This window comes from Scyliorhinus torazame, chromosome 15 (genome assembly GCF_047496885.1).
Source record: "Scyliorhinus torazame isolate Kashiwa2021f chromosome 15, sScyTor2.1, whole genome shotgun sequence".
NCBI classification, from domain to species: Eukaryota; Metazoa; Chordata; class Chondrichthyes; order Carcharhiniformes; family Scyliorhinidae; genus Scyliorhinus; species Scyliorhinus torazame.
The window spans coordinates 55149886-55221974 of record NC_092721.1 but is presented as its reverse complement, the minus strand read 5'-3'; positions in this window follow the sequence as shown (position 1 = coordinate 55221974).

The window sequence follows — 72089 nt, the reverse complement described above, 5'->3', positions numbered from 1 at the left end:
CGAGTTAAGCATTTTGAGTAATTTGCCGATTGGTTTCAAACGGCTTGCATTGAAATTTACTATTTTTTGCCAGACATTCATTGTGGGAAAAAAGTGATTTTCTCGGCGCGTTATGCATTTTGAGTAATTTGCCGATTGCTTTCAGAACGGCTTGCATCAAAATTAACTATTTTTTGCCAGACATTCATTGTGGGAAAAAAGTGATTTCATCGGGCCAGTTCAGCAGTTTGAGAAATTTGCCGATGGGTTTCAGAACGGCTTGCATCACAATTAACTATTTTTTGCCAGGCATTCATTGTGGAACAAAAGTGATTTTCTCGGCGCGTTAAGCATTTTGAGTAATTTGCCGATGGGTTTCAGAACGGCTTGCATTGAAATTTACTATTTTTTGCCAGACATTCATTGTGTAACAAAAGTGATTTTCTCGGCGAGATAAGCATTTTGAGTAATTTGCCGATTGGTTTCAGAACGGCTTGCATCACAATTAACTATTTTTTGCCAGGCATTCATTGTGGAACAAAAGTGATTTTCTCGGCGCGTTAAGCATGTTGAGTAATTTGCCGATTGGTTTCAGAACGGCTTGCATTGAAATTTACTATTTTGTGCCAGACATTCATTGTGGAACAAAAGTGATTTTCTCGGCGAGTTAAGCATTTTGAGTAATTTGCCGATTGGTTTCAAACGGCTTGCATTGAAATTTACTATTTTTTGCCAGACATTCATTGTGGGAAAAAAGTGATTTTCTCGGCGCGTTATGCATTTTGAGTAATTTGCCGATTGCTTTCAGAACGGCTTGCATCAAAATTAACTATTTTTTGCCAGACATTCATTGTGGGAAAAAAGTGATTTCCTCGGGCCAGTTCAGCAGTTTGAGAAATTTGCCGATGGGTTTCAGAACGGCTTGCATCACAATTAACTATTTTTTGCCAGGCATTCATTGTGGAACAAAAGTGATTTTCTCGGCGCGTTAAGCATTTTGAGTAATTTGCCGATGGGTTTCAGAACGGCTTGCATTGAAATTTACTATTTTTTGCCAGACATTCATTGTGTAACAAAAGTGATTTTCTCGGCGAGATAAGCATTTTGAGTAATTTGCCGATTGGTTTCAGAACACCTTGCATCACAATTAACTATTTTTTGCCAGGCATTCATTGTGGAACAAAAGTGATTTTCTCGGCGCGTTAAGCATTTTGAGTAATTTGCCGATGGGTTTCAGAACGGCTTGCATTGAAATTTACTATTGTTTGCCAGACATTCATTGTGGAACAAAAGTGATTTTCTCGGCGAGTTAAGCATTTTGAGTAATTTGCCGATTGGTTTCAGAACGGCTTGCATCACAATTAACTATTTTTTGCCAGGCATTCATTGTGGAACTAAAGTGATTTTCCCGGCGAGTTAAGCATTTTGAGTAATTTGCCGATTGCTTTCAGAACGGCTTGCATTGACATATACTATTTTTTGCCAGACATTCATTGTGTAACAAAAGTGATTTTCTCGGCGAGATAAGCATTTTGAGTAATTTGCCGATTGGTTTCAGAACACCTTGCATCACAATTAACTATTTTTTGCCAGGCATTCATTGTGGAACAAAAGTGATTTTCTCGGCGCGTTCAGCATTTTGAGTAATTTGCCGATGGGTTTCAGAACGGCTTGCATTGAAATTTACTATTTTTTGCCAGACATTCATTGTGGAACAAAAGTGATTTTCTCGGCGAGTTAAGCATTTTGAGTAATTTGCCGATTGGTTTCAGAACGGCTTGCATCACAATTAACTATTTTTTGCCAGGCATTCATTGTGGAACAAATGTGATGTTCTCGGCGAGTTAATCATTATGAGTAATTTGCCGATTGGTTTCAGAACGTCTTGCATCACAATTAACTATTTTCTGCCAGGTATTCATTGTGGAACAAAAGTGATTTTCTCTGCGAATTAAGCATTTTGAGTATTTTGCCGATTGGTTTCAGAACGGCTTGCATTGAAATTTACTATTTTTTGCCAGGCATTCATTGCGGAACAAAAGTGATTTTCTGGGCGAGTTATGCATTTGAGTAATTTGCCGATTGGTTTCAGAACGGCTTGCATTGAAATTTACTATTTTTTGCCAGACATTCATTGTGGGAAAAAAGTGATTTTCTCCGCGAGTTAAGCATTTTGAGTAATTTGCCGATGGGTTTCAGAACGGCTTGCATTGAAATTTACTATTTTTTGCCAGGCATTCATTGTGGAACAAGAGTGATTTTCTCGGCGCGTTATGCATTTTGAGTAATTTGCCGATTGCTTTCAGAACGGCTTGCATTGAAATTTACTATATTTTGCAAGACATTCGTTGTGGAGCAAAAGTGATTTTCTCGCCGAGTTAAGCATTTTGAGTAATCTGCCGATTGGTTTCAGAACGGCTTGCATCACAATTAACTATTTTTTGCCAGGCATTCATTGTGAAACAAAAGTGATTTTCCCGGCGAATTAAGCATTTTGAGTAATTTGCCGATGGGTTTCAGAACGGCTTGCATTGAAATTTACTATTTTTTGCCAGGCATTCATTGTGGAACAAGAGTGATTTTCTCGGCGCGTTATGCATTTTGAGTAATTTGCCGATTGGTTTCAGAACGGCTTGCATTGAAATTTACTATATTTTGCCAGGCATTCATTGTGGAACAAAAGTGATTTTCTCGGCGCGTTATGCATTTTCAGTAATTTGCCGATTGGTTTCAGAACGGCTTGCATTGAAATTTACTATTTTTTGCCAGACATTCATTGTGGAACAAAAGTGCTTTTCTCGGCGAGTTAAGAATTTTGAGTAATTTGCTGATTGGTTTCAGAAAGGCTTGCATCACAATTAACTATTTTTTGCCAGGCATTCATTGTGGAACAAAAGTGATTTTCCCGGCGAGTTAAGCATTTTGAGTAATTTGCCGATTGCTTTCAGAACGGCTTGCATTGACATTTACTATTTTTTGCCAGACATTCATTGTGTAACAAAAGTGATTTTCTCGGCGAGTTAAGCATTTTGAGTAATTTGCCGATTGGTTTCAGAACGGCTTGCATCACAATTAACTATTTTTTGCCAGGCATTCATTGTGGAACAAAAGTGATTTTCTCGGCGCGTTAAGCATGTTGAGTAATTTGCCGATTGGTTTCAAACGGCTTGCATTGAAATTTACTATTTTTTGCCAGACATTCATTGTGGGAAAAAAGTGATTTTCACGCCGAGTTAAGCATTTTGAGTAATTTGCCGATGGGTTTCAGAACGGCTTGCATCACAATTAACTATTTTTTGCCAGGCATTCATTGTGGAACAAGAGTGATTTTCTCGGCGCGTTATGCATTTTGAGTAATTTGCCGATTGCTTTCAGAACGGCTTGCATTGAAATTTACTATATTTTGCAAGACATTCGTTGTGGAGCAAAAGTGATTTTCTCGCCGAGTTAAGCATTTTGAGTAATTTGCCGATTGGTTTCAGAACGGCTTGCATCACAATTAACTATTTTTTGCCAGGCATTCATTGTGAAACAAAAGTGATTTTCCCGGCGAATTAAGCATTTTGAGTAATTTGCCGATGGGTTTCAGAACGGCTTGCATTGAAATTTACTATTTTTTGCCAGGCATTCATTGTGGAACAAGAGTGATTTTCTCGGCGCGTTATGCATTTTGAGTAATTTGCCGATTGGTTTCAGAATGGCTTGCATTGAAATTTACTATATTTTGCCAGACATTCATTGTGGAACAAAAGTGATTTTCTCGGCGCGTTATGCATTTTGAGTAATTTGCCGATTGGTTTCAGAACGGCTTGCATTGAAATTTACTATTTTTTGCCAGACATTCATTGTGGAACAAAAGTGCTTTTCTCGGCGAGTTAAGAATTTTGAGTAATTTGCTGATTGGTTTCAGAACGGCTTGCATCACAATTAACTATTTTTTGCCTGGCATTCATTGTGGAACAAAAGTGATTTTCCCGGCGAGTTAAGCATTTTGAGTAATTTGCCGATTGCTTTCAGAACGGCTTGCATTGACATTTACTATTTTTTGCCTGGCATTCATTGTGGAACAAAAGTGATTTTCCCGGCGAGTTAAGCATTTTGAGTAATTTGCCGATTGCTTTCAGAACGGCTTGCATTGACATTTACTATTTTTTGCCAGACATTCATTGTGTAACAAAAGTGATTTTCTCGGCGAGTTAAGCATTTTGAGTAATTTGCCGATTGGTTTCAGAACGGCTTGCATCACAATTAACTATTTTTTGCGAGGCATTCATTGTGGAACAAAAGTGATTTTCTCGGCGCGTTAAGCATGTTGAGTAATTTGCCGATTGGTTTCAGAACGGCTTGCATTGAAATTTACTATTTTGTGCCAGACATTCATTGTGGAACAAAAGTGATTTTCTCGTCGAGTTAAGCATTTTGAGTAATTTGCCGAATGGTTTCAAACGGCTTGCATTGAAATTTACTATTTTTTGCCAGACATTCATTGTGGGAAAAAAGTGATTTTCACGCCGAGTTAAGCATTTTGAGTAATTTGCCGATGGGTTTCAGAACGGCTTGCATCAAAATTAACTATTTTTTGCCAGACATTCATTGTGGGAAAAAAGTGATTTTCTCGGCGCGTTATGCATTTTGAGTAATTTGCCGATTGCTTTCAGAACGGCTTGCATCAAAATTAACTATTTTTTGCCAGACATTCATTGTGGGAAAAAAGTGATTTTCTCGGGCCAGTTCAGCAGTTTGAGAAATTTGCCGATGGGTTTCAGAACGGCTTGCATCACAATTAACTATTTTTTGCCAGGCATTCATTGTGGAACAAAAGTGATTTTCTCGGCGCGTTAAGCATTTTGAGTAATTTGCCGATGGGTTTCAGAACGGCTTGCATTGAAATTTACTATTTTTTGCCAGACATTCATTGTGTAACAAAAGTGATTTTCTCGGCGAGATAAGCATTTTGAGTAATTTGCCGATTGGTTTCAGAACACCTTGCATCACAATTAACTATTTTTTGCCAGGCATTCATTGTGGAACAAAAGTGATTTTCTCGGCGCGTTAAGCATTTTGAGTAATTTGCCGATGGGTTTCAGAACGGCTTGCATTGAAATTTACTATTTTTTGCCAGACATTCATTGTGTAACAAAAGTGATTTTCTCGGCGAGATAAGCATTTTGAGTAATTTGCCGATTGGTTTCAGAACACCTTGCATCACAATTAACTATTTTTTGCCAGGCATTCATTGTGGAACAAAAGTGATTTTCTCGGCGCGTTAAGCATTTTGAGTAATTTGCCGATGGGTTTCAGAACGGCTTGCATTGAAATTTACTATTTTTTGCCAGACATTCATTGTGGAACAAAAGTGATTTTCTCGGCGAGTTAAGCATTTTGAGTAATTTGCCGATTGCTTTCAGAACGGCTTGCATTGACATATACTATTTTTTGCCAGACATTCATTGTGTAACAAAAGTGATTTTCTCGGCGAGATAAGCATTTTGAGTAATTTGCCGATTGGTTTCAGAACACCTTGCATCACAATTAACTATTTTTTGCCAGGCATTCATTGTGCAACAAAAGTGATTTTCTCGGCGCGTTAAGCATTTTGAGTAATTTGCCGATGGGTTTCAGAACGGCTTGCATTGAAATTTACTATTTTTTGCCAGACATTCATTGTGGAACAAAAGTGATTTTCTCGCCGAGTTAAGCATTTTGAGTAATTTGCCGATTGGTTTCAGAACGGCTTGCATCACAATTAACTATTTTTTGCCAGGCATTCATTGTGGAACAAATGTGATGTTCTCGGCGAGTTAATCATTTTGAGTAATTTGCCGATTGGTTTCAGAACGCCTTGCATCACAATTAACTATTTTTTGCCAGGTATTCATTGTGGAACAAAAGTGATTTTCTCGGCGAATTAAGCATTTTGAGTAATTTGCCGATTGGTTTCAGAACGGCTTGCATTGAAATTTACTATTTTTTGCCAGGCATTCATTGCGGAACAAAAGTGATTTTCTGGGCGAGTTATGCATTTTGAGTAATTTGCCGATTGGTTTCAGAAAGGCTTGCATTGAAATTTACTATTTTTTGCCAGACATTCATTGTGGGAAAAAAGTGATTTTCTCCGCGAGTTAAGCATTTTGAGTAATTTGCCGATGGGTTTCAGAACGGCTTGCATTGAAATTTACTATTTTTTGCCAGGCATTCATTGTGGAACAAGAGTGATTTTCTCGGCGCGTTATGCATTTTGAGTAATTTGCCGATTGCTTTCAGAACGGCTTGCATTGAAATTTACTATATTTTGCAAGACATTCGTTGTGGAGCAAAAGTGATTTTCTCGCCGAGTTAAGCATTTTGAGTAATTTGCCGATTGGTTTCAGAACGGCTTGCATCACAATTAACTATTTTTTGCCAGGCATTTATTGTGAAACAAAAGTGATTTTCCCGGCGAATTAAGCATTTTGAGTAATTTGCCGATGGGTTTCAGAACGGCTTGCATTGAAATTTACTATTTTTTGCCAGACATTCATTGTGGAAACAAAGTGATTTTCTCGGCGAGTTAAGCATTTTGAGTAATTTGCTGATTGGTTTCAGAACGGCTTGCATCACAATTAACTATTTTTTGCCAGGCATTCATTGTGGAACAAAAGTGATTTTCCCGGCGAGTTAAGCATTTTGAGTAATTTGCCGATTGCTTTCAGAACGGCTTGCATTGACATTTACTATTTTTTGCCAGACATTCATTGTGTAACTAAAGTGATTTTCTCGGCGAGTTAAGCATTTGGAGTAATTTGCCGATTGGTTTCAGAACGGCTTGCATCACAATTAACAATTTTTTGCCAGGCATTCATTGTGGAACAAAAGTGATTTTCTCGGCGCGTTAAGCATTTTGAGTAATTTGCCGATTGGTTTCAGAACGGCTTGCAGTGAAATTTACTATTTTTTGCCAGACATTTATTGTGGAACAAAAGTGATTTTCTCGGCGAGTTAAGCATTTTGAGTAATTTGCCGATTGGTTTCAAACGGCTTGCATCACAATTAACTATTTTTTGCCAGGCATTCATTGTGGAACAAAAGTGATTTTCTCGGCGAGATAAGCATTTTGAGTAATTTGCCGATTGGTTTCAGAACGGCTTGCATCACAATTAACTATTTTTTGCCAGGCATTCATTGTGGAACAAAAGTGATTTTCTCGGCGCGTTAAGCATGTTGAGTAATTTGCCGATTGGTTTCAGAACGGCTTGCATTGAAATTTACTATTTTGTGCCAGACATTCATTGTGGAACAAAAGTGATTTTCTCGGCGAGTTAAGCATTTTGAGTAATTTGCCGATTGGTTTCAAACGGCTTGCATTGAAATTTACTATTTTTTGCCAGACATTCATTGTGGGAAAAAGTGATTTTCTCGGCGCGTTATGCATTTTGAGTAATTTGCCGATTGCTTTCAGAACGGCTTGCATTGAAATTTACTATTTTTTGCCAGACATTCATTGTGGAACAAAAGTGATTGTCTCGGCGAGTTAAGCATTTTGAGTAATTTGCTGATTGGTTTCAGAACGGCTTGCATCACAATTAACTATTTTTTGCTAGGCATTCATTGTGGAACAAAAGTGATTTTCTAGGCGAGTTAAGCATTTTGAGTAATTTGCCGATTGCTTTCAGAACGGCTTGCATCAAAATTAACTATTTTTTGCCAGACATTCATTGTGGGAAAAAAGTGATTTCCTCGGGCCAGTTCAGCAGTTTGAGAAATTTGCCGATGGGTTTCAGAACGGCTTGCATCACAATTAACTATTTTTTGCCAGGCATTCATTGTGGAACAAAAGTGATTTTCTCGGCGCGTTAAGCATTTTGAGTAATTTGCCGATGGGTTTCAGAACGGCTTGCATTGAAATTTACTATTTTTTGCCAGACATTCATTGTGTAACAAAAGTGATTTTCTCGGCGAGATAAGCATTTTGAGTAATTTGCCGATTGGTTTCAGAACGGCTTGCATCACAATTAACTATTTTTTGCCAGGCATTCATTGTGGAACAAAAGTGATTTTCTCGGCGCGTTAAGCATGTTGAGTAATTTGCCGATTGGTTTCAGAACGGCTTGCATTGAAATTTACTATTTTGTGCCAGACATTCATTGTGGAACAAAAGTGATTTTCTCGGCGAGTTAAGCATTTTGAGTAATTTGCCGATTGGTTTCAAACGGCTTGCATTGAAATTTACTATTTTTTGCCAGACATTCATTGTGGGAAAAAAGTGATTTTCTCGGCGCGTTATGCATTTTGAGTAATTTGCCGATTGCTTTCAGAACGGCTTGCATCAAAATTAACTATTTTTTGCCAGACATTCATTGTGGGAAAAAAGTGATTTCCTCGGGCCAGTTCAGCAGTTTGAGAAATTTGCCGATGGGTTTCAGAACGGCTTGCATCACAATTAACTATTTTTTGCCAGGCATTCATTGTGGAACAAAAGTGATTTTCTCGGCGCGTTAAGCATTTTGAGTAATTTGCCGATGGGTTTCAGAACGGCTTGCATTGAAATTTACTATTTTTTGCCAGGCATTCATTGTGGAACTAAAGTGATTTTCCCGGCGAGTTAAGCATTTTGAGTAATTTGCCGATTGCTTTCAGAACGGCTTGCATTGACATATACTATTTTTTGCCAGGTATTCATTGTGGAACAAAAGTGATTTTCTCGGCGAATTAAGCATTTTGAGTAATTTGCCGATTGGTTTCAGAACGGCTTGCATTGAAATTTACTATTTTTTGCCAGGCATTCATTGCGGAACAAAAGTGATTTTCTGGGCGAGTTATGCATTTTGAGTAATTTGCCGATTGGTTTCAGAACGGCTTGCATTGAAATTTACTATTTTTTGCCAGACATTCATTGTGGGAAAAAAGTGATTTTCTCCGCGAGTTAAGCATTTTGAGTAATTTGCCGATGGGTTTCAGAACGGCTTGCATTGAAATTTACTATTTTTTGCCAGGCATTCATTGTGGAACAAGAGTGATTTTCTCGGCGCGTTATGCATTTTGAGTAATTTGCCGATTGCTTTCAGAACGGCTTGCATTGAAATTTACTATATTTTGCCAGACATTCGTTGTGGAGCAAAAGTGATTTTCTCGCCGAGTTAAGCATTTTGAGTAATTTGCCGATTGGTTTCAGAACGGCTTGCATCACAATTAACTATTTTTTGCCAGGCATTTATTGTGAAACAAAAGTGATTTTCCCGGCGAATTAAGCATTTTGAGTAATTTGCCGATGGGTTTCAGAACGGCTTGCATTGAAATTTACTATTTTTTGCCAGACATTCATTGTGGAAAAAAAGTGATTTTCTCGGCGAGTTAAGCATTTTGAGTAATTTGCTGATTGGTTTCAGAACGGCTTGCATCACAATTAACTATTTTTTGCCAGGCATTCATTGTGGAACAAAAGTGATTTTCCCGGCGAGTTAAGCATTTTGAGTAATTTGCCGATTGCTTTCAGAACGGCTTGCATTGACATTTACTATTATTTGCCAGACATTCATTGTGTAACAAAAGTGATTTTCTCGGCGAGTTAAGCATTTGGAGTAATTTGCCGATTGGTTTCAGAACGGCTTGCATCACAATTAACAATTTTTTGCCAGGCATTCATTGTGGAACAAAAGTGATTTCTCGGCGCGTTAAGCATTTTGAGTAATTTGCCGATTGGTTTCAGAACGGCTTGCAGTGAAATTTACTATTTTTTGCCAGACATTTATTGTGGAACAAAAGTGATTTTCTCGGCGCGTTATGCATTTTGAGTAATTTGCCGATTGGTTTCAGAACACCTTGCATCACAATTAACTATTTTTTGCCAGGCATTCATTGTGGAACAAAAGTGATTTTCTCGGCGCGTTAAGCATTTTGAGTAATTTGCCGATGGGTTTCAGAACGGCTTGCATTGAAATTTACTATTTTTTGCCAGACATTCATTGTGGAACAAAAGTGATTTTCTCGGCGAGTTAAGCATTTTGAGTAATTTGCCGATTGGTTTCAGAACGGCTTGCATCACAATTAACTATTTTTTGCCAGGCATTCATTGTGGAACAAATGTGATGTTCTCGGCGAGTTAAGCATTTTGAGTAATTTGCCGATTGGTTTCAGAACGGCTTGCATCACAATTAACTATTTTTTGCCAGGTATTCATTGTGGAACAAAAGTGATTTTCTCGGCGAATTAAGCATTTTGAGTAATTTGCCGATTGGTTTCAGAACGGCTTGCATCAAAATTAACTATTTTTTGCCAGGTATTCATTGTGGAACAAAAGTGATTTTCTCGGCGAATTAAGCATTTTGAGTAATTTGCCGATGGGTTTCAGAACGGCTTGCATTGAAATTTACTATTTTTTGCCAGACATTCATTGTGAAACAAAAGTGATTTTCCCGGCGAATTAAGCATTTTGAGTAATTTGCCGATGGGTTTCAGAACGGCTTGCATTGAAATTGACTATTTTTTGCCAGACATTCATTGTGGAAAAAAATGATTTTCTCGGCGAGTTAAGCATTTTGACTAATTTGCTGATTGGTTTCAGAACGGCTTGCATCACAATTAACTATTTTTTGCCAGGCATTCATTGTGGAACAAAAGTGATTTTCCCGGCGAGTTAAGCATTTTGAGTAATTTGCCGATTGCTTTCAGAACGGCTTGCATTGACATTTACTGTTTTTTGCCAGACATTCATTGTGTAACAAAAGTGATTTTCTCGGCGAGTTAAGCATTTGGAGTAATTTGCCGATTGGTTTCAGAACGGCTTGCATCACAATTAACAATTTTTTGCCAGGCATTCATTGTGGAACAAAAGTGATTTTCTCGGCGCGTTAAGCATTTTGAGTAATTTGCCGAGGGGTTTCAGAACGGCTTGCATTGAAATTTACTATTTTTTGCCAGTAATTCATTGTGGAACAAAAGTGATTTTCTCGGCGAGTTAAGCATTTTGAGTAATTTGCCGATTGGTTTCAGAACGGCTTGCATTGAAATTTACTATTTTTTGCCAGACATTCATTGTGGAACAAAAGTGATTGTCTCGGCGAGTTAAGCATTTTGAGTAATTTGCTGATTGGTTTCAGAACCGCTTGCATCACAATTAACTATTTTTTGCTAGGCATTCATTGTGGAACAAAAGTGATTTTCCCGGCGAGTTAAGCATTTTGAGTAATTTGCCGATGGGTTTCAGAACGGCTTGCATTGAAATTTACTATTTTTTGCCAGACATTCATTGTGTAACAAAAGTGATTTTCTCGGCGAGATAAGCATTTTGAGTAATTTGCCGATTGGTTTCAGAACACCTTGCATCACAATTAACTATTTTTTGCCAGGCATTCATTGTGGAACAAAAGTGATTTTCTCGGCGAGTTAAGCATTTGGAGTAATTTGCCGATTGGTTTCAGAACACCTTGCATCACAATTTACTATTTTTTGCCAGACATTCATTGTGTAACAAAAGTGATTTTCTCGGCGAGTTAAGCATTTGGAGTAATTTGCCGATTGGTTTCAGAACGGCTTGCATCACAATTAACAATTTTTTGCCAGGCATTCATTGTGGAACAAAAGTGATTTCTCGGCGCGTTAAGCATTTTGAGTAATTTGCCGATTGGTTTCAGAACGGCTTGCAGTGAAATTTACTATTTTTTGCCAGACATTTATTGTGGAACAAAAGTGATTTTCTCGGCGAGTTAAGCATTTTGAGTAATTTGCCGATTGGTTTCAAACGGCTTGCATCACAATTAACTATTTTTTGCCAGGCATTCATTGTGGAACAAAAGTGATTTTCTCGGCGAGTTATGCATTTTGAGTAATTTGCCGATTGGTTTCAGAACGGCTTGCATTGAAATTTACTATATTTTGCCAGGCATTCATTGTGGAACAAAAGTGATTTTCTCGGCGCGTTATGCATTTTGAGTAATTTGCCGATTGGTTTCAGAACACCTTGCATCACAATTAACTATTTTTTGCCAGGCATTCATTGCGGAACAAAAGTGATTTTCTCGGCGGGATAAGCATTTTGAGTAATTTGCCGATTGGTTTCAGAACACCTTGCATCACAATTAACTATTTTTTGCCAGGCATTCATTGTGGAACAAAAGTGATTTTCTCGGCGCGTTAAGCATTTTGAGTAATTTGCCGATGGGTTTCAGAACGGCTTGCATTGAAATTTACTATTTTTTGCCAGACATTCATTGTGGAACAAAAGTGATTTTCTCGGCGAGTTAAGCATTTTGAGTAATTTGCCGATTGGTTTCAGAACGGCTTGCATCACAATTAACTATTTTTTGCCAGGCATTCATTGTGGAACAAATGTGATGTTCTCGGCGAGTTAAGCATTTTGAGTAATTTGCCGATTGGTTTCAGAACGGCTTGCATCACAATTAACTATTTTTTGCCAGGTATTCATTGTGGAACAAAAGTGATTTTCTCGGCGAATTAAGCATTTTGAGTAATTTGCCGATTGGTTTCAGAACGGCTTGCATCAAAATTAACTATTTTTTGCCAGGTATTCATTGTGGAACAAAAGTGATTTTCTCGGCGAATTAAGCATTTTGAGTAATTTGCCGATGGGTTTCAGAACGGCTTGCATTGAAATTTACTATTTTTTGCCAGACATTCATTGTGAAACAAAAGTGATTTTCCTGACGAATTAAGCATTTTGAGTAATTTGCCGATGGGTTTCAGAACGGCTTGCATTGAAATTTACTATTTTTTGCCAGACATTCATTGTGGAAAAAAATGATTTTCTCGGCGAGTTAAGCATTTTGACTAATTTGCTGATTGGTTTCAGAACGGCTTGCATCACAATTAACTATTTTTTGCCAGGCATTCATTGTGGAACAAAAGTGATTTTCCCGGCGAGTTAAGCATTTTGAGTAATTTGCCGATTGCTTTCAGAACGGCTTGCATTGACATTTAATGTTTTTTGCCAGACATTCATTGTGTAACAAAAGTGATTTTCTCGGCGAGTTAAGCATTTGGAGTAATTTGCCGATTGGTTTCAGAACGGCTTGCATCACAATTAACAATTTTTTGCCAGGCATTCATTGTGGAACAAAAGTGATTTTCTCGGCGCGTTAAGCATTTTGAGTAATTTGCCGAGGGGTTTCAGAACGGCTTGCATTGAAATTTACTATTTTTTGCCAGTAATTCATTGTGGAACAAAAGTGATTTTCTCGGCGAGTTAAGCATTTTGAGTAATTTGCCGATTGGTTTCAGAACGGCTTGCATTGAAATTTACTATTTTTTGCCAGACATTCATTGTGGAACAAAAGTGATTGTCTCGGCGAGTTAAGCATTTTGAGTAATTTGCTGATTGGTTTCAGAACCGCTTGCATCACAATTAAATATTTTTTGCTAGGCATTCATTGTGGAACAAAAGTGATTTTCCCGGCGAGTTAAGCATTTTGAGTAATTTGCCGATGGGTTTCAGAACGGCTTGCATTGAAATTTACTATTTTTTGCCAGACATTCATTGTGTAACAAAAGTGATTTTCTCGGCGAGATAAGCATTTTGAGTAATTTGCCGATTGGTTTCAGAACACCTTGCATCACAATTAACTATTTTTTGCCAGGCATTCATTGTGGAACAAAAGTGATTTTCTCGGAGCGTTAAGCATTTTGAGTAATTTGCCGATGGGTTTCAGAACGGCTTGCATCACAATTAACTATTTTTTGCCAGGCATGCTTTGTGGAACAAAAGTGATTTTCTCGGCGCGTTAAGCATGTTGAGTAATTTGCCGATTGGTTTCAGAACGGCTTGCATTGCAATTTACTATTTTTTGCCAGGCATTCATTCTGGAACAAAAGTGATTTTCTCGGCGAATTAAGCATTTTGAGTGATTTGCCGATTGGTTTCAGAACGGCTTGAATCAAAATTAACTATTTTTTGCCAGACATTCATTGTGGGAAAAAAGTGATTTTCTCGGCGAGTTAAGCATTTTGAGTAATTTGCCGATTTGTTTCAGAACGGCTTGCATCACAATTAACTATTTTTTGCCAGGCATGCTTTGTGGAACAAAAGTGATTTTCTCGGCGAATTAAGCATTTTGAGTAATTTGCCGATTGGTTTCAGAACGGCTTGCATCACAATTAACTATTTTTTGCCAGACATTCATTGTGGGAAAAAGGTGATTTTCTCGGCGAGTTAAGCATTTTGAGTAATTTGCCGATGGGTTTCAGAACGGCTTGCATTGAAATTTACTATTTTTTGCCAGCCATTCATTGTGGAACAAAAGTGATTTTCTCGGCGAGTTAAGCATTTTGGGTAATTTGCCGATTGGTTTCAAACGGCTTGCATTGAAATTTACTATTTTTTGCCAGACATTCATTGTGGGAAAAAAGTGATTTTCACGCCGAGTTAAGCATTTTGAGTAATTTGCCGATGGGTTTCAGAACGGCTTGCATCAAAATTAACTATTTTTTGCCAGACATTCATTGTGGGAAAAAAGTGATTTTCTCGACGAGTTAAGCATTTTGAGTAATTTGCCGATTGGTTTCAGAACACCTTGCATCACAATTAACTATTTTTTGCCAGGCATTCATTGTGGAACAAAAGTGATTTTCTCGGAGCGTTAAGCATTTTGAGTAATTTGCCGATGGGTTTCAGAACGGCTTGCATCACAATTAACTATTTTTTGCCAGGCATGCTTTGTGGAACAAAAGTGATTTTCTCGGCGCGTTAAGCATGTTGAGTAATTTGCCGATTGGTTTCAGAACGGCTTGCATTGCAATTTACTATTTTTTGCCAGGCATTCATTCTGGAACAAAAGTGATTTTCTCGGCGAATTAAGCATTTTGAGTGATTTGCCGATTGGTTTCAGAACGGCTTGAATCAAAATTAACTATTTTTTGCCAGACATTCATTGTGGGAAAAAAGTGATTTTCTCGGCGAGTTAAGCATTTTGAGTAATTTGCCGATTTGTTTCAGAACGGCTTGCATCACAATTAACTATTTTTTGCCAGGCATGCTTTGTGGAACAAAAGTGATTTTCTCGGCGAATTAAGCATTTTGAGTAATTTGCCGATTGGTTTCAGAACGGCTTGCATCACAATTAACTATTTTTTGCCAGACATTCATTGTGGGAAAAAGGTGATTTTCTCGGCGAGTTAAGCATTTTGAGTAATTTGCCGATGGGTTTCAGAACGGCTTGCATTGAAATTTACTATTTTTTGCCAGCCATTCATTGTGGAACAAAAGTGATTTTCTCGGCGAGTTAAGCATTTTGGGTAATTTGCCGATTGGTTTCAAACGGCTTGCATTGAAATTTACTATTTTTTGCCAGACATTCATTGTGGGAAAAAAGTGATTTTCACGCCGAGTTAAGCATTTTGAGTAATTTGCCGATGGGTTTCAGAACGGCTTGCATCAAAATTAACTATTTTTTGCCAGACATTCATTGTGGGAAAAAAGTGATTTTCTCGACGAGTTAAGCATTTTGAGTAATTTGCCGATTGGTTTCAGAACGGCTTGCATTGAAATTTACTATTTTTTGCCAGGCATTCATTGCGGAACAAAAGTGATTTTCTCGGCGAGTTAAGCATTTTGAGTAATTTGCCGATGGGTTTCAGAACGGCTTGCATTGAAATTTACTATTTTTTGCCAGACATTCATTGTGGAACAAAAGTGATTTTCTCGGCGAGTTAAGCATTTTGAGTAATTTGCCGATTGGTTTCAGAACGGCTTGCATCACAATTAACTATTTTTTGCCAGGCATTCATTGTGGAACAAATGTGATGTTCTCGGCGAGTTAAGCATTTTGAGTAATTTGCCGATTGGTTTCAGAACGGCTTGCATCACAATTAACTATTTTTTGCCAGGTATTCATTGTGGAACAAAAGTGATTTTCTCGGCGAATTAAGCATTTTGAGTAATTTGCCGATTGGTTTCAGAACGGCTTGCATCAAAATTAACTATTTTTTGCCAGACATTCATTGTGGGAAAAAAGTGATTTTCTCGTGCCAGTTCAGCAGTTTGAGAAATTTGCCGATGGGTTTCAGAACGGCTTGCATCACAATTAACTATTTTTTGCCAGGCATTCATTGTGGAACAAAAGTGATTTTCTCGGCGCGTTAAGCATTCTGAGTAATTTGCCGATGGGTTTCAGAACGGCTTGCATTGAAATTTACTATTTTTTCCCAGACATTCATTGTGTAACAAAAGTGATTTTCTCGGCGAGATAAGCATTTTGAGTAATTTGCCGATTGGTTTCAGAACACCTTGCATCACAATTAACTATTTTTTGCCAGGCATTCATTGTGGAACAAAAGTGATTTTCTCGGCGCGTTAAGCATTTTGAGTAATTTGCCGATTGGTTTCAGAACGGCTTGCATTGAAATTTACTATTTTTTGCCAGACATTCATTGTGGAACAAAAGTGATTGTCTCGGCGAGTTAAGCATTTTGAGTAATTTGCTGATTGGTTTCAGAACCGCTTGCATCACAATTAACTATTTTTTGCCAGACATTCATTGTGGGAAAAAAGTGATTTTCTCGGGCCAGTTCAGCAGTTTGAGAAATTTGCCGATGGGTTTCAGAACGGCTTGCATCACAATTAACTATTTTTTGCCAGGCATTCATTGTGGAACAAAAGTGATTTTCTCGGCGCGTTAAGCATTTTGAGTAATTTGCCGATGGGTTTCAGAACGGCTTGCATTGAAATTTACTATTTTTTGCCAGACATTCATTGTGGAACAAAAGTGATTTTCTCGGCGAGATAAGCATTTTGAGTAATTTGCCGATTGGTTTCAGAACACCTTGCATCACAATTAACTATTTTTTGCCAGGCATTCATTGTGGAACAAAAGTGATTTTCTCGGCGCGTTAAGCATTTTGAGTAATTTGCCGATGGGTTTCAGAACGGCTTGCATTGAAATTTACTATTTTTTGCCAGACATTCATTGTGGAACAAAAGTGATTTTCTCGGCGAGTTAAGCATTTTGAGTAATTTGCCGATTGGTTTCAGAACGGCTTGCATTGAAATTTACTATTTTTTGCCAGACATTCATTGTGGAACAAAAGTGATTGTCTCGGCGAGTTAAGCATTTTGAGTAATTTGCTGATTGGTTTCAGAACGGATTGCATCACAATTAACTATTTTTTGCTAGGCATTCATTGTGGAACAAAAGTTATTTTCCCGGCGAGTTAAGCATTTTGAGTAATTTGCCGATGGGTTTCAGAACGGCTTCCATTGAAATTTACTATTTTTTGCCAGACATTCATTGTGTAACAAAAGTGATTTTCTTGGCGAGATAAGCATTTTGAGTAATTTGCCGATTGGTTTCAGAACACCTTGCATCACAATTAACTATTTTTTGCCAGGCATTCATTGTGGAACAAAAGTGATTTTCTCGGCGCGTTAAGCATTTTGAGTAATTTGCCGATGGGTTTCAGAACGGCTTGCATTGAAATTTACTATTTTTTGCCAGACATTCATTGTAGAACAAAAGTGATTTTCTCGGCGAGTTAAGCATTTTGAGTAATTTGCCGATTGGTTTCAGAACGGCTTGCATTGAAATTTACTATTTTTTGCCAGACATTCATTGTGGAACAAAAGTGATTGTCTCGGCGAGTTAAGCATTTTGAGTAATTTGCCGATGGGTTTCAGAACGGCTTGCATTGAAATTTACTATTTTTTGCCAGACATTCATTGTGGAACAAAAGTGATTTTCTCGGCGAGTTAAGCATTTTGAGTAATTTGCCGATTGGTTTCAAACGGCTTGCATTGAAATTTACTATTTTTTGCCAGACATTCATTGTGGGAAAAAAGTGATTTTCACGCCGAGTTAAGCATTTTGAGTAATTTGCCGATGGGTTTCAGAACGGCTTGCATCAAAATTAACTATTTTTTGCCAGACATTCATTGTGGGAAAAAAGTGATTTTCTCGACGCGTTAAGCATTTTGAGTAATTTGCCGATTGGTTTCAGAACGGCTAGCATTGGAATTTACTATTTTTTGCCAGGCATTCATTGCGGAACAAGAGTGATTTTCTCGGCGCGTTATGCATTTTGAGTAATTTGCCGATTGCTTTCAGAACGGCTTGCATTGAAATTTACTATATTTTGCAAGACATTCGTTGTGGAGCAAAAGTGATTTTCTCGCCGAGTTAAGCATTTTGAGTAATTTGCCGATTGGTTTCAGAACGGCTTGCATCAAAATTAACTATTTTTTGCCAGGCATTCATTGTGGAACAAAAGTGATTCTCCCGGCGAGTTAAGCATTTTGAGTAATTTGCCGATTGCTTTCAGAACGGCTTGCATTGACATTTACTATTTTTTGCCAGACATTCATTGTGTAACAAAAGTGATTTTCTCGGCGAGATAAGCATTTTGAGTAATTTGCCGATTGGTTTCAGAACACCTTGCATCACAATTTACTATTTTTTGCCAGGCATTCATTCTGGAACAAAAGTGATTTTCTCGGCGAATTAAGCATTTTGAGTGATTTGCCGATTGGTTTCAGAACGGCTTGAATCAAAATTAACTATTTTTTGCCAGACATTCGTTGTGGGAAAAATGTGATTTTCTCGGCGAGTTAAGCATTTTGAGTAATTTGCCGATTTGTTTCAGAACGGCTTGCATCACAATTAACAATTTTTTGCCAGGCATGCTTTGTGGAACAAAAGTGATTTTCTCGGCGAATTAAGCATTTTGAGTAATTTGCCGATTGGTTTCAGAACGGCTTGCATCACAATTAACTATTTTTTGCCAGACATTCATTGTGGGAAAAAGGTGATTTTCTCGGCGAGTTCAGCATTTTGAGTAATTTGCCGATGGGTTTCAGAACGGCTTGCATTGAAATTTACTATTTTTTGCCAGCCATTCATTGTGGAACAAAAGTGATTTTCTCGGCGAGTTAAGCATTTTGGGTAATTTGCCGATTGGTTTCAAACGGCTTGCATTGAAATTTACTATTTTTTGCCAGACATTCATTGTGGGAAAAAAGTGATTTTCACGCCGAGTTAAGCATTTTGAGTAATTTGCCGATGGGTTTCAGAACGGCTTGCATCAAAATTAACTATTTTTTGCCAGACATTCATTGTGGGAAAAAAGTGATTTTCTCGACGAGTTAAGCATTTTGAGTAATTTGCCGATTGGTTTCAGAACGGCTTGCATTGAAATTTACTATTTTTTGCCAGGCATTCATTGCGGAACAAAAGTGATTTTCTCGGCGAGATAAGCATTTTGAGTAATTTGCCGATTGGTTTCAGAACACCTTGCATCACAATTAACTATTTTTTGCCAGGCATTCATTGTGGAACAAAAGTGATTTTCTCGGCGCGTTAAGCATTTTGAGTAATTTGCCGATGGGTTTCAGAACGGCTTGCATTGAAATTTACTATTTTTTGCCAGACATTCATTGTGGAACAAAAGTGATTTTCTCGGCGAGTTAAGCATTTTGAGTAATTTGCCGATTGGTTTCAGAACGGCTTGCATTGAAATTTACTATTTTTTGCCAGACATTCATTGCGGAACAAAAGTGATTGTCTCGGCGAGTTAAGCATTTTGAGTAATTTGCTGATTGGTTTCAGAACGGCTTGCATCACAATTAACTATTTTTTGCTAGGCATTCATTGTGGAACAAAAGTTATTTTCCCGGCGAGTTAAGCATTTTGAGTAATTTGCCGATGGGTTTCAGAACGGCTTCCATTGAAATTTACTATTTTTTGCCAGACATTCATTGTGTAACAAAAGTGATTTTCTTGGCGAGATAAGCATTTTGAGTAATTTGCCGATTGGTTTCAGAACACCTTGCATCACAATTAACTATTTTTTGCCAGGCATTCATTGTGGAACAAAAGTGATTTTCTCGGCGCGTTAAGCATTTTGAGTAATTTGCCGATGGGTTTCAGAACGGCTTGCATTGAAATTTACTATTTTTTGCCAGACATTCATTGTAGAACAAAAGTGATTTTCTCGGCGAGTTAAGCATTTTGAGTAATTTGCCGATTGGTTTCAGAACGGCTTGCATTGAAATTTACTATTTTTTGCCAGACATTCATTGTGGAACAAAAGTGATTGTCTCGGCGAGTTAAGCATTTTGAGTAATTTGCCGATTGCTTTCAGAACGGCTTGCATTGACATTTACTATTTTTTGCCAGACATTCATTGTGTAACAAAAGTGATTTTCTCGGCGAGTTAAGCATTTTGAGTAATTTGCCGATTGGTTTCAGAACGGCTTGCATCACAATTAACTATTTTTTGCCAGGCATTCATTGTGGAACAAAAGTGATTTTCTCGGCGCGTTAAGCATGTTGAGTAATTTGCCGATTGGTTTCAGAACGGCTTGCATTGAAATTTACTATTTTTTGCCAGACATTCATTGTGGAACAAAAGTGATTTTCTCGGCGAGTTAAGCATTTTGAGTAATTTGCCGATTGGTTTCAAACGGCTTGCATTGAAATTTACTATTTTTTGCCAGACATTCATTGTGGGAAAAAAGTGATTTTCACGCCGAGTTAAGCATTTTGAGTAATTTGCCGATGGGTTTCAGAACGGCTTGCATCAAAATTAACTATTTTTTGCCAGACATTCATTGTGGGAAAAAAGTGATTTTCTCGACGCGTTAAGCATTTTGAGTAATTTGCCGATTGGTTTCAGAACGGCTAGCATTGGAATTTACTATTTTTTGCCAGGCATTCATTGCGGAACAAGAGTGATTTTCTCGGCGCGTTATGCATTTTGAGTAATTTGCCGATTGCTTTCAGAACGGCTTGCATTGAAATTTACTATATTTTGCAAGACATTCGTTGTGGAGCAAAAGTGATTTTCTCGCCGAGTTAAGCATTTTGAGTAATTTGCCGATTGGTTTCAGAACGGCTTGCATCAAAATTAACTATTTTTTGCCAGGCATTCATTGTGGAACAAAAGTGATTTTCTCGGCGCGTTAAGCATTTTGAGTAATTTGCCGATTGCTTTCAGAACGGCTTGCATTGACATTTACTATTTTTTGCCAGACATTCATTGTGTAACAAAAGTGATTTTCTCGGCGAGATAAGTATTTTGAGTAATTTGCCGATTGGTTTCAGAACACCTTGCATCACAATTAACTATTTTTTGCCAGGCATTCATTGTGGAACAAAAGTGATTTTCTCGGCGCGTTAAGCATTTTGAGTAATTTGCCGATGGGTTTCAGAACGGCTTGCATTGAAATTTACTATTTTTTGCCAGACATTCATTGTGGAACAAAAGTGATTTTCTCGGCGAGTTAAGCATTTTGAGTAATTTGCCGATTGGTTTCAGAACGGCTTGCAACACAATTAACTATTTTTTGCCAGGCATTCATTGTGGAACAAAAGTGATTCTCCCGGCGAGTTAAGCATTTTGAGTAATTTGCCGATTGCTTTCAGAACGGCTTGCATTGACATTTACTATTTTTTGCCAGACATTCATTGTGTAACAAAAGTGATTTTCTCGGCGAGATAAGCATTTTGAGTAATTTGCCGATTGGTTTCAGAACACCTTGCATCACAATTTACTATTTTTTGCCAGGCATTCATTCTGGAACAAAAGTGATTTTCTCGGCGAATTAAGCATTTTGAGTGATTTGCCGATTGGTTTCAGAACGGCTTGAATCAAAATTAACTATTTTTTGCCAGACATTCGTTGTGGGAAAAATGTGATTTTCTCGGCGAGTTAAGCATTTTGAGTAATTTGCCGATTTGTTTCAGAACGGCTTGCATCACAATTAACAATTTTTTGCCAGGCATGCTTTGTGGAACAAAAGTGATTTTCTCGGCGAATTAAGCATTTTGAGTAATTTGCCGATTGGTTTCAGAACGGCTTGCATCACAATTAACTATTTTTTGCCAGACATTCATTGTGGGAAAAAGGTGATTTTCTCGGCGAGTTCAGCATTTTGAGTAATTTGCCGATGGGTTTCAGAACGGCTTGCATTGAAATTTACTATTTTTTGCCAGCCATTCATTGTGGAACAAAAGTGATTTTCTCGGCGAGTTAAGCATTTTGGGTAATTTGCCGATTGGTTTCAAACGGCTTGCATTGAAATTTACTATTTTTTGCCAGACATTCATTGTGGGAAAAAAGTGATTTTCACGCCGAGTTAAGCATTTTGAGTAATTTGCCGATGGGTTTCAGAACGGCTTGCATCAAAATTAACTATTTTTTGCCAGACATTCATTGTGGGAAAAAAGTGATTTTCTCGACGAGTTAAGCATTTTGAGTAATTTGCCGATTGGTTTCAGAACGGCTTGCATTGAAATTTACTATTTTTTGCCAGGCATTCATTGCGGAACAAAAGTGATTTTCTCGGCGAGTTAAGCATTTTGAGTAATTTGCCGATGGGTTTCAGAACGGCTTGCATTGAAATTTACTATTTTTTGCCAGACATTCATTGTGGAACAAAAGTGATTTTCTCGGCGAGTTAAGCATTTTGAGTAATTTGCCGATTGGTTTCAGAACGGCTTGCATCACAATTAACTATTTTTTGCCAGGCATTCATTGTGGAACAAATGTGATGTTCTCGGCGAGTTAAGCATTTTGAGTAATTTGCCGATTGGTTTCAGAACGGCTTGCATCACAATTAACTATTTTTTGCCAGGTATTCATTGTGGAACAAAAGTGATTTTCTCGGCGCGTTAAGCATTTTGAGTAATTTGCCGATGGGTTTCAGAACGGCTTGCATTGAAATTTACTATTTTTTGCCAGACATTCATTGTGGAACAAAAGTGATTTTCTCGGCGAGTTAAGCATTTTGAGTAATTTGCCGATTGGTTTCAGAACGGCTTGCATTGAAATTTACTATTTTTTGCCAGACATTCATTGTGGAACAAAAGTGATTGTCTCGGCGAGTTAAGCATTTTGAGTAATTTGCTGATTGGTTTCAGAACGGCTTGCATCACAATTAACTATTTTTTGCTAGGCATTCATTGTGGAACAAAAGTGATTTTCCCGGCGAGTTAAGCATTTTGAGTAATTTGCCGATGGGTTTCAGAACGGCTTCCATTGAAATTTACTATTTTTTGCCAGACATTCATTGTGTAACAAAAGTGATTTTCTTGGGGAGATAAGCATTTTGAGTAATTTGCCGATTGGTTTCAGAACACCTTGCATCACAATTAACTATTTTTTGCCAGGCATTCATTGTGGAACAAAAGTGATTTTCTCGGCGCGTTAAGCATTTTGAGTAATTTGACGATTGGTTTCAGAACGGCTTGCATTGAAATTTACTATTTTTTGCCAGACATTCATTGTAGAACAAAAGTGATTTTCTCGGCGAGTTAAGCATTTTGAGTAATTTGCCGATTGGTTTCAGAACGGCTTGCATTGAAATTTACTATTTTTTGCCAGACATTCATTGTGGAACAAAAGTGATTGTCTCGGCGAGTTAAGCATTTTGAGTAATTTGCTGATTGGTTTCAGAACGGCTTGCATCACAATTAACTATTTTTTGCTAGGCATTCATTGTGGAACAAAAGTGATTTTCCCGGCGAGTTAAGCATTTTGAGTAATTTGCCGATTGCTTTCAGAACGGCTTGCATTGACATTTACTATTTTTTGCCAGACATTCATTGTGTAACAAAAGTGATTTTCTCGGCGAGTTAAGCATTTTGAGTAATTTGCCGATTGGTTTCAGAACGGCTTTCATCACAATTAACTATTTTTTACCAGGCATTCATTGTGGAACAAAAGTGATTTTCTCGGCGCGTTAAGCATGTTGAGTAATTTGCCGATTAGTTTCAGAACGGCTTGCATTGAAATTTACTATTTTTTGCCAGACATCCATTGTGGGAAAAAAGTGATTTTCACGCCGAGTTAAGCATTTTGAGTAATTTGCCGATTGGTTTCAGAACGGCTTGCATCAAAATTAACTATTTTTTGCCAGACATTCATTGTGGGAAAAAAGTGATTTTCTCGACGCGTTAAGCATTTTGAGTAATTTGCCGATTGGTTTCAGAACGGCTAGCATTGGAATTTACTATTTTTTGCCAGGCATTCATTGCGGAACAAGAGTGATTTTCTCGGCGCGTTATGCATTTTGAGTAATTTGCCGATTGCTTTCAGAACGGCTTGCATTGAAATTTACTATATTTTGCAAGACATTCGTTGTGGAGCAAAAGTGATTTTCTCGCCGAGTTAAGCATTTTGAGTAATTTGCCGATTGGTTTCAGAACGGCTTGCATCAAAATTAACTATTTTTTGCCAGGCATTCATTGTGGAACAAAAGTGATTTTCTCGGCGCGTTAAGCATTTTGAGTAATTTGCCGATTGCTTTCAGAACGGCTTGCATTGACATTTACTATTTTTTGCCAGACATTCATTGTGTAACAAAAGTGATTTTCTCGGCGAGATAAGTATTTTGAGTAATTTGCCGATTGGTTTCAGAACACCTTGCATCACAATTAACTATTTTTTGCCAGGCATTCATTGTGGAACAAAAGTGATTTTCTCGGCGCGTTAAGCATTTTGAGTAATTTGCCGATGGGTTTCAGAACGGCTTGCATTGAAATTTACTATTTTTTGCCAGACATTCATTGTGGAACAAAAGTGATTTTCTCGGCGAGTTAAGCATTTTGAGTAATTTGCCGATTGGTTTCAGAACGGCTTGCAACACAATTAACTATTTTTTGCCAGGCATTCATTGTGGAACAAAAGTGATTTTCCCGGCGAGTTAAGCATTTTGAGTAATTTGCCGATTGCTTTCAGAACGGCTTGCATTGACATTTACTATTTTTTGCCAGACATTCATTGTGTAACAAAAGTGATTTTCTCGGCGAGATAAGCATTTTGAGTAATTTGCCGATTGGTTTCAGAACACCTTGCATCACAATTTACTATTTTTTGCCAGGCATTCATTCTGGAACACAAGTGATTTTCTCGGCGAATTAAGCATTTTGAGTGATTTGACGATTGGTTTCAGAACGGCTTGAATCAAAATTAACTATTTTTTGCCAGACATTCATTGTGGGAAAAAAGTGATTTTCTCGACGCGTTAAGCATTTTGAGTAATTTGCCGATTGGTTTCAGAACGGCTAGCATTGGAATTTACTATTTTTTGCCAGGCATTCATTGCGGAACAAGAGTGATTTTCTCGGCGCGTTATGCATTTTGAGTAATTTGCCGATTGCTTTCAGAACGGCTTGCATTGAAATTTACTATATTTTGCAAGACATTCGTTGTGGAGCAAAAGTGATTTTCTCGCCGAGTTAAGCATTTTGAGTAATTTGCCGATTGGTTTCAGAACGGCTTGCATCAAAATTAACTATTTTTTGCCAGGCATTCATTGTGGAACAAAAGTGATTTTCTCGGCGCGTTAAGCATTTTGAGTAATTTGCCGATTGCTTTCAGAACGGCTTGCATTGACATTTACTATTTTTTGCCAGACATTCATTGTGTAACAAAAGTGATTTTCTCGGCGAGATAAGTATTTTGAGTAATTTGCCGATTGGTTTCAGAACACCTTGCATCACAATTAACTATTTTTTGCCAGGCATTCATTGTGGAACAAAAGTGATTTTCTCGGCGCGTTAAGCATTTTGAGTAATTTGCCGATGGGTTTCAGAACGGCTTGCATTGAAATTTACTATTTTTTGCCAGACATTCATTGTGGAACAAAAGTGATTTTCTCGGCGAGTTAAGCATTTTGAGTAATTTGCCGATTGGTTTCAGAACGGCTTGCAACACAATTAACTATTTTTTGCCAGGCATTCATTGTGGAACAAAAGTGATTTTCCCGGCGAGTTAAGCATTTTGAGTAATTTGCCGATTGCTTTCAGAACGGCTTGCATTGACATTTACTATTTTTTGCCAGACATTCATTGTGTAACAAAAGTGATTTTCTCGGCGAGATAAGCATTTTGAGTAATTTGCCGATTGGTTTCAGAACACCTTGCATCACAATTTACTATTTTTTGCCAGGCATTCATTCTGGAACACAAGTGATTTTCTCGGCGAATTAAGCATTTTGAGTGATTTGACGATTGGTTTCAGAACGGCTTGAATCAAAATTAACTATTTTTTGCCAGACATTCATTGTGGGAAAAAAGTGATTTTCTCGGCGAGTTAAGCATTTTGAGTAATTTGCCGATTTGTTACAGAACGGCTTGCATCACAATTAACTATTTTTTGCCAGGCATGCTTTGTGGAACAAAAGTGATTTTCTCGGCGAATTAAGCATTTTGAGTAATTTGCCGATTGGTTTCAGAACGGCTTGCATCACAATTAACTATTTTTTGCCAGACATTCATTGTGGGAAAAAGGTGATTTTCTCGGCGAGTTAAGCATTTTGAGTAATTTGCCGATGGGTTTCAGAACGGCTTGCATTGAAATTTACTATTTTTTGCCAGCCATTCATTGTGGAACAAAAGTGATTTTCTCGGCGAGTTAAGCATTTTGGGTAATTTGCCGATTGGTTTCAAACGGCTTGCATTGAAATTTACTATTTTTTGCCAGACATTCATTGTGGGAAAAAAGTGATTTTCACGCCGAGTTAAGCATTTTGAGTAATTTGCCGATGGGTTTCAGAACGGCTTGCATCAAAATTAACTATTTTTTGCCAGACATTCATTGTGGGAAAAAAGTGATTTTCTCGACGAGTTAAGCATTTTGAGTAATTTGCCGATTGGTTTCAGAACGGCTTGCATTGAAATTTACTATTTTTTGCCAGGCATTCATTGCGGAATAAAAGTGATTTTCTCGGCGAGTTAAGCATTTTGAGTAATTTGCCGATGGGTTTCAGAACGGCTTGCATTGAAATTTACTATTTTTTGCCAGACATTCATTGTGGAACAAAAGTGATTTTCTCGTCGAGTTAAGCATTTTGAGTAATTTGCCGATTGGTTTCAGAACGGCTTGCATCACAATTAACTATTTTTTGCCAGGCATTCATTGTGGAACAAATGTGATGTTCTCGGCGAGTTAAGCATTTTGAGTAATTTGCCGATTGGTTTCAGAACGGCTTGCATCACAATTAACTATTTTTTGCCAGGTATTCATTGTGGAACAAAAGTGATTTTCTCGGCGAATTAAGCATTTTGAGTAATTTGCCGATTGGTTTCAGAACGGCTTGCATCAAAATTAACTATTTTTTGCCAGACATTCATTGTGGGAAAAAAGTGATTTTCTCGGGCCAGTTCAGCAGTTTGAGAAATTTGCCGATTTGTTTCAGAACGGCTTGCATCACAATTAACTATTTTTTGCCAGGCATGCTTTGTGGAACAAAAGTGATTTTCTCGGCGAATTAAGCATTTTGAGTAATTTGCCGATTGGTTTCAGAACGGCTTGCATCACAATTAACTATTTTTTGCCAGACATTCATTGTGGGAAAAAAGTGATTTACTCGGCGAGTTAAGCATTTTGAGTAATTTGCCGATGGGTTTCAGAACGGCTTGCATTGAAATTTACTATTTTTTGCCAGCCATTCATTGTGGAACAAAAGTGATTTTCTCGGCGAGTTAAGCATTTTTGGGTAATTTGCCGATTGGTTTCAAACGGCTTGCATTGAAATTTACTATTTTTTGCCAGACATTCATTGTGGGGAAAAAGTGATTTTCACGCCGAGTTTAGCATTTTGAGTAATTTGCCGATGGGTTTCAGAACGGCTTGCATCAAAATTAACTATTTTTTGCCAGACATTCATTGTGGGAAAAAAGTGATTTTCTCGACGAGTTAAGCATTTTGAGTAATTTGCCGATTGGTTTCAGAACGGCTTGCATTGAAATTTACTATTTTTTGCCAGGCATTCATTGCGGAACAAAAGTGATTTTCTCGGCGAGTTAAGCATTTTGAGTAATTTGCCGATGGGTTTCAGAACGGCTTGCATTGAAATTTACTATTTTTTGCCAGACATTCATTGTGGAACAAAAGTGATTTTCTCGGCGAGTTAAGCATTTTGAGTAATTTGCCGATTGGTTTCAGAACGGCTTGCATCACAATTAACTATTTTTTGCCAGGCATTCATTGTGGAACAAATGTGATGTTCTCGGCGAGTTAAGCATTTTGAGTAATTTGCCGATTGGTTTCAGAACGGCTTGCATCACAATTAACTATTTTTTGCCAGGTATTCATTGTGGAACAAAAGTGATTTTCTCGGCGAATTAAGCATTTTGAGTAATTTGCCGATTGGTTTCAGAACGGCTTGCATCAAAATTAACTATTTTTTGCCAGACATTCATTGTGGGAAAAAAGTGATTTTCTCGGGCCAGTTCAGCAGTTTGAGAAATTTGCCGATGGGTTTCAGAACGGCTTGCATCACAATTAACTATTTTTTACCAGGCGTTCATTGTGGAACAAAAGTGATTTTCTCGGCGCGTTAAGCATTTTGAGTAATTTGCCGATGGGTTTCAGAACGGCTTGCATTGAAATTTACTATTCTTTGCCAGGCATTCATTGCGGAACAAGAGTGATTTTCTCGGCGCGTTATGCATTTTGAGTAATTTGCCGATTGCTTTCAGAACACCTTGCATCACAATTAACTATTTTTTGCCAGGCATTCATTGCGGAACAAAAGTGATTTTCTCGGCGGGATAAGCATTTTGAGTAATTTGCCGATTGGTTTCAGAACACCTTGCATCACAATTAACTATTTTTTGCCAGGCATTCATTGTGGAACAAAAGTGATTTTCTCGGCGCGTTAAGTATTTTGAGTAATTTGCCGATGGGTTTTAGAACGGCTTGCATTGAAATTTACTATTTTTTGCCAGACATTCATTGTGGAACAAAAGTGATTTTCTCGGCGAGTTAAGCATTTTGAGTAATTTGCCGATTGGTTTCAGAACGGCTTGCATCACAATTAACTATTTTTTGCCAGGCATTCATTGTGGAACAAATGTGATGTTCTCGGCGAGTTAAGCATTTTGAGTAATTTTCCGATTGGTCTCAGAACACCTTGCATCACAATTAACTATTTTTTGCCAGGCATTCATTGTGGAACAAAAGTGATTTTCCCGGCGAGTTAAGCATTTTGAGTAATTTGCCGATTGCTTTCAGAACGGCTTGCATTGACATTTACTATTTTTTGCCAGACATTCATTGTGTAACAAAAGTGATTTTCTCGGCGAGATAAGCATTTTGAGTAATTTGCCGATTGGTTTCAGAACACCTTGCATCACAATTTACTATTTTTTGCCAGGCATTCGTTCTGGAACAAAAGTGATTTTCTCGGCGAATTAAGCATTTTGAGTGATTTGCCGATTGGTTTCAGAACGGCTTGAATCAAAATTAACTATTTTTTGCCAGACATTCATTGTGGGAAAAAAGTGATTTTCTCGGCGAGTTAAGCATTTTGAGTAATTTGCCGATTTGTTTCAGAACGGCTTGCATCACAATTAACTATTTTTTGCCAGGCATGCTTTGTGGAACAAAAGTGATTTTCTCGGCGAGTTAAGCATTTTGAGTAATTTGCCGATGGGTTTCAGAACGGCTTGCATTGAAATTTACTATTTTTTGCCAGCCATTCATTGTGGAACAAAAGTGATTTTCTCGGCGAGTTAAGCATTTTGGGTAATTTGCCGATTGGTTTCAAACGGCTTGCATTGAAATTTACTATTTTTTGCCAGACATTCATTGTGGGAAAAAAGTGATTTTCACGCCGAGTTAAGCATTTTGAGTAATTTGCCGATGGGTTTCAGAACGGCTTGCATCAAAATTAACTATTTTTTGCCAGACATTCATTGTGGGAAAAAAGTGATTTTCTCGACGAGTTAAGCATTTTGAGTAATTTGCCGATTGGTTTCAGAACGGCTTGCATTGAAATTTACTATTTTTTGCCAGGCATTCATTGCGGAACAAAAGTGATTTTCTCGGCGAGTTAAGCATTTTGAGTAATTTGCCGATGGGTTTCAGAACGGCTTGCATTGAAATTTACTATTTTTTTCCAGACATTCATTGTGGAACAAAAGTGATTTTCTCGGCGAGTTAAGCATTTTGAGTAATTTGCCGATTGGTTTCAGAACGGCTTGCATCACAATTAACTATTTTTTGCCAGGCATTCATTGTGGAACAAATGTGATGTTCTCGGCGAGTTAAGCATTTTGAGTAATTTGCCGATTGGTTTCAGAACGGCTTGCGTCACAATTAACTATTTTTTGCCAGGTATTCATTGAGGAACAAAAGTGATTTTCTCGGCGAATTAAGCATTTTGAGTAATTTGCCGATTGGTTTCAGAACGGCTTGCAACACAATTAACTATTTTTTGCCAGGCATTCATTGTGGAACAAAAGTGATTTTCCCGGCGAGTTAAGCATTTTGAGTAATTTGCCGATTGCTTTCAGAACGGCTTGCATTGACATTTACTATTTTTTGCCAGACATTCATTGTGTAACAAAAGTGATTTTCTCGGCGAGATAAGCATTTTGAGTAATTTGCCGATTGGTTTCAGAACACCTTGCATCACAATTTACTATTTTTTGCCAGGCATTCATTCTGGAACAAAAGTGATTTTCTCGGCGAATTAAGCATTTTGAGTGATTTGCCGATTGGTTTCAGAACGGCTTGAATCAAATTTAACTATTTTTTGCCAGACATTCATTGTGGGAAAAAAGTGATTTTCTCGGCGAGTTAAGCATTTTGAGTAATTTGCCGATTTGTTTCAGAACGGCTTGCATCACAATTAACTATTTTTTGCCAGGCATGCTTTGTGGAACAAAAGTGATTTTCTCGGCGAATTAAGCATTTTGAGTAATTTGCCGATTGGTTTCAGAACGGCTTGCATCACAATTAACTATTTTTTGCCAGACATTCATTGTGGGAAAAAAGTGATTTTCTCGGCGAGTGAAGCATTTTGAGTAATTTGCCGATGGGTTTCAGAACGGCTTGCATTGAAATTTACTATTTTTTGCCAGCCATTCATTGTGGAACAAAAGTGATTTTCTCGGCGAGTTAAGCATTTTGGGTAATTTGCCGATTGGTTTCAAACGGCTTGCATTGAAATTTACTATTTTTTGCCAGACATTCATTGTGGGAAAAAAGTGATTTTCACGCCGAGTTAAGCATTTTGAGTAATTTGCCGATGGGTTTCAGAACGGCTTGCATCAAAATTAACTATTTTTTGCCAGACATTCATTGTGGGAAAAAAGTGATTTTCTCGACGAGTTAAGCATTTTGAGTAATTTGCCGATTGGTTTCAGAACGGCTTGCATTGAAATTTACTATTTTTTGCCAGGCATTCATTGCGGAACAAAAGTGATTTTCTCGGCGAGTTAAGCATTTTGAGGAATTTGCCGATGGGTTTCAGAACGGCTTGCATTGAAATTTACTATTTTTTTCCAGACATTCATTGTGGAACAAAAGTGATTTTCTCGGCGAGTTAAGCATTTTGAGTAATTTGCCGATTGGTTTCAGAACGGCTTGCATCACAATTAACTATTTTTTGCCAGGCATTCATTGTGGAACAAATGTGATGTTCTCGGCGAGTTAAGCATTTTGAGTAATTTGCCGATTGGTTTCAGAACGGCTTGCATCACAATTAACTATTTTTTGCCAGGTATTCATTGAGGAACAAAAGTGATTTTCTCGGCGAATTAAGCATTTTGAGTAATTTGCCGATTGGTTTCAGAACGGCTTGCATCAAAATTAACTATTTTTTGCCAGACATTCATTGTGGGAAAAAAGTGATTTTCTCGGGCCAGTTCAGCAGTTTGAGAAATTTGCCGATTTGTTTCAGAACGGCTTGCATCACAATTAACTATTTTTTGCCAGGCATGCTTTGTGGAACAAAAGTGATTTTCTCGGCGAATTAAGCATTTTGAGTAATTTGCCGTTGGTTTCAGAACGGCTTGCATCACAATTAACTATTTTTTGCCAGACATTCATTGTGGGAAAAAAGTGATTTTCTCGGCGAGTTAAGCATTTTGAGTAATTTGCCGATGGGTTTCAGAACGGCTTGCATTGAAATTTACTATTTTTTGCCAGCCATTCATTGTGGAACAAAAGTGATTTTCTCGGCGAGTTAAGCATTTTGGGTAATTTGCCGATTGGTTTCAAACGGCTTGCATTGAAATTTACTATTTTTTGCCAGACATTCATTGTGGGAAAAAAGTGATTTTCACGCCGAGTTAAGCATTTTGAGTAATTTGCCGATGGGTTTCAGAACGGCTTGCATCAAAATTAACTATTTTTTGCCAGACATTCATTGGGTGAAAAAAGTGATTTTCTCGACGAGTTAAGCATTTTGAGTAATTTGCCGATTGGTTTCAGAACGGCTTGCATTGAAATTTACTATTTTTTGCCAGGCATTCATTGCGGAACAAAAGTGATTTTCTCGGCGAGTTAAGCATTTTGAGTAATTTGCCGATGGGTTTCAGAACGGCTTGCATTGAAATTTACTATTTTTTGCCAGACATTCATTGTGGGAAAAAAGTGATTTTCACGCCGAGTTAAGCATTTTGAGTAATTTGCCGATGGGTTTCAGAACGGCTTGCATCAAAATTAACTATTTTTTGCCAGACATTCATTGTGGGAAAAAAGTGATTTTCTCGACGAATTAAGCATTTTGAGTAATTTGCCGATTGGTTTCAGAACGGCTTGCATTGAAATTTACTATTCTTTGCCAGGCATTCATTGCGGAACAAGAGTGATTTTCTCGGCGCGTTATGCATTTTGAGTAATTTGCCGATTGCTTTCAGAACACCTTGCATCACAATTAACTATTTTTTGCCAGGCATTCATTGCGGAACAAAAGTGATTTTCTCGGCGGGATAAGCATTTTGAGTAATTTGCCGATTGGTTTCAGAACACCTTGCATCACAATTAACTATTTTTTGCCAGGCATTCATTGTGGAACAAAAGTGATTTTCTCGGCGCGTTAAGTATTTTGAGTAATTTGCCGATGGGTTTCAGAACGGCTTGCATTGAAATTTACTATTTTTTGCCAGACATTCATTGTGGAACAAAAGTGATTTTCTCGGCGAGTTAAGCATTTTGAGTAATTTGCCGATTGGTTTCAGAACGGCTTGCATCACAATTAACTATTTTTTGCCAGGCATTCATTGTGGAACAAATGTGATGTTCTCGGCGAGTTAAGCATTTTGAGTAATTTTCCGATTGGTCTCAGAACACCTTGCATCACAATTAACTATTTTTTGCCAGGCATTCATTGTGGAACAAAAGTGATTTTCCCGGCGAGTTAAGCATTTTGAGTAATTTGCCGATTGCTTTCAGAACGGCTTGCATTGACATTTACTATTTTTTGCCAGACATTCATTGTGTAACAAAAGTGATTTTCTCGGCGAGATAAGCATTTTGAGTAATTTGCCGATTGGTTTCAGAACACCTTGCATCACAATTTACTATTTTTTGCCAGGCATTCGTTCTGGAACAAAAGTGATTTTCTCGGCGAATTAAGCATTTTGAGTGATTTGCCGATTGGTTTCAGAACGGCTTGAATCAAAATTAACTATTTTTTGCCAGACATTCATTGTGGGAAAAAAGTGATTTTCTCGGCGAGTTAAGCATTTTGAGTAATTTGCCGATTTGTTTCAGAACGGCTTGCATCACAATTAACTATTTTTTGCCAGGCATGCTTTGTGGAACAAAAGTGATTTTCTCGGCGAGTTAAGCATTTTGAGTAATTTGCCGATGGGTTTCAGAACGACTTGCATTGAAATTTACTATTTTTTGCCAGCCATTCATTGTGGAACAAAAGTGATTTTCTCGGCGAGTTAAGCATTTTGGGTAATTTGCCGATTGGTTTCAAACGGCTTGCATTGAAATTTACTATTTTTTGCCAGACATTCATTGTGGGAAAAAAGTGATTTTCACGCCGAGTTAAGCATTTTGAGTAATTTGCCGATGGGTTTCAGAACGGCTTGCATCAAAATTAACTATTTTTTGCCAGACATTCATTGTGGGAAAAAAGTGATTTTCTCGACGAGTTAAGCATTTTGAGTAATTTGCCGATTGGTTTCAGAACGGCTTGCATTGAAATTTACTATTTTTTGCCAGGCATTCATTGCGGAACAAAAGCGATTTTCTCGGCGAGTTAAGCATTTTGAGTAATTTGCCGATGGGTTTCAGAACGGCTTGCATTGAAATTTACTATTTTTTTCCAGACATTCATTGTGGAACAAAAGTGATTTTCTCGGCGAGTTAAGCATTTTGAGTAATTTGCCGATTGGTTTCAGAACGGCTTGCATCACAATTAACTATTTTTTGCCAGGCATTCATTGTGGAACAAATGTGATGTTCTCGGCGAGTTAAGCATTTTGAGTAATTTGCCGATTGGTTTCAGAACGGCTTGCATCACAATTAACTATTTTTTGCCAGGTATTCATTGAGGAACAAAAGTGATTTTCTCGGCGAATTAAGCATTTTGAGTAATTTGCCGATTGGTTTCAGAACGGCTTGCAACACAATTAACTATTTTTTGCCAGGCATTCATTGTGGAACAAAAGTGATTTTCCCGGCGAGTTAAGCATTTTGAGTAATTTGCCGATTGCTTTCAGAACGGCTTGCATTGACATTTACTATTTTTTGCCAGACATTCATTGTGTAACAAAAGTGATTTTCTCGGCGAGATAAGCATTTTGAGTAATTTGCCGATTGGTTTCAGAACACCTTGCATCACAATTTACTATTTTTTGCCAGGCATTCATTCTGGAACAAAAGTGATTTTCTCGGCGAATTAAGCATTTTGAGTGATTTGCCGATTGGTTTCAGAACGGCTTGAATCAAATTTAACTATTTTTTGCCAGACATTCATTGTGGGAAAAAAGTGATTTTCTCGGCGAGTTAAGCATTTTGAGTAATTTGCCGATTTGTTTCAGAACGGCTTGCATCACAATTAACTATTTTTTGCCAGGCATGCTTTGTGGAACAAAAGTGATTTTCTCGGCGAATTAAGCATTTTGAGTAATTTGCCGATTGGTTTCAGAACGGCTTGCATCACAATTAACTATTTTTTGCCAGACATTCATTGTGGGAAAAAAGTGATTTTCTCGGCGAGTGAAGCATTTTGAGTAATTTGCCGATGGGTTTCAGAACGGCTTGCATTGAAATTTACTATTTTTTGCCAGCCATTCATTGTGGAACAAAAGTGATTTTCTCGGCGAGTTAAGCATTTTGGGTAATTTGCCGATTGGTTTCAAACGGCTTGCATTGAAATTTACTATTTTTTGCCAGACATTCATTGTGGGAAAAAAGTGATTTTCACGCCGAGTTAAGCATTTTGAGTAATTTGCCGATGGGTTTCAGAACGGCTTGCATCAAAATTAACTATTTTTTGCCAGACATTCATTGTGGGAAAAAAGTGATTTTCTCGACGAGTTAAGCATTTTGAGTAATTTGCCGATTGGTTTCAGAACGGCTTGCATTGAAATTTACTATTTTTTGCCAGGCATTCATTGCGGAACAAAAGTGATTTTCTCGGCGAGTTAAGCATTTTGAGGAATTTGCCGATGGGTTTCAGAACGGCTTGCATTGAAATTTACAATTTTTTTCCAGACATTCATTGTGGAACAAAAGTGATTTTCTCGGCGAGTTAAGCATTTTGAGTAATTTGCCGATTGGTTTCAGAACGGCTTGCATCACAATTAACTATTTTTTGCCAGGCATTCATTGTGGAACAAATGTGATGTTCTCGGCGAGTTAAGCATTTTGAGTAATTTGCCGATTGGTTTCAGAACGGCTTGCATCACAATTAACTATTTTTTGCCAGGTATTCATTGAGGAACAAAAGTGATTTTCTCGGCGAATTAAGCATTTTGAGTAATTTGCCGATTGGTTTCAGAACGGCTTGCATCAAAATTAACTATTTTTTGCCAGACATTCATTGTGGGAAAAAAGTGATTTTCTCGGGCCAGTTCAGCAGTTTGAGAAATTTGCCGATTTGTTTCAGAACGGCTTGCATCACAATTAACTATTTTTTGCCAGGCATGCTTTGTGGAACAAAAGTGATTTTCTCGGCGAATTAAGCATTTTGAGTAATTTGCCGTTGGTTTCAGAACGGCTTGCATCACAATTAACTATTTTTTGCCAGACATTCATTGTGGGAAAAAAGTGATTTTCTCGGCGAGTTAAGCATTTTGAGTAATTTGCCGATGGGTTTCAGAACGGCTTGCATTGAAATTTACTATTTTTTGCCAGCCATTCATTGTGGAACAAAAGTGATTTTCTCGGCGAGTTAAGCATTTTGGGTAATTTGCCGATTGGTTTCAAACGGCTTGCATTGAAATTTACTATTTTTTGCCAGACATTCATTGTGGGAAAAAAGTGATTTTCACGCCGAGTTAAGCATTTTGAGTAATTTGCCGATGGGTTTCAGAACGGCTTGCATCAAAATTAACTATTTTTTGCCAGACATTCATTGTGGGAAAAAAGTGATTTTCTCGACGAGTTAAGCATTTTGAGTAATTTGCCGATTGGTTTCAGAACGGCTTGCATTGAAATTTACTATTTTTTGCCAGGCATTCATTGCGGAACAAAAGTGATTTTCTCGGCGAGTTAAGCATTTTGAGTAATTTGCCGATGGGTTTCAGAACGGCTTGCATTGAAATTTACTATTTTTTGCCAGACATTCATTGTGGGAAAAAAGTGATTTTCACGCCGAGTTAAGCATTTTGAGTAATTTGCCGATGGGTTTCAGAACGGCTTGCATCAAAATTAACTATTTTTTGCCAGACATTCATTGTGGGAAAAAAGTGATTTTCTCGACGAATTAAGCATTTTGAGTAATTTGCCGATTGGTTTCAGAACGGCTTGCATTGAAATTTACTATTCTTTGCCAGGCATTCATTGCGGAACAAGAGTGATTTTCTCGGCGCGTTATGCATTTTGAGTAATTTGCCGATTGCTTTCAGAACACCTTGCATCACAATTAACTATTTTTTGCCAGGCATTCATTGCGGAACAAAAGTGATTTTCTCGGCGGGATAAGCATTTTGAGTAATTTGCCGATTGGTTTCAGAACACCTTGCATCACAATTAACTATTTTTTGCCAGGCATTCATTGTGGAACAAAAGTGATTTTCTCGGCGCGTTAAGTATTTTGAGTAATTTGCCGATGGGTTTCAGAACGGCTTGCATTGAAATTTACTATTTTTTGCCAGACATTCATTGTGGAACAAAAGTGATTTTCTCGGCGAGTTAAGCATTTTGAGTAATTTGCCGATTGGTTTCAGAACGGCTTGCATCACAATTAACTATTTTTTGCCAGGCATTCATTGTGGAACAAATGTGATGTTCTCGGCGAGTTAAGCATTTTGAGTAATTTTCCGATTGGTCTCAGAACACCTTGCATCACAATTAACTATTTTTTGCCAGGCATTCATTGTGGAACAAAAGTGATTTTCCCGGCGAGTTAAGCATTTTGAGTAATTTGCCGATTGCTTTCAGAACGGCTTGCATTGACATTTACTATTTTTTGCCAGACATTCATTGTGTAACAAAAGTGATTTTCTCGGCGAGATAAGCATTTTGAGTAATTTGCCGATTGGTTTCAGAACACCTTGCATCACAATTTACTATTTTTTGCCAGGCATTCGTTCTGGAACAAAAGTGATTTTCTCGGCGAATTAAGCATTTTGAGTGATTTGCCGATTGGTTTCAGAACGGCTTGAATCAAAATTAACTATTTTTTGCCAGACATTCATTGTGGGAAAAAAGTGATTTTCTCGGCGAGTTAAGCATTTTGAGTAATTTGCCGATTTGTTTCAGAACGGCTTGCATCACAATTAACTATTTTTTGCCAGGCATGCTTTGTGGAACAAAAGTGATTTTCTCGGCGAGTTAAGCATTTTGAGTAATTTGCCGATGGGTTTCAGAACGACTTGCATTGAAATTTACTATTTTTTGCCAGCCATTCATTGTGGAACAAAAGTGATTTTCTCGGCGAGTTAAGCATTTTGGGTAATTTGCCGATTGGTTTCAAACGGCTTGCATTGAAATTTACTATTTTTTGCCAGACATTCATTGTGGGAAAAAAGTGATTTTCACGCCGAGTTAAGCATTTTGAGTAATTTGCCGATGGGTTTCAGAACGGCTTGCATCAAAATTAACTATTTTTTGCCAGACATTCATTGTGGGAAAAAAGTGATTTTCTCGACGAGTTAAGCATTTTGAGTAATTTGCCGATTGGTTTCAGAACGGCTTGCATTGAAATTTACTATTTTTTGCCAGGCATTCATTGCGGAACAAAAGCGATTTTCTCGGCGAGTTAAGCATTTTGAGTAATTTGCCGATGGGTTTCAGAACGGCTTGCATTGAAATTTACTATTTTTTTCCAGACATTCATTGTGGAACAAAAGTGATTTTCTCGGCGAGTTAAGCATTTTGAGTAATTTGCCGATTGGTTTCAGAACGGCTTGCATCACAATTAACTATTTTTTGCCAGGCATTCATTGTGGAACAAATGTGATGTTCTCGGCGAGTTAAGCATTTTGAGTAATTTGCCGATTGGTTTCAGAACGGCTTGCATCACAATTAACTATTTTTTGCCAGGTATTCATTGAGGAACAAAAGTGATTTTCTCGGCGAATTAAGCATTTTGAGTAATTTGCCGATTGGTTTCAGAACGGCTTGCAACACAATTAACTATTTTTTGCCAGGCATTCATTGTGGAACAAAAGTGATTTTCCCGGCGAGTTAAGCATTTTGAGTAATTTGCCGATTGCTTTCAGAACGGCTTGCATTGACATTTACTATTTTTTGCCAGACATTCATTGTGTAACAAAAGTGATTTTCTCGGCGAGATAAGCATTTTGAGTAATTTGCCGATTGGTTTCAGAACACCTTGCATCACAATTTACTATTTTTTGCCAGGCATTCATTCTGGAACAAAAGTGATTTTCTCGGCGAATTAAGCATTTTGAGTGATTTGCCGATTGGTTTCAGAACGGCTTGAATCAAATTTAACTATTTTTTGCCAGACATTCATTGTGGGAAAAAAGTGATTTTCTCGGCGAGTTAAGCATTTTGAGTAATTTGCCGATTTGTTTCAGAACGGCTTGCATCACAATTAACTATTTTTTGCCAGGCATGCTTTGTGGAACAAAAGTGATTTTCTCGGCGAATTAAGCATTTTGAGTAATTTGCCGATTGGTTTCAGAACGGCTTGCATCACAATTAACTATTTTTTGCCAGACATTCATTGTGGGAAAAAAGTGATTTTCTCGGCGAGTGAAGCATTTTGAGTAATTTGCCGATGGGTTTCAGAACGGCTTGCATTGAAATTTACTATTTTTTGCCAGCCATTCATTGTGGAACAAAAGTGATTTTCTCGGCGAGTTAAGCATTTTGGGTAATTTGCCGATTGGTTTCAAACGGCTTGCATTGAAATTTACTATTTTTTGCCAGACATTCATTGTGGGAAAAAAGTGATTTTCACGCCGAGTTAAGCATTTTGAGTAATTTGCCGATGGGTTTCAGAACGGCTTGCATCAAAATTAACTATTTTTTGCCAGACATTCATTGTGGGAAAAAAGTGATTTTCTCGACGAGTTAAGCATTTTGAGTAATTTGCCGATTGGTTTCAGAACGGCTTGCATTGAAATTTACTATTTTTTGCCAGGCATTCATTGCGGAACAAAAGTGATTTTCTCGGCGAGTTAAGCATTTTGAGGAATTTGCCGATGGGTTTCAGAACGGCTTGCATTGAAATTTACAATTTTTTTCCAGACATTCATTGTGGAACAAAAGTGATTTTCTCGGCGAGTTAAGCATTTTGAGTAATTTGCCGATTGGTTTCAGAACGGCTTGCATCACAATTAACTATTTTTTGCCAGGCATTCATTGTGGAACAAATGTGATGTTCTCGGCGAGTTAAGCATTTTGAGTAATTTGCCGATTGGTTTCAGAACGGCTTGCATCACAATTAACTATTTTTTGCCAGGTATTCATTGAGGAACAAAAGTGATTTTCTCGGCGAATTAAGCATTTTGAGTAATTTGCCGATTGGTTTCAGAACGGCTTGCATCAAAATTAACTATTTTTTGCCAGACATTCATTGTGGGAAAAAAGTGATTTTCTCGGGCCAGTTCAGCAGTTTGAGAAATTTGCCGATTTGTTTCAGAACGGCTTGCATCACAATTAACTATTTTTTGCCAGGCATGCTTTGTGGAACAAAAGTGATTTTCTCGGCGAATTAAGCATTTTGAGTAATTTGCCGTTGGTTTCAGAACGGCTTGCATCACAATTAACTATTTTTTGCCAGACATTCATTGTGGGAAAAAAGTGATTTTCTCGGCGAGTTAAGCATTTTGAGTAATTTGCCGATGGGTTTCAGAACGGCTTGCATTGAAATTTACTATTTTTTGCCAGCCATTCATTGTGGAACAAAAGTGATTTTCTCGGCGAGTTAAGCATTTTGGGTAATTTGCCGATTGGTTTCAAACGGCTTGCATTGAAATTTACTATTTTTTGCCAGACATTCATTGTGGGAAAAAAGTGATTTTCACGCCGAGTTAAGCATTTTGAGTAATTTGCCGATGGGTTTCAGAACGGCTTGCATCAAAATTAACTATTTTTTGCCAGACATTCATTGTGGGAAAAAAGTGATTTTCTCGACGAGTTAAGCATTTTGAGTAATTTGCCGATTGGTTTCAGAACGGCTTGCATTGAAATTTACTATTTTTTGCCAGGCATTCATTGCGGAACAAAAGTGATTTTCTCGGCGAGTTAAGCATTTTGAGTAATTTGCCGATGGGTTTCAGAACGGCTTGCATTGAAATTTACTATTTTTTGCCAGACATTCATTGTGGAACAAAAGTGATTTTCTCGGCGAGTTAAGCATTTTGAGTAATTTGCCGATTGGTTTCAGAACGGCTTGCATCACAATTAAGTATTTTTTGCCAGGCATTCATTGTGGAACAAATGTGATGTTCTCGGCGAGTTAAGCATTTTGAGTAATTTGCCGATTGGTTTCAGAACGGCTTGCATCACAATTAACTATTTTTTGCCAGGTATTCATTGTTGAGCAAAAGTGATTTTCTCGGCGAATTAAGCATTTTGAGTAATTTGCCGATTGGTTTCAGAACGGCTTGCATCAAAATTAACTATTTTTTGCCAGACATTCATTGTGGGAAAAAAGTGATTTTCTCGGGCCAGTTCAGCAGTTTGAGAAATTTGCCGATGGGTTTCAGAACGGCTTGCATCACAATTAACTATTTTTTGCCAGGCATTCATTGTGGAACAAAAGTGATTTTCTCGGCGCGTTAAGCATTTTGAGTAATTTGCCGATGGGTTTCAGAACGGCTTGCATTGAAATTTACTATTCTTTGCCAGGCATTCATTGCGGAACAAGAGTGATTTTCTCGGCGCGTTATGCATTTTGAGTAATTTGCCGATTGCTTTCAGAACACCTTGCATCACAATTAACTATTTTTTGCCAGGCATTCATTGCGGAACAAAAGTGATTTTCTCGGCGGGATAAGCATTTTGAGTAATTTGCCGATTGGTTTCAGAACACCTTGCATCACAATTAACTATTTTTTGCCAGGCATTCATTGTGGAACAAAAGTGATTTTCTCGGCGCGTTAAGTATTTTGAGTAATTTGCCGATGGGTTTCAGAACGGCTTGCATTGAAATTTACTATTTTTTGCCAGACAATCATTGTGGAACAAAAGTGATTTTCTCGGCGAGTTAAGCATTTTGAGTAATTTGCCGATTGGTTTCAGAACGGCTTGCATCACAATTAACTATTTTTTGCCAGGCATTCATTGAGGAACAAATGTGATGTTCTCGGCGAGTTAAGCATTTTGAGTAATTTGCCGATTGGTTTCAGAACGGCTTGCATCACAATTAACTATTTTTTGCCAGGCATTCATTGTGGAACAAATGTGATGTTCTCGGCGAGTTAAGCATTTTGAGTAATTTGCCGATTGGTTTCAGAACGGCTTGCATTGAAATTTACTATTTTTTGCCAGACATTCATTATGGAACAAAAGTGATTTTCTCGGCGAGTTAAGCATTTAGAGTAATTTGCCGATTGGTTTCAGAACGGCTTGCATCACAATTAACTATTTTTTGCCAGGCATTCATTGTGGAACAAAAGTGATTTTCTCGGCGCGTTAAGCATTTTGAGTAATTTGCCGATTGGTTTCAGAACTGCTTGCATTGAAATTTACTGTTTTTTGCCAGACATTCATTGTGGAACAAAAGTGATTTTCTCGGCGAGTTAAGCATTTTGAGTAATTTGCCGATTGGTTTCAGAACACCTTGCATCACAATTAACTATTTTTTGCCAGGCATTCATTGTGGAACAAAAGTGATTTTCTCGGCGCGTTAAGCATTTTGAGTAATTTGCCGATGGGTTTCAGAACGGCTTGCATTGAAATTTACTATTTTTTGCCAGACATTCATTGTGGGAAAAAAGTGATTTTCACGCCGAGTTAAGCATTTTGAGTAATTTGCCGATGGGTTTCAGAACGGCTTGCATCAAAATTAACTATTTTTTGCCAGACATTCATTGTGGGAAAAAAGTGATTTTCTCGACGCGTTAAGCATTTTGAGTAATTTGCCGATTGGTTTCAGAACGGCTAGCATTGGAATTTACTATTTTTTGCCAGGCATTCATTGCGGAACAAGAGTGATTTTCTCGGCGCGTTATGCATTTTGAGTAATTTGCCGATTGCTTTCAGAACGGCTTGCATTGAAATTTACTATATTTTGCAAGACATTCGTTGTGGAGCAAAAGTGATTTTCTCGCCGAGTTAAGCATTTTGAGTAATTTGCCGATTGGTTTCAGAACGGCTTGCATCAAAATTAACTATTTTTTGCCAGGCATTCATTGTGGAACAAAAGTAATTTTCTCGGCGCGTTAAGCATTTTGAGTAATTTGCCGATTGCTTTCAGAACGGCTTGCATTGACATTTACTATTTTTTGCCAGACATTCATTGTGTAACAAAAGTGATTTTCTCGGCGAGATAAGTATTTTGAGTAATTTGCCGATTGGTTTCAGAACACCTTGCATGACAATTAACTATTTTTTGCCAGGCATTCATTGTGGAACAAAAGTGATTTTCTCGGCGCGTTAAGCATTTTGAGTAATTTGCCGATGGGTTTCAGAACGGCTTGCATTGAAATTTACTATTTTTTGCCAGACATTCATTGCGGAACAAGAGTGATTTTCTCGGCGCGTTATGCATTTTGAGTAATTTGCCGATTGCTTTCAGAACACCTTGCATCACAATTAACTATTTTTTGCCAGGCATTCATTGCGGAACAAAAGTGATTTTCTCGGCGGGATAAGCATTTTGAGTAATTTGCCGATTGGTTTCAGAACACCTTGCATCACAATTAACTATTTTTTGCCAGGCATTCATTGTGGAACAAAAGTGATTTTCTCGGCGCGTTAAGTATTTTGAGTAATTTGCCGATGGGTTTCAGAACGGCTTGCATTGAAATTTACTATTTTTTGCCAGACATTCATTGTGGAACAAAAGTGATTTTCTCGGCGAGTTAAGCATTTTGAGTAATTTGCCGATTGGTTTCAGAACGGCTTGCATCACAATTAACTATTTTTTGCCAGGCATTCATTGTGGAACAAATGTGATGTTCTCGGCGAGTTAAGCATTTTGAGTAATTTGCCGATTGGTCTCAGAACGGCTTGCATCACAATTAACTATTTTTTGCCAGACATTCATTGTGGGAAAAAAGTGATTTTCTCGGCGAGTTAAGCATTTTGAGTAATTTGCCGATTGGTTTCAGAACGGCTAGCATTGAAATTTACTATTTTTTGCCAGGCATTCATTGCGGAACAAGAGTGATTTTCTCGGCGCGTTATGCATTTTGAGTAATTTGCCGATTGCTTTCAGAACGGCTTGCATCAAAATTAACTATTTTTTGCCAGACATTCATTGTGGGAAAAAAGTGATTTTCTCGGGCCAGTTCAGCAGTTTGAGAAATTTGCCGATGGGTTTCAGAACGGCTTGCATCACAATTAACTATTTTTTGCCAGGCATTCATTGTGGAACAAAAGTGATTTTCTCGGCGCGTTAAGCATTTTGAGTAATTTGCCGATGGGTTTCAGAACGGCTTGCATTGAAATTTACTATTTTTTGCCAGACATTCATTGTGGAACAAAAGTGATTTTCTCGGCGAGTTCAGCATTTTGAGTAATTTGCCGATTGGTTTCAGAACGGCTTGCATTGAAATTTACTATTTTTTGCCAGACATTCATTGTGGAACAAAAGTGATTGTCTCGGCGAGTTAAGCATTTTGAGTAATTTGCTGATTGGTTTCAGAACGGCTTGCATCACAATTAACTATTTTTTGCTAGGCATTCATTGTGGAACAAAAGTGATTTTCCCGGCGAGTTAAGCATTTTGAGTAATTTGCCGATGGGTTTCAGAACGGCTTCCATTGAAATTTACTATTTTTTGCCAGACATTCATTGTGTAACAAAAGTGATTTTCTTGGCGAGATAAGCATTTTGAGTAATTTGCCGATTGGTTTCAGAACACCTTGCATCACAATTAACTATTTTTTGCCAGGCATTCATTGTGGAACAAAAGTGATTTTCTCGGCGCGTTAAGCATTTTGAGTAATTTGCCGATGGGTTTCAGAACGGCTTGCATTGAAATTTACTATTTTTTGCCAGACATTCATTGTGGAACAAAAGTGATTTTCTCGGCGAGTTAAGCATTTTGAGTAATTTGCCGATTGGTTTCAGAACGGCTTGCATTGAAATTTACTATTTTTTGCCAGACATTCATTGTGGAACAAAAGTGATTGTCTCGGCGAGTTAAGCATTTTGAGTAATTTGCTGATTGGTTTCAGAACGGCTTGCATCACAATTAACTATTTTTTGCTAGACATTCATTGTGGAACAAAAGTGATTTTCCCGGCGAGTTAAGCATTTTTGAGTAATTTGCCGATTGCTTTCAGAACGGCTTGCATTGACATTTACTATTTTTTGCCAGACATTCATTGTGTAACAAAAGTGATTTTCTCGGCGAGTTAAGCATTTTGAGTAATTTGCCGATTGGTTTCAGAACGGCTTGCATCACAATTAACTATTTTTTGCCAGGCATTCATTGTGGAACAAAAGTGATTTTCTCGGCGAGTTAAGCATTTTGAGTAATTTGCCGATTGGTTTCAAACGGCTTGCATTGAAATTTACTATTTTTTGCCAGACATTCATTGTGGGAAAAAAGTGATTTTCACGCCGAGTTAAGCATTTTGAGTAATTTGCCGATGGGTTTCAGAACGGCTTGCATCAAAATTAACTATTTTTTGCCAGACATTCATTGTGGGAAAAAAGTGATTTTCTCGACGCGTTAAGCATTTTGAGTAATTTGCCGATTGGTTTCAGAACGGCTAGCATTGGAAGTTACTATTTTTTGCCAGGCATTCATTGCGGAACAAGAGTGATTTTCTCGGCGCGTTATGCATTTTGAGTAATTTGCCGATTGCTTTCAGAACGGCTTGCATTGAAATTTACTATATTTTGCAAGACATTCGTTGTGGAGCAAAAGTGATTTTCTCGCCGAGTTAAGCATTTTGAGTAATTTGCCGATTGGTTTCAGAACGGCTTGCATCAAAATTAACTATTTTTTGCCAGGCATTCATTGTGGAACAAAAGTGATTTTCTCGGCGCGTTAAGCATTTTGAGTAATTTGCCGATTGCTTTCAGAACGGCTTGCATTGACATTTACTATTTTTTGCCAGGCATTCATTGTGTAACAAAAGTGATTTTCTCGGCGAGATAAGTATTTTGAGTAATTTGCCGATCGGTTTCAGAACACCTTGCATCACAATTAACTATTTTTTGCCAGGCATTCATTGTGGAACAAAAGTGATTTTCTCGGCGCGTTAAGCATTTTGAGTAATTTGCCGATGGGTTTCAGAACGGCTTGCATTGAAATTTACTATTTTTTGCCAGACATTCATTGTGGAACAAAAGTGATTTTCTCGGCGCGTTAAGCATTTTGAGTAATTTGCCGATGGGTTTCAGAACGGCTTGCATTGAAATTTACTATTTTTTGCCAGACATTCATTGTGGAACAAAAGTGATTTTCTCGGCGAGTTCAGCATTTTGAGTAATTTGCCGATTGGTTTCAGAACGGCTTGCATTGAAATTTACTATTTTTTGCCAGACATTCATTGTGGAACAAAAGTGATTGTCTCGGCGAGTTAAGCATTTTGAGTAATTTGCTGATTGGTTTCAGAACGGCTTGCATCACAATTAACTTTTTTTTGCTAGGCATTCATTGTGGAACAAAAGTGATTTTCCCGGCGAGTTAAGCATTTTGAGTAATTTGCCGATGGGTTTCAGAACGGCTTCCATTGAAATTTACTATTTTTTGCCAGACATTCATTGTGTAACAAAAGTGATTTTCTTGGCGAGATAAGCATTTTGAGTAATTTGCCGATTGGTTTCAGAACACCTTGCATCACAATTAACTATTTTTTGCCAGGCATTCATTGTGGAACAAAAGTGATTTTCTCGGCGCGTTAAGCATTTTGAGTAATTTGCCGATGGGTTTCAGAACGGCTTGCATTGAAATTTACTATTTTTTGCCAGACATTCATTGTGGAACAAAAGTGATTTTCTCGGCGAGTTAAGCATTTTGAGTAATTTGCCGATTGGTTTCAGAACGGCTTGCATTGAAATTTACTATTTTTTGCCAGACATTCATTGTGGAACAAAAGTGATTGTCTCGGCGAGTTAAGCATTTTGAGTAATTTGCTGATTGGTTTCAGAACGGCTTGCATCACAATTAACTATTTTTTGCTAGGCATTCATTGTGGAACAAAAGTGATTTTCCCGGCGAGTTAAGCATTTTGAGTAATTTGCCGATTGCTTTCAGAACGGCTTGCATTGACATTTACTATTTTTTGCCAGACATTCATTGTGTAACAAAAGTGATTTTCTCGGCGAGTTAAGCATTTTGAGTAATTTGCCGATTGGTTTCAGAACGGCTTGCATCACAATTAACTATTTTTTGCCAGGCATTCATTGTGGAACAAAAGTGATTTTCTCGGCGAGTTAAGCATTTTGAGTAATTTGCCGATTGGTTTCAAACGGCTTGCATTGAAATTTACTATTTTTTGCCAGACATTCATTGTGGGAAAAAAGTGATTTTCACGCCGAGTTAAGCATTTTGAGTAATTTGCCGATGGGTTTCAGAACGGCTTGCATCAAAATTAACTATTTTTTGCCAGACATTCATTGTGGGAAAAAAGTGATTTTCTCGACGCGTTAAGCATTTTGAGTAATTTGCCGATTGGTTTCAGAACGGCTAGCATTGGAATTTACTATTTTTTGCCAGGCATTCATTGCGGAACAAGAGTGATTTTCTCGGCGCGTTATGCATTTTGAGTAATTTGCCGATTGCTTTCAGAACGGCTTGCATTGAAATTTACTATATTTTGCAAGACATTCGTTGTGGAGCAAAAGTGATTTTCTCGCCGAGTTAAGCATTTTGAGTAATTTGCCGATTGGTTTCAGAACGGCTTGCATCAAAATTAACTATTTTTTGCCAGGCATTCATTGTGGAACAAAAGTGATTTTCTCGGCGCGTTAAGCATTTTGAGTAATTTGCCGATTGCTTTCAGAACGGCTTGCATTGACATTTACTATTTTTTGCCAGGCATTCATTGTGTAACAAAAGTGATTTTCTCGGCGAGATAAGTATTTTGAGTAATTTGCCGATTGGTTTCAGAACACCTTGCATCACAATTAACTATTTTTTGCCAGGCATTCATTGTGGAACAAAAGTGATTTTCTCGGCGCGTTAAGCATTTTGAGTAATTTGCCGATGGGTTTCAGAACGGCTTGCATTGAAATTTACTATTTTTTGCCAGACATTCATTGTGGAACAAAAGTGATTTTCTCGGCGAGTTAAGCATTTTGAGTAATTTGCCGATTGGTTTCAGAACGGCTTGCAACACAATTAACTATTTTTTGCCAGGCATTCATTGTGGAACAAAAGTGATTTTCCCGGCGAGTTAAGCATTTTGAGTAATTTGCCGATTGCTTTCAGAACGGCTTGCATTGACATTTACTATTTTTTGCCAGACATTCATTGTGTAACAGAAGTGATTTTCTCGGCGAGATAAGCATTTTGAGTAATTTGCCGATTGGTTTCAGAACACCTTGCATCACAATTTACTATTTTTTGCCAGGCATTCATTGTGGAACAAAAGTGATTTTCTCGGCGCGTTAAGCATTTTGAGTAATTTGCCGATGGGTTTCAGAACGGCTTGCATTGAAATTTACTATTCTTTGCCAGGCATTCATTGCGGAACAAGAGTGATTTTCTCGGCGCGTTATGCATTTTGAGTAATTTGCCGATTGCTTTCAGAACACCTTGCATCACAATTAACTATTTTTTGCCAGGCATTCATTGCGGAACAAAAGTGATTTTCTCGGCGGGATAAGCATTTTGAGTAATTTGCCGATTGGTTTCAGAACACCTTGCATCACAATTAACTATTTTTTGCCAGGCATTCATTGTGGAACAAAAGTGATTTTCTCGGCGCGTTAAGTATTTTGAGTAATTTGCCGATGGGTTTCAGAACGGCTTGCATTGAAATTTACTATTTTTTGCCAGACATTCATTGTGGAACAAAATTGATTTTTCTCGGCGAGTTAAGCATTTTGAGTAATTTGCCGATTGGTTTCAGAACGGCTTGCATCACAATTAACTATTTTTTGCCAGGCATTCATTGTGGAACAAATGTGATGTTCTCGGCGAGTTAAGCATTTTGAGTAATTTGCCGATTGGTCTCAGAACGGCTTGCATCACAATTAACTATTTTTTGCCAGACATTCATTGTGGGAAAAAAGTGATTTTCTCGGCGAGTTAAGCATTTTGAGTAATTTGCCGATTGGTTTCAGAACGGCTAGCATTGAAATTTACTATTTTTTGCCAGGCATTCATTGCGGAACAAGAGTGATTTTCTCGGCGCGTTATGCATTTTGAGTAATTTGCCGATTGCTTTCAGAACGGCTTGCATCAAAATTAACTATTTTTTGCCAGACATTCATTGTGGGAAAAAAGTGATTTTCTCGGGCCAGTTCAGCAGTTTGAGAAATTTGCCGATGGGTTTCAGAACGGCTTGCATCACAATTAACTATTTTTTGCCAGGCATTCATTGTGGAACAAAAGTGATTTTCTCGGCGCGTTAAGCATTTTGAGTAATTTGCCGATGGGTTTCAGAACGGCTTGCATTGAAATTTACTATTTTTTCCCAGACATTCATTGTGTAACAAAAGTGATTTTCTCGGCGAGATAAGCATTTTGAGTAATTTGCCGATTGGTTTCAGAACACCTTGCATCACAATTAACTAATTTTTGCCAGGCATTCATTGTGGAACAAAAGTGATTTTCTCGGCGCGTTAAGCATTTTGAGTAATTTGCCGATGGGTTTCAGAACGGCTTGCATTGAAATTTACTATTTTTTGCCAGACATTCATTGTGGAACAAAAGTGATTTTCTCGGCGAGTTAAGCATTTTGAGTAATTTGCCGATTGGTTTCAGAACGGCTTGCATTGAAATTTACTATTTTTTGCCAGACATTCATTGTGGAACAAAAGTGATTGTCTCGGCGAGTTAAGCATTTTGAGTAATTTGCTGATTGGTTTCAGAACGGCTTGCATCACAATTAACTATTTTTTGCTAGGCATTCATTGTGGAACAAAAGTGATTTTCCCGGCGAGTTAAGCATTTTGAGTATTTTGCCGATGGGTTTCAGAACGGCTTCCATTGAAATTTACTATTTTTTGCCAGACATTCATTGTGTAACAAAAGTGATTTTCTTGGCGAGATAAGCATTTTGAGTAATTTGCCGATTGGTTTCAGAACACCTTGCATCACAATTAACTATTTTTTGCCAGGCATTCATTGTGGAACAAAAGTGATTTTCTCGGCGCGTTAAGCATTTTGAGTAATTTGCCGATGGGTTTCAGAACGGCTTGCATTGAAATTTACTATTTTTTGCCAGACATTCATTGTGGAACAAAAGTGATTTTCTCGGCGAGTTAAGCATTTTGAGTAATTTGCCGATTGGTTTCAGAACGGCTTGCATTGAAATTTACTATTTTTTGCCAGACATTCATTGTGGAACAAAAGTGATTGTCTCGGCGAGTTAAGCATTTTGAGTAATTTGCTGATTGGTTTCAGAACGGCTTGCATCACAATTAACTATTTTTTGCTAGGCATTCATTGTGGAACAAAAGTGATTTTCCCGGCGAGTTAAGCATTTTGAGTAATTTGCCGATTGCTTTCAGAACGGCTTGCATTGACATTTACTATTTTTTGCCAGACATTCATTGTGTAACAAAAGTGATTTTCTCGGCGAGTTAAGCATTTTGAGTAATTTGCCGATTGGTTTCAGAACGGCTTGCATCACAATTAACTATTTTTTGCCAGGCATTCATTGTGGAACAAAAGTGATTTTCTCGGCGCGTTAAGCATGTTGAGTAATTTGCCGATTGGTTTCAGAACGGCTTGCATTGAAATTTACTATTTTTTGCCAGACATTCAATGTGGAACAAAAGTGATTTTCTCGGCGAGTTAAGCATTTTGAGTAATTTGCCGATTGGTTTCAAACGGCTTGCATTGAAATTTACTATTTTTTGCCAGACATTCATTGTGGGAAAAAAGTGATTTTCACGCCGAGTTAAGCATTTTGAGTAATTTGCCGATGGGTTTCAGAACGGCTTGCATCAAAATTAACTATTTTTTGCCAGACATTCATTGTGGGAAAAAAGTGATTTTCTCGACGCGTTAAGCATTTTGAGTAATTTGCCGATTGGTTTCAGAACGGCTAGCATTGGAATTTACTATTTTTTGCCAGGCATTCATTGCGGAACAAGAGTGATTTTCTCGGCGCGTTATGCATTTTGAGTAATTTGCCGATTGCTTTCAGAACGGCTTGCATTGAAATTTACTATATTTTGCAAGACATTCGTTGTGGAGCAAAAGTGATTTTCTCGCCGAGTTAAGCATTTTGAGTAATTTGCCGATTGGTTTCAGAACGGCTTGCATCAAAATTAACTATTTTTTGCCAGGCATTCATTGTGGAACAAAAGTGATTTTCTCGGCGCGTTAAGCATTTTGAGTAATTTGCCGATTGCTTTCAGAACGGCTTGCATTGACATTTAGTATTTTTTGCCAGACATTCATTGTGTAACAAAAGTGATTTTCTCGGCGAGATAAGTATTTTGAGTAATTTGCCGATTGGTTTCAGAACACGTTGCATCACAATTAACTATTTTTTGCCAGGCATTCATTGTGGAACAAAAGTGATTTTCTCGGCGCGTTAAGCATTTTGAGTAATTTGCCGATGGGTTTCAGAACGGCTTGCATTGAAATTTACTATTTTTTGCCAGACATTCATTGTGGAACAAAAGTGATTTTCTCGGCGAGTTAAGCATTTTGAGTAATTTGCCGATTGGTTTCAGAACGGCTTGCAACACAATTAACTATTTTTTGCCAGGCATTCATTGTGGAACAAAAGTGATTTTCCCGGCGAGTTAAGCATTTTGAGTAATTTGCCGATTGCTTTCAGAACGGCTTGCATTGACATTTACTATTTTTTGCCAGACATTCATTGTGTAACAAAAGTGATTTTCTCGGCGAGTTAAGCATTTTGAGTAATTTGCCGATTGGTTTCAGAACGGCTTGCATCACAATTAACTATTTTTTGCCAGGCATTCATTGTGGAACAAAAGTGATTTTCTCGGCGCGTTAAGCATGTTGAGTAATTTGCCGATTGGTTTCAGAACGGCTTGCATCACAATTTACTATTTTTTGCCAGGCATTCATTCTGGAACAAAAGTGATTTTCTCGGCGAATTAAGCATTTTGAGTGATTTGCCGATTGGTTTCAGAACGGCTTGAATCAAAATTAACTATTTTTTGCCAGACATTCATTGTGGGAAAAAAGTGATTTTCTCGGCGAGTTAAGCATTTTGAGTAATTTGCCGATTTGTTTCAGAACGGCTTGCATCACAATTAACTATTTTTTGCCAGACATTCATTGTGGGAAAAAAGTGATTTTCTCGGCGAGTTAAGCATTTTGAGTAATTTGCCGATGGGTTTCAGAACGGCTTGCATTGACATTTACTATTTTTTGCCAGCCATTCATTGTGGAACAAAAGTGATTTTCTCGGCGAGTTAAGCATTTTGGGTAATTTGCCGATTGGTTTCAAACGGCTTGCATTGAAATTTACTATTTTTTGCCAGACATTCATTGTGGGTAAAAAGTGATTTTCACGCCGAGTTAAGCATTTTGAGTAATTTGCCGATGGGTTTCAGAACGGCTTGCATCAAAATTAACTATTTTTTGCCAGACATTCATTGTGGGAAAAAAGTGATTTTCTCGACGAATTAAGCATTTTGAGTAATTTGCCGATTGGTTTCAGAACGGCTTGCATTGAAATTTACTATTTTTTGCCAGGCATTCATTGCGGAACAAAAGTGATTTTCTCGGCGAGTTAAGCATTTTGAGTAATTTGCCGATGGGTTTCAGAACGGCTTGCATTGAAATTTACTATTTTTTGCCAGACATTCATTGTGGAACAAAAGTGATTTTCTCGGCGCGTTAAGCATTTTGAGTAATTTGCCGATTGGTTTCAGAACGGCTTGCATCACAATTAACTATTTTTTGCCAGGCATTCGTTGTGGAACAAATGTGATGTTCTCGGCGAGTTAAGCATTTTGAGTAATTTGCCGATTGGTTTCAGAACGGCTTGCATCACAATTAACTATTTTTTGCCAGGTATTCATTGTGGAACAAAAGTGATTTTCTCGGCGAATTAATCATTTTGAGTAATTTGCCGATTGGTTTCAGAACGGCTTGCATCAAAATTAACTATTTTTTGCCAGACATTCATTGTGGGAAAAAAGTGATTTTCTCGGGCCAGTTCAGCAGTTTGAGAAATTTGCCGATTTGTTTCAGAACGGCTTGCATCACAATTAACTATTTTTTGCCAGGCATGCTTTGTGGAACAAAAGTGATTTTCTCGGCGAATTAAGCATTTTGAGTAATTTGCCGATTGGTTTCAGAACGGCTTGCATCACAATTAACTATTTTTTGCCAGACATTCATTGTGGGAAAAAAGTGAATTTCTCGGCGAGTTAAGCATTTTGAGTAATTTGCCGATGGGTTTCAGAACGGCTTGCATTGAAATTTACTATTTTTTGCCAGCCATTCATTGTGGAACAAAAGTGATTTTCTCGGCGAGTTAAGCATTTTGTGTAATTTGCCGATTGGTTTCAAACGGCTTGCATTGAAATTTACTATTTTTTGCCAGACATTCATTGTGGGGAAAAAAGTGATTTTCACGCCGAGTTAAGCATTTTGAGTAATTTGCCGATGGGTTTCAGAACGGCTTGCATCAAAATTAACTATTTTTTGCCAGACATTCATTGTGGGAAAAAAGTGATTTTCTCGGGCCAGTTCAGCAGTTTGAGAAATTTGCCGATGGGTTTCAGAACGGCTTGCATCACAATTAACTATTTTTTGCCAGGCATTCATTGTGGAACAAAAGTGATTTTCTCGGCGCGTTAAGCATTTTGAGTAATTTGCCGATGGGTTTCAGAACGGCTTGCATTGAAATTTACTATTTTTTGCCAGGCATTCATTGCGGAACAAGAGTGATTTTCTCGGCGCGTTATGCATTTTGAGTAATTTGCCGATTGCTTTCAGAACACCTTGCATCACAATTAACTATTTTTTGCCAGGCATTCATTGCGGAACAAAAGTGATTTTCTCGACGGGATAAGCATTTTGAGTAATTTGCCGATTGGTTTCAGAACACCTTGCATCACAATTAACTATTTTTTGCCAGGCATTCATTGTGGAACAAAAGTGATTTTCTCGGCGCGTTAAGTATTTTGAGTAATTTGCCGATGGGTTTCAGAACGGCTTGCATTGAAATTTACTATTTTTTGCCAGACATTCATTGTGGAAGAAAAGTGATTTTCTCGGCGAGTTAAGCATTTTGAGTAATTTGCCGATTGGTTTCAGAACACCTTGCATCACAATTAACTATTTTTTGCCAGGCATTCATTGTGGAACAAAAGTGATTTTCTCGGCGCGTTCAGCATTTTGAGTAATTTGCCGATGGGTTTCAGAACGGCTTGCATTGAAATTTACTATTTTTTGCCAGACATTCATTGTGGAACAAAAGTGATTTTCTCGGCGAGTTAAGCATTTTGAGTAATTTGCCGATTGGTTTCAGAACGGCTTGCATTGAAATTTACTATTTTTTGCCAGACATTCATTGTGGAACAAAAGTGATTGTCTCGGCGAGTTAAGCATTTTGAGTAATTTGCTGATTGGTTTCAGAACCGCTTGCATCACAATTAACTATTTTTTGCTAGGCATTCATTGTGGAACAAAAGTGATTTTCCCGGCGAGTTAAGCATTTTGAGTAATTTGCCGATGGGTTTCAGAACGGCTTGCATTGAAATTTACTATTTTTTGCCAGACATTCATTGTGGAACAAAAGTGATTTTCTCGGCGCGTTAAGCATTTTGAGTAATTTGCCGATTGGTTTCAGAACGGCTTGCATCACAATTAACTATTTTTTGCCAGGCATTCGTTGTGGAACAAATGTGATGTTCTCGGCGAGTTAAGCATTTTGAGTAATTTGCCGATTGGTTTCAGAACGGCTTGCATCACAATTAACTATTTTTTGCCAGGTATTCATTGTGGAACAAAAGTGATTTTCTCGGCGAATTAATCATTTTGAGTAATTTGCCGATTGGTTTCAGAACGGCTTGCATCAAAATTAACTATTTTTTGCCAGACATTCATTGTGGGAAAAAAGTGATTTTCTCGGGCCAGTTCAGCAGTTTGAGAAATTTGCCGATTTGTTTCAGAACGGCTTGCATCACAATTAACTATTTTTTGCCAGGCATGCTTTGTGGAACAAAAGTGATTTTCTCGGCGAATTAAGCATTTTGAGTAATTTGCCGATTGGTTTCAGAACGGCTTGCATCACAATTAAGTATTTTTTGCCAGACATTCATTGTGGGAAAAAAGTGAATTTCTCGGCGAGTTAAGCATTTTGAGTAATTTGCCGATGGGTTTCAGAACGGCTTGCATTGAAATTTACTATTTTTTGCCAGCCATTCATTGTGGAACAAAAGTGATTTTCTCGGCGAGTTAAGCATTTTGTGTAATTTGCCGATTGGTTTCAAACGGCTTGCATTGAAATTTACTATTTTTTGCCAGACATTCATTGTGGGGAAAAAAGTGATTTTCACGCCGAGTTAAGCATTTTGAGTAATTTGCCGATGGGTTTCAGAACGGCTTGCATCAAAATTAACTATTTTTTGCCAGACATTCATTGTGGGAAAAAAGTGATTTTCTCGGGCCAGTTCAGCAGTTTGAGAAATTTGCCGATGGGTTTCAGAACGGCTTGCATCACAATTAACTATTTTTTGCCAGGCATTCATTGTGGAACAAAAGTGATTTTCTCGGCGCGTTAAGCATTTTGAGTAATTTGCCGATGGGTTTCAGAACGGCTTGCATTGAAATTTACTATTTTTTGCCAGGCATTCATTGCGGAACAAGAGTGATTTTCTCGGCGCGTTATGCATTTTGAGTAATTTGCCGATTGCTTTCAGAACACCTTGCATCACAATTAACTATTTTTTGCCAGGCATTCATTGCGGAACAAAAGTGATTTTCTCGACGGGATAAGCATTTTGAGTAATTTGCCGATTGGTTTCAGAACACCTTGCATCACAATTAACTATTTTTTGCCAGGCATTCATTGTGGAACAAAAGTGATTTTCTCGGCGCGTTAAGTATTTTGAGTAATTTGCCGATGGGTTTCAGAACGGCTTGCATTGAAATTTACTATTTTTTGCCAGACATTCATTGTGGAAGAAAAGTGATTTTCTCGGCGAGTTAAGCATTTTGAGTAATTTGCCGATTGGTTTCAGAACACCTTGCATCACAATTAACTATTTTTTGCCAGGCATTCATTGTGGAACAAAAGTGATTTTCTCGGCGCGTTCAGCATTTTGAGTAATTTGCCGATGGGTTTCAGAACGGCTTGCATTGAAATTTACTATTTTTTGCCAGACATTCATTGTGGAACAAAAGTGATTTTCTCGGCGAGTTAAGCATTTTGAGTAATTTGCCGATTGGTTTCAGAACGGCTTGCATTGAAATTTACTATTTTTTGCCAGACATTCATTGTGGAACAAAAGTGATTGTCTCGGCGAGTTAAGCATTTTGAGTAATTTGCTGATTGGTTTCAGAACCGCTTGCATCACAATTAACTATTTTTTGCTAGGCATTCATTGTGGAACAAAAGTGATTTTCCCGGCGAGTTAAGCATTTTGAGTAATTTGCCGATGGGTTTCAGAACGGCTTGCATTGAAATTTACTATTTTTGCCAGACATTCATTGTGTAACAAAAGTGATTTTCTCGGCGAGATAAGCATTTTGAGTAATTTGCCGATTGGTTTCAGAACACCTTGCATCACAATTAACTATTTTTTGCCAGGCATTCATTGTGGAACAAAAGTGATTTTCTCGGAGCGTTAAGCATTTTGAGTAATTTGCCGATGGGCTTCAGAACGGCTTGCATTGAAATTTACTATTTTTTGCCAGACATTCATTGTGGAACAAAAGTGATTTTCTCGGCGAGTTAAGCATTTTGAGTAATTTGCCGATTGGTTTCAGAACGGCTTGCATTGAAATTTACTATTTTTTGCCAGACATTCATTGTGGAACAAAAGTGATTGTCTCGGCGAGTTAAGCATTTTGAGTAATTTGCTGATTGGTTTCAGAACGGCTTGCATCACAATTAACTATTTTTTGCTAGGCATTCATTGTGGAACAAAAGTGATTTTCCCGGCGAGTTAAGCATTTTGAGTAATTTGCCGATTGCTTTCAGAACGGCTTGCATTGACATTTACTATTTTTTGCCAGACATTCATTGTGTAACAAAAGTGATTTTCTCGGCGAGTTAAGCATTTTGAGTAATTTGCCGATTGGTTTCAGAACGGCTTGCATAACAATTAACTATTTTTTGCCAGGCATTCATTGTGGAACAAAAGTGATTTTCTCGGCGCGTTAAGCATGTTGAGTAATTTGCCGATTGGTTTCAGAACGGCTTGCATTGAAATTTACTATTTTGTGCCAGACATTCATTGTGGAACAAAAGTGATTTTCTCGGCGAGTTAAGCATTTTGAGTAATTTGCCGATTGGTTTCAAACGGCTTGCATTGAAATTTACTATTTTTTGCCAGACATTCATTGTGGGAAAAAAGTGATTTTCACGCCGAGTTAAGCATTTTGAGTAATTTGCCGATGGGTTTCAGAACGGCTTGCATCAAAATTAACTATTTTTTGCCAGATATTCATTGTGGGAACAAAGTGATTTTCTCGGGCCAGTTCAGCAGTTTGAGTAATTTGCCGATTGGTTTCAGAACGGCTTGCATTTAAATTTACTATTTTTTGCCAGGCATTCATTGCGGAACAAGAGTGATTTTCTCGGCGCGTTATGCATTTTGAGTAATTTGCCGATTGCTTTCAGAACGGCTTGCATTGAAATTTACTATATTTTGCAAGACATTCGTTGTGGAGCAAAAGTGATTTTCTCGCCGAGTTAAGCATTTTGAGTAATTTGCCGATTGGTTTCAGAACGGCTTGCATCAAAATTAACTATTTTTTGCCAGGCATTCATTGTGGAACAAAAGTGATTTTCTCGGCGCGTTAAGCATTTTGAGTAATTTGCCGATTGCTTTCAGAACGGCTTGCATTGACATTTAGTATTTTTTGCCAGACATTCATTGTGTAACAAAAGTGATTTTCTCGGCGAGATAAGTATTTTGAGTAATTTGCCGATTGGTTTCAGAACACGTTGCATCACAATTAACTATTTTTTGCCAGGCATTCATTGTGGAACAAAAGTGATTTTCTCGGCGCGTTAAGCATTTTGAGTAATTTGCCGATGGGTTTCAGAACGGCTTGCATTGAAATTTAGTATTTTTTGCCAGACATTCATTGTGGAACAAAAGTGATTTTCTCGGCGAGTTAAGCATTTTGAGTAATTTGCCGATTGGTTTCAGAACGGCTTGCAACACAATTAACTATTTTTTGCCAGGCATTCATTGTGGAACAAAAGTGATTTTCCCGGCGAGTTAAGCATTTTGAGTAATTTGCCGATTGCTTTCAGAACGGCTTGCATTGACATTTACTATTTTTTGCCAGACATTCATTGTGTAACAAAAGTGATTTTCTCGGCGAGTTAAGCATTTTGAGTAATTTGCCGATTGGTTTCAGAACGGCTTGCATCACAATTAACTATTTTTTGCCAGGCATTCATTGTGGAACAAAAGTGATTTTCTCGGCGCGTTAAGCATGTTGAGTAATTTGCCGATTGGTTTCAGAACGGCTTGCATCACAATTTACTATTTTTTGCCAGGCATTCATTCTGGAACAAAAGTGATTTTCTCGGCGAATTAAGCATTTTGAGTGATTTGCCGATTGGTTTCAGAACGGCTTGAATCAAAATTAACTATTTTTTGCCAGACATTCATTGTGGGAAAAAAGTGATTTTCTCGGCGAGTTAAGCATTTTGAGTAATTTGCCGATTTGTTTCAGAACGGCTTGCATCACAATTAACTATTTTTTGCCAGACATTCATTGTGGGAAAAAAGTGATTTTCTCGGCGAGTTAAGCATTTTGAGTAATTTGCCGATGGGTTTCAGAACGGCTTGCATTGACATTTACTATTTTTTGCCAGCCATTCATTGTGGAACAAAAGTGATTTTCTCGGCGAGTTAAGCATTTTGGGTAATTTGCCGATTGGTTTCAAACGGCTTGCATTGAAATTTACTATTTTTTGCCAGACATTCATTGTGGGTAAAAAGTGATTTTCACGCCGAGTTAAGCATTTTGAGTAATTTGCCGATGGGTTTCAGAACGGCTTGCATCAAAATTAACTATTTTTTGCCAGACATTCATTGTGGGAAAAAAGTGATTTTCTCGACGAATTAAGCATTTTGAGTAATTTGCCGATTGGTTTCAGAACGGCTTGCATTGAAATTTACTATTTTTTGCCAGGCATTCATTGCGGAACAAAAGTGATTTTCTCGGCGAGTTAAGCATTTTGAGTAATTTGGCGATGGGTTTCAGAACGGCTTGCATTGAAATTTACTATTTTTTGCCAGACATTCATTGTGGAACAAAAGTGATTTTCTCGGCGAGTTAAGCATTTTGAGTAATTTGCCGATTGGTTTCAGAACGGCTTGCATCACAATTATCTATTTTTTGCCAGGCATTCGTTGTGGAACAAATGTGATGTTCTCGGCGAGTTAAGCATTTTGAGTAATTTGCCGATTGGTTTCAGAACGGCTTGCATCACAATTAACTATTTTTTGCCAGGTATTCATTGTGGAACAAAAGTGATTTTCTCGGCGAATTAAGCATTTTGAGTAATTTGCCGATTGGTTTCAGAACGGCTTGCATCAAAATTAACTATTTTTTGCCAGACATTCATTGTGGGAAAAAAGTGATTTTCTCGGGCCAGTTCAGCAGTTTGAGAAATTTGCCGATTTGTTTCAGAACGGCTTGCATCACAATTAACTATTTTTTGCCAGGCATGCTTTGTGGAACAAAAGTGATTTTCTCGGCGAATTAAGCATTTTGAGTAATTTGCCGATTGGTTTCAGAACGGCTTGCATCACAATTAACTATTTTTTGCCAGACATTCATTGTGGGAAAAAAGTGAATTTCTCGGCGAGTTAAGCATTTTGAGTAATTTGCCGATGGGTTTCAGAACGGCTTGCATTGAAATTTACTATTTTTTGCCAGCCATTCATTGTGGAACAAAAGTGATTTTCTCGGCGAGTTAAGCATTTTGTGTAATTTGCCGATTGGTTTCAAACGGCTTGCATTGAAATTTACTATTTTTTGCCAGACATTCATTGTGGGGAAAAAAGTGATTTTCACGCCGAGTTAAGCATTTTGAGTAATTTGCCGATGGGTTTCAGAACGGCTTGCATCAAAATTAACTATTTTTTGCCAGACATTCATTGTGGGAAAAAAGTGATTTTCTCGGGCCAGTTCAGCAGTTTGAGAAATTTGCCGATGGGTTTCAGAACGGCTTGCATCACAATTAACTATTTTTTGCCAGGCATTCATTGTGGAACAAAAGTGATTTTCTCGGCGCGTTAAGCATTTTGAGTAATTTGCCGATGGGTTTCAGAACGGCTTGCATTGAAATTTACTATTTTTTGCCAGGCATTCATTGCGGAACAAGAGTGATTTTCTCGGCGCGTTATGCATTTTGAGTAATTTGCCGATTGCTTTCAGAACACCTTGCATCACAATTAACTATTTTTTGCCAGGCATTCATTGCGGAACAAAAGTGATTTTCTCGACGGGATAAGCATTTTGAGTAATTTGCCGATTGGTTTCAGAACACCTTGCATCACAATTAACTATTTTTTGCCAGGCATTCATTGTGGAACAAAAGTGATTTTCTCGGCGCGTTAAGTATTTTGAGTAATTTGCCGATGGGTTTCAGAACGGCTTGCATTGAAATTTACTATTTTTTGCCAGACATTCATTGTGGAAGAAAAGTGATTTTCTCGGCGAGTTAAGCATTTTGAGTAATTTGCCGATTGGTTTCAGAACACCTTGCATCACAATTAACTATTTTTTGCCAGGCATTCATTGTGGAACAAAAGTGATTTTCTCGGCGCGTTCAGCATTTTGAGTAATTTGCCGATGGGTTTCAGAACGGCTTGCATTGAAATTTACTATTTTTTGCCAGACATTCATTGTGGAACAAAAGTGATTTTCTCGGCGAGTTAAGCATTTTGAGTAATTTGCCGATTGGTTTCAGAACGGCTTGCATTGAAATTTACTATTTTTTGCCAGACATTCATTGTGGAACAAAAGTGATTGTCTCGGCGAGTTAAGCATTTTGAGTAATTTGCTGATTGGTTTCAGAACCGCTTGCATCACAATTAACTATTTTTTGCTAGGCATTCATTGTGGAACAAAAGTGATTTTCCCGGCGAGTTAAGCATTTTGAGTAATTTGCCGATGGGTTTCAGAACGGCTTGCATTGAAATTTACTATTTTTGCCAGACATTCATTGTGTAACAAAAGTGATTTTCTCGGCGAGATAAGCATTTTGAGTAATTTGCCGATTGGTTTCAGAACACCTTGCATCACAATTAACTATTTTTTGCCAGGCATTCATTGTGGAACAAAAGTGATTTTCTCGGAGCGTTAAGCATTTTGAGTAATTTGCCGATGGGCTTCAGAACGGCTTGCATTGAAATTTACTATTTTTTGCCAGACATTCATTGTGGAACAAAAGTGATTTTCTCGGCGAGTTAAGCATTTTGAGTAATTTGCCGATTGGTTTCAGAACGGCTTGCATTGAAATTTACTATTTTTTGCCAGACATTCATTGTGGAACAAAAGTGATTGTCTCGGCGAGTTAAGCATTTTGAGTAATTTGCTGATTGGTTTCAGAACGGCTTGCATCACAATTAACTATTTTTTGCTAGGCATTCATTGTGGAACAAAAGTGATTTTCCCGGCGAGTTAAGCATTTTGAGTAATTTGCCGATTGCTTTCAGAACGGCTTGCATTGACATTTACTATTTTTTGCCAGACATTCATTGTGTAAAAAAAGTGATTTTCTCGGCGAGTTAAGCATTTTGAGTAATTTGCCGATTGGTTTCAGAACGGCTTGCATAACAATTAACTATTTTTTGCCAGGCATTCATTGTGGAACAAAAGTGATTTTCTCGGCGCGTTAAGCATGTTGAGTAATTTGCCGATTGGTTTCAGAACGGCTTGCATTGAAATTTACTATTTTGTGCCAGACATTCATTGTGGAACAAAAGTGATTTTCTCGGCGAGTTAAGCATTTTGAGTAATTTGCCGATTGGTTTCAAACGGCTTGCATTGAAATTTACTATTTTTTGCCAGACATTCATTGTGGGAAAAAAGTGATTTTCACGCCGAGTTAAGCATTTTGAGTAATTTGCCGATGGGTTTCAGAACGGCTTGCATCAAAATTAACTATTTTTTGCCAGATATTCATTGTGGGAACAAAGTGATTTTCTCGGGCCAGTTCAGCAGTTTGAGTAATTTGCCGATTGGTTTCAGAACGGCTTGCATTTAAATTTACTATTTTTTGCCAGGCATTCATTGCGGAACAAGAGTGATTTTCTCGGCGCGTTATGCATTTTGAGTAATTTGCCGATTGCTTTCAGAACGGCTTGCATTGAAATTTACTATATTTTGCAAGACATTCGTTGTGGAGCAAAAGTGATTTTCTCGCCGAGTTAAGCATTTTGAGTAATTTGCCGATTGGTTTCAGAACGGCTTGCATCAAAATTAACTATTTTTTGCCAGGCATTCATTGTGGAACAAAAGTGATTTTCTCGGCGCGTTAAGCATTTTGAGTAATTTGCCGATTGCTTTCAGAACGGCTTGCATTGACATTTAGTATTTTTTGCCAGACATTCATTGTGTAACAAAAGTGATTTTCTCGGCGAGATAAGTATTTTGAGTAATTTGCCGATTGGTTTCAGAGCACGTTGCATCACAATTAACTATTTTTTGCCAGGCATTCATTGTGGAACAAAAGTGATTTTCTCGGCGCGTTAAGCATTTTGAGTAATTTGCCGATGGGTTTCAGAACGGCTTGCATTGAAATTTAGTATTTTTTGCCAGACATTCATTGTGGAACAAAAGTGATTTTCTCGGCGAGTTAAGCATTTTGAGTAATTTGCCGATTGGTTTCAGAACGGCTTGCAACACAATTAACTATTTTTTGCCAGGCATTCATTGTGGAACAAAAGTGATTTTCCCGGCGAGTTAAGCATTTTGAGTAATTTGCCGATTGCTTTCAGAACGGCTTGCATTGACATTTACTATTTTTTGCCAGACATTCATTGTGTAACAAAAGTGATTTTCTCGGCGAGTTAAGCATTTTGAGTAATTTGCCGATTGGTTTCAGAACGGCTTGCATCACAATTAACTATTTTTTGCCAGGCATTCATTGTGGAACAAAAGTGATTTTCTCGGCGCGTTAAGCATGTTGAGTAATTTGCCGATTGGTTTCAGAACGGCTTGCATCACAATTTACTATTTTTTGCCAGGCATTCATTCTGGAACAAAAGTGATTTTCTCGGCGAATTAAGCATTTTGAGTGATTTGCCGATTGGTTTCAGAACGGCTTGAATCAAAATTAACTATTTTTTGCCAGACATTCATTGTGGGAAAAAAGTGATTTTCTCGGCGAGTTAAGCATTTTGAGTAATTTGCCGATTTGTTTCAGAACGGCTTGCATCACAATTAACTATTTTTTGCCAGACATTCATTGTGGGAAAAAAGTGATTTTCTCGGCGAGTTAAGCATTTTGAGTAATTTGCCGATGGGTTTCAGAACGGCTTGCATTGACATTTACTATTTTTTGCCAGCCATTCATTGTGGAACAAAAGTGATTTTCTCGGCGAGTTAAGCATTTTGGGTAATTTGCCGATTGGTTTCAAACGGCTTGCATTGAAATTTACTATTTTTTGCCAGACATTCATTGTGGGTAAAAAGTGATTTTCACGCCGAGTTAAGCATTTTGAGTAATTTGCCGATGGGTTTCAGAACGGCTTGCATCAAAATTAACTATTTTTTGCCAGACATTCATTGTGGGAAAAAAGTGATTTTCTCGACGAATTAAGCATTTTGAGTAATTTGCCGATTGGTTTCAGAACGGCTTGCATTGAAATTTACTATTTTTTGCCAGGCATTCATTGCGGAACAAAAGTGATTTTCTCGGCGAGTTAAGCATTTTGAGTAATTTGGCGATGGGTTTCAGAACGGCTTGCATTGAAATTTACTATTTTTTGCCAGACATTCATTGTGGAACAAAAGTGATTTTCTCGGCGAGTTAAGCATTTTGAGTAATTTGCCGATTGGTTTCAGAACGGCTTGCATCACAATTAACTATTTTTTGCCAGGCATTCGTTGTGGAACAAATGTGATGTTCTCGGCGAGTTAAGCATTTTGAGTAATTTGCCGATTGGTTTCAGAACGGCTTGCATCACAATTAACTATTTTTTGCCAGGTATTCATTGTGGAACAAAAGTGATTTTCTCGGCGAATTAAGCATTTTGAGTAATTTGCCGATTGGTTTCAGAACGGCTTGCATCAAAATTAACTATTTTTTGCCAGACATTCATTGTGGGAAAAAAGTGATTTTCTCGGGCCAGTTCAGCAGTTTGAGAAATTTGCCGATTTGTTTCAGAACGGCTTGCATCACAATTAACTATTTTTTGCCAGGCATGCTTTGTGGAACAAAAGTGATTTTCTCGGCGAATTAAGCATTTTGAGTAATTTGCCGATTGGTTTCAGAACGGCTTGCATCACAATTAACTATTTTTTGCCAGACATTCATTGTGGGAAAAAAGTGAATTTCTCGGCGAGTTAAGCATTTTGAGTAATTTGCCGATGGGTTTCAGAACGGCTTGCATTGAAATTTACTATTTTTTGCCAGCCATTCATTGTGGAACAAAAGTGATTTTCTCGGCGAGTTAAGCATTTTGTGTAATTTGCCGATTGGTTTCAAACGGCTTGCATTGAAATTTACTATTTTTTGCCAGACATTCATTGTGGGGAAAAAAGTGATTTTCACGCCGAGTTAAGCATTTTGAGTAATTTGCCGATGGGTTTCAGAACGGCTTGCATCAAAATTAACTATTTTTTGCCAGACATTCATTGTGGGAAAAAAGTGATTTTCTCGGGCCAGTTCAGCAGTTTGAGAAATTTGCCGATGGGTTTCAGAACGGCTTGCATCACAATTAACTATTTTTTGCCAGGCATTCATTGTGGAACAAAAGTGATTTTCTCGGCGCGTTAAGCATTTTGAGTAATTTGCCGATGGGTTTCAGAACGGCTTGCATTGAAATTTACTATTTTTTGCCAGGCATTCATTGCGGAACAAGAGTGATTTTCTCGGCGCGTTATGCATTTTGAGTAATTTGCCGATTGCTTTCAGAACACCTTGCATCACAATTAACTATTTTTTGCCAGGCATTCATTGCGGAACAAAAGTGATTTTCTCGACGGGATAAGCATTTTGAGTAATTTGCCGATTGGTTTCAGAACACCTTGCATCACAATTAACTATTTTTTGCCAGGCATTCATTGTGGAACAAAAGTGATTTTCTCGGCGCGTTAAGTATTTTGAGTAATTTGCCGATGGGTTTCAGAACGGCTTGCATTGAAATTTACTATTTTTTGCCAGACATTCATTGTGGAAGAAAAGTGATTTTCTCGGCGAGTTAAGCATTTTGAGTAATTTGCCGATTGGTTTCAGAACACCTTGCATCACAATTAACTATTTTTTGCCAGGCATTCATTGTGGAACAAAAGTGATTTTCTCGGCGCGTTCAGCATTTTGAGTAATTTGCCGATGGGTTTCAGAACGGCTTGCATTGAAATTTACTATTTTTTGCCAGACATTCATTGTGGAACAAAAGTGATTTTCTCGGCGAGTTAAGCATTTTGAGTAATTTGCCGATTGGTTTCAGAACGGCTTGCATTGAAATTTACTATTTTTTGCCAGACATTCATTGTGGAACAAAAGTGATTGTCTCGGCGAGTTAAGCATTTTGAGTAATTTGCTGATTGGTTTCAGAACCGCTTGCATCACAATTAACTATTTTTTGCTAGGCATTCATTGTGGAACAAAAGTGATTTTCCCGGCGAGTTAAGCATTTTGAGTAATTTGCCGATGGGTTTCAGAACGGCTTGCATTGAAATTTACTATTTTTGCCAGACATTCATTGTGTAACAAAAGTGATTTTCTCGGCGAGATAAGCATTTTGAGTAATTTGCCGATTGGTTTCAGAACACCTTGCATCACAATTAACTATTTTTTGCCAGGCATTCATTGTGGAACAAAAGTGATTTTCTCGGAGCGTTAAGCATTTTGAGTAATTTGCCGATGGGCTTCAGAACGGCTTGCATTGAAATTTACTATTTTTTGCCAGACATTCATTGTGGAACAAAAGTGATTTTCTCGGCGAGTTAAGCATTTTGAGTAATTTGCCGATTGGTTTCAGAACGGCTTGCATTGAAATTTACTATTTTTTGCCAGACATTCATTGTGGAACAAAAGTGATTGTCTCGGCGAGTTAAGCATTTTGAGTAATTTGCTGATTGGTTTCAGAACGGCTTGCATCACAATTAACTATTTTTTGCTAGGCATTCATTGTGGAACAAAAGTGATTTTCCCGGCGAGTTAAGCATTTTGAGTAATTTGCCGATTGCTTTCAGAACGGCTTGCATTGACATTTACTATTTTTTGCCAGACATTCATTGTGTAACAAAAGTGATTTTCTCGGCGAGTTAAGCATTTTGAGTAATTTGCCGATTGGTTTCAGAACGGCTTGCATAACAATTAACTATTTTTTGCCAGGCATTCATTGTGGAACAAAAGTGATTTTCTCGGCGCGTTAAGCATGTTGAGTAATTTGCCGATTGGTTTCAGAACGGCTTGCATTGAAATTTACTATTTTGTGCCAGACATTCATTGTGGAACAAAAGTGATTTTCTCGGCGAGTTAAGCATTTTGAGTAATTTGCCGATTGGTTTCAAACGGCTTGCATTGAAATTTACTATTTTTTGCCAGACATTCATTGTGGGAAAAAAGTGATTTTCACGCCGAGTTAAGCATTTTGAGTAATTTGCCGATGGGTTTCAGAACGGCTTGCATCAAAATTAACTATTTTTTGCCAGATATTCATTGTGGGAACAAAGTGATTTTCTCGGGCCAGTTCAGCAGTTTGAGAAATTTGCCGATGGGTTTCAGAACGGCTTGCATCACAATTAACTATTTTTTGCCAGGCATTCATTGTGTAACAAAAGTGATTTTCTCGGCGAGATAAGCATTTTGAGTAATTTGCCGATTGGTTTCAGAACACCTTGCATCACAATTAACTATTTTTTGCCAGGCATTCATTGTGGAACAAAAGTGATTTTCTCGGCGCGTTCAGCATTTTGAGTAATTTGCCGATGGGTTTCAGAACGGCTTGCATTGAAATTTACTATTTTTTGCCAGACATTCATTGTGGAACAAAAGTGATTTTCTCGGCGAGTTAAGCATTTTGAGTAATTTGCCGATTGGTTTCAGAACGGCTTGCATTGAAATTTACTATTTTTTGCCAGACATTCATTGTGGAACAAAAGTGTTTGTCTCGGCGAGTTAAGCATTTTGAGTAATTTGCTGATTGGTTTCAGAACCGCTTGCATCACAATTAACTATTTTTTGCTAGGCATTCATTGTGGAACAAAAGTGATTTTCCCGGCGAGTTAAGCATTTTGAGTAATTTGCCGATGGGTTTCAGAACGGCTTGCATTGAAATTTACTATTTTTGCCAGACATTCATTGTGTAACAAAAGTGATTTTCTCGGCGAGATAAGCATTTTGAGTAATTTGCCGATTGGTTTCAGAACACCTTGCATCACAATTAACTATTTTTTGCCAGGCATTCATTGTGGAACAAAAGTGATTTTCTCGGAGCGTTAAGCATTTTGAGTAATTTGCCGATGGGTTTCAGAACGGCTTGCATTGAAATTTACTATTTGTTGCCAGACATTCATTGTGGAACAAAAGTGATTTTCTCGGCGAGTTAAGCATTTTGAGTAATTTGCCGATGGGTTTCAGAACGGCTTGCATTGAAATTTACTATTTTTTGCCAGACATTCATTGTGGGAAAAAAGTGATTTTCTCGACGCGTTAAGCATTTTGAGTAATTTGCCGATTGGTTTCAGAACGGCTAGCATTGAAATTTACTATTTTTTGCCAGGCATTCATTGCGGAACAAGAGTGATTTTCTCGGCGCGTTATGCATTTTGAGTAATTTGCCGATTGCTTTCAGAACGGCTTGCATCAAAATTAACTATTTTTTGCCAGACATTCATTGTGGGAAAAAAGTGATTTTCTCGGGCCAGTTCAGCAGTTTGAGAAATTTGCCGATGGGTTTCAGAACGGCTTGCATCACAATTAACTATTTTTTGCCAGGCATTCATTGTGGAACAAAAGTGATTTTCTCGGCGCGTTAAGCATTTTGAGTAATTTGCCGATGGGTTTCAGAACGGCTTGCATTGAAATTTACTATTTTTTGCCAGACATTCATTGTGTAACAAAAGTGATTTTCTCGGCGAGATAAGCATTTTGAGTAATTTGCCGATGGGTTTCAGAACGGCTTGCATCAAAATTAACTATTTTTTGCCAGATATTCATTGTGGGAAAAAAGTGATTTTCTCGGGCCAGTTCAGCAGTTTGAGAAATTTGCCGATGGGTTTCAGAACGGCTTGCATCACAATTAACTATTTTTTGCCAGGCATTCATTGTGTAACAAAAGTGATATTCTCGGCGAGATATGCATTTTGAGTAATTTGCCGATTGGTTTCAGAACGGCTTGCATTGAAATTTACTATTTTGTGCCAGACATTCATTGTGGAATAAAAGTGATTTTCTCGGCGAGTTAAGCATTTTGAGTAATTTGCCGATTGGTTTCAAACGGCTTGCATTGAAATTTACTATTTTTTGCCAGACATTCATTGTGGGAAAAAAGTGATTTTCACGCCGAGTTAAGCATTTTGAGTAATTTGCCGATGGGTTTCAGAACGGCTTGCATCAAAATTAACTATTTTTTGCCAGATATTCATTGTGGGAAAAAAGTGATTTTCTCGGGCCAGTTCAGCAGTTTGAGAAATTTGCCGATGGGTTTCAGAACGGCTTGCATCACAATTAACTATTTTTTGCCAGGCATTCATTGTGTAACAAAAGTGATTTTCTCGGCGAGAGAAGCATTTTGAGTAATTTGCCGATTGGTTTCAGAACACCTTGCATCACAATTAACTATTTTTTGCCAGGCATTCATTGTGGAACAAAAGTGATTTTCTCGGCGCGTTCAGCATTTTGAGTAATTTGCCGATGGGTTTCAGAACGGCTTGCATTGAAATTTACTATTTTTTGCCAGACATTCATTGTGGAACAAAAGTGATTTTCTCGGCGAGTTAAGCATTTTGAGTAATTTGCCGATTGGTTTCAGAACGGCTTGCATTGAAATTTACTATTTTTTGCCAGACATTCATTGTGGAACAAAAGTGATTGTCTCGGCGAGTTAAGCATTTTGAGTAATTTGCTGATTGGTTTCAGAACCGCTTGCATCACAATTAACTATTTTTTGCTCGGCATTCATTGTGGAACAAAGGTGATTTTCCCGGCGAGTTAAGCATTTTGAGTAATTTGCCGATGGGTTTCAGAACGGCTTGCATTGAAATTTACTATTTTTGCCAGACATTCATTGTGTAACAAAAGTGATTTTCTCGGCGAGATAAGCATTTTGAGTAATTTGCCGATTGGTTTCAGAACACCTTGCATCACAATTAACTATTTTTTGCCAGGCATTCATTGTGGAACAAAAGTGATTTTCTCGGAGCGTTAAGCATTTTGAGTAATTTGCCGATGGGTTTCAGAACGGCTTGCATTGAAATTTACTATTTTTTGCCAGACATTCATTGTGGAACAAAAGTGATTTTCTCGGCGAGTTAAGCATTTTGAGTAATTTGCCGATTGGTTTCAGAACGGCTTGCATTGAAATTTACTATTTTTTGCCAGACATTCATTGTGGAACAAAAGTGATTGTCTCGGCGAGTTAAGCATTTTGAGTAATTTGCTGATTGGTTTCAGAACGGCTTGCATCACAATTAACTATTTTTTGCTAGGCATTCATTGTGGAACAAAAGTGATTTTCCCGGCGAGTTAAGCATTTTGAGTAATTTGCCGATTGCTTTCAGAACGGCTTGCATTGACATTTACTATTTTTTGCCAGACATTCATTGTGTAACAAAAGTGATTTTCTCGGCGAGTTAAGCATTTTGAGTAATTTGCCGATTGGTTTCAGAACGGCTTGCATAACAATTAACTATTTTTTGCCAGGCATTCATTGTGGGAAAAAATTGATTTTCTCGGCGCGTTAAGCGTTTTGGGTAATTTGCCGATTGGTTTCAGAACGGCTTGCATTGAAATTTACTATTTTGTGCCAGACATTCATTGTGGAACAAAAGTGATTTTCTCGGCGAGTTAAGCATTTTGAGTAATTTGCCGATTGGTTTCAAACGGCTTGCATTGAAATTTACTATTTTTTGCCAGACATTCATTGTGGGAAAAAAGTGATTTTCACGCCGAGTTAAGCATTTTGAGTAATTTGCCGATGGGTTTCAGAACGGCTTGCATCAAAATTAACTATTTTTTGCCAGACATTCATTGTGGGAAAAAAGTGATTTTCTCGACGCGTTAAGCATTTTGAGTAATTTGCCGATTGGTTTCAGAACGGCTAGCATTGAAATTTACTATTTTTTGCCAGGCATTCATTGCGGAACAAGAGTGATTTTCTCGGCGCGTTATGCATTTTGAGTAATTTGCCGATTGCTTTCAGAACGGCTTGTATCAAAATTAACTATTGTTTGCCAAACATTCATTTCGGAAAAAAAGTGATTTTTCTCGGCGAGTTAAGCATTTTGAGTAATTTGCCGATTGGTTTCAGAACGGCTTGCATCAAAATTAACTATTTTTTGTCAAGCATTCAATGTGGAACAAAAGTGATTTTCTCGGAGAATTAAGCATTTTGAGTAATTTGCCGATTTGTTTCAGAACGGCTTGCATCAAAATTAAATATTTTTTGCCAGACATTCATTGTGGGAAAAAATTGATTTTCTCGGCGCGTTAAGCGTTTTGGGTAATTTGCCGATTGGTTTCAGAACGGCTGGCATTGAAATTTACTATTTTTTGCCAGACATTCATTGTGGAACAAAAGTGATTTTCTCAGCGAGTTAAGCATTTTATTCCACAATGAATGCCTGGCAAAAAATAGTTCCTGGCAAATAATGCCTGGCAAAAAATGGCAAGCCGTTCTGAAACCAATCGGCTAATTACTCAAAATGCTTAACTCGCCGAGAAAATCACTTTTTCCCACAATGAATGTCCGGCAAAAAATAATAAATTTCAATGCAAGCCGTTCTGAAACCCATCGGCAAATTACTCAAAATGCTTAACTCGCCGAGAAAATCACTTTTGTTCCACAATGAATGTCTGGCAAAAAATAGTAAATGTCAATGCAAGCCGTTCTGAAAGCAATCAGCAAATTACTCAAACTGCTTAACTCGCCGAGAAAATCACTTTTGTTCCACAATGAATGTCTGGCAAAAAATAGTAAATTTCAAATCAAGCCGTTCTGAAAGCAATCGGCAAATTACTCAAAATGCTTAACTCGCCGAGAAAATCACTTTTCTACCACAATGAATGTCTGGCAAAAAATAGTAAATTTCAATGCAAGCCGTTCTGAAACCCATCGGCAAATTACTCAAAATGCTTAACTAGCCGAGAAAATCACTTTTGTTCCACAATGAATGCCTGGCAAAAAATAGTTAATTGTGATGCAAGCCGTTCTGAAACCAATCGGCTAATTACTCAAAATGCTTAACTCGCCGAGAAAATCACTTTTGTTCCACAATGAATGTCTGGCAAAAAATAGTAAATTTCAATGCAAGCCGTTCTGAAAGCAATCGGCAAATTACTCAAAATGCTTAACTCGCCGAGAAAATCACTTTTGTTCCCCAATGAATGCCTGGCAAAAAATAGTTAATTGTGATGCAAGCCGTTCTGAAACCAATCGGCTAATTACTCAAAATGCTTAACTCGCCGAGAAAATCACTTTTGTTCCACAATGAATGCCTGGCAAAAAATAGTTAATTGTGATGCAAGCCGTTCTGAAACCAATCGGCTAATTACTCAAAATGCTAAACTGGCCGAGAAAATCACTTTTGTTCCACAATGAATGTCTGGCAAAAAATAGTAAATTTCAATGCAAGCCGTTCTGAAAGCAATCGGCAAATTACTCAAAATGCTTAACTCGCCGAGAAAATCACTTTTGTTCCACAATGAATGCCTGGCAAAAAATAGTTAATTGTGATGCAAGCCGTTCTGAAACCAATCGGCAAATTACACAAAATGCTTAACTCGCCGAGAAAATCACTTTTGTTCCACAATGAATGTCTGGCAAAAAATAGTAAATTTCAATGCAATCCGTTCTGAAACCAATCGGCAAATTACTCAAAATGCTTAACTCGCCGAGAAAATCACTTTTATTCCACAATGAATGTCTGGCAAAAAATAGTTAATTTTGATGCAAGCCGTTCTGAAACCAAT